A 60,948-nucleotide genomic window follows, 5' to 3' on the forward strand; every position below is an offset into this window, starting at 1 on the left:
GTCGGCCCCGTTGATGATGCTCCCCCTCGACAGGAAGTTGCCCCCACACCTGTGCTCCGACCTGTCCATCATCATGGGGTGGGCGTCGGCGTAGGCTCGGGCCAGCAGCTTAAACATCTGCAAAGCATGAGACGGTTTCCCTGTAGGGCCGGAGCCGGAGGGGAGGGAGGCCTGTGCAGAGGGGCTGCAGGGTGAGGTCACAGGCAGGGCAGGGGGCCAGCACAGGTGCCCTGTGCACCTGCTGGGCTGGGGGCTGTGACCTAACTGCCCCTGTGGGCTTGGAGGAGGGCTCGGAGAGCTGGGCAAGGGTGTCCACATGGGGCAGCCGAGCCGCACCTCCAGGAAGCTTTGTTCCCACAGTGGGCCTCAGCTAAGGACAACCCCAACAGCTCTCCCTTCCCCACAGGAAACCCCAGCCCCACCCACCACCACAGGTCTCCACTGCAGGGGTCCATGGCCCACCCATCTCCGGGACCCTGGGGCGCAGCCCCTCCCCTGGCTCCGCGGGGTAGGGCAGCTCTCCGCAGGCTCCCCACGGGTCCAGGTGCTGCAGCATGGTGGAAGGAACGCGAGCCCCTCAGTGCGAGATGCAGGGTGTGAGCGAAGGGAGGGGTGAGTGAGCGGGAGGAGGGAGAGGGGAGGACGAAGATGAGGAGCGATTGGTGAGCTGGAGGGGCCAACGGGAGCCCCATCATCACGCCAGGCGCCTTCCGCTGCCACACCCGCGCGTCCCCTGTGCTTAGGATAACAGGTTAGCTAAGGGACACGTGGGGACAGGCGAGGGTCCCACGGTCATCCCTCGCTGGCCGCAAGCAGGGAAAGGCTGCCTCCCTGCCTCCTCCCGCCGACGTCCACACGCAGGGGTCCACGCAGGGGTCCCCCCCGGACACGGGCTGAACCCGCAGGCGCCACGCACGCGACACCGCTGCCCTCTGCCGGCGGCGCGGGCCACTGCGCCCTCCTCGGCCCGAGGGTCCCCGGCCTGCTGCCCAGGAGGGTCCCCGGTCTGCTGCCCAGCAGGGTCCCCGGCCTGCTGCCCAGCAGGGTCCCCGGCCTGCTGCCCAGGAGGGAGACCGTGGGAGGTGGGTTAGAGCCGTCGGGCACTCCCGGAGAAGCTGGACCTGCCCTGGGCGAGGAGCAGCCCGGAGCCCGGACAGACCAGCAGGGCAGTGCCCCTCCCTGTGCCCCCACACACCCACCTTCTCGTCTGGCGTGGGAGAGAACATCTTTTCCTCCTCTGGGTGCTTGGACAGATCAAAAGGGTAGGACACCACCAGGTCGCCCCCGTGCAGGCTGGCCGACAGCATGAATGGGGCCGTCTTCATCCACTTCATTATTGCCTTGGTCTCGGGGGCCACCTGCCGGGGACCAGGCCTCCCTCAGGTGCGCATGCCCACCAGGAATGCCCCTCCTTGCCTTGGGCCCTTGGGCAAGGGCCATGTGCCTACCTACCCTCGACCGGGGGCCGGGGGTTCCTTGGGGCTTGGGCACGGCTGCAGGTGCCCATGGGGTGAATGGATGACGGATGAATGTATTGGTGGGTGACGGATGGAAGGCCGGCTCCTGAGCACACAGCCCCTGGCCGGCTCAGGCCTGGGAGGGCCTGGGGCACCTGCTAAGGCAGGTGGGAAGAACCAGCCCGAGGATCCCACAAGGCCCCATCTTACAGACCGAAGCCCAAGGCTTGGGCAGCTGAGGGTCCTGGAACGCCGGGAGCCCCGTGGAGGGGCTGCACCCCACGCCTACCTTACCCCACCAGTAGTGTTGTGGGATGGGGAGGGGACCGCTGCGCACGCCGCGGGCTGCTGCCAGCCGGTAGAACTCAGACGTGAGGTCTGGGAAGTTGCGGTTCAAGTCAAGGTTCTGTGCGTTCTGCCGCCCACTGGTCCAGCCATTGTAGCCAGCACCCTGGTGGCAGAGGCCTCACCATGACTCTTCCTGATCAAGGTTAGGCCGGCCACAGTCGTCGGTTGCTGCTCCGGGCCGTGCCCCCAAGGCCTTCCTTTCCCCCAGCAGGCCCTGGCTGGTGCAGTGCCCACCCCGAGCCCCCACCTCAGCAGCCGCCACCTCGTAGCCGTCAGGGTTCATGGAGGGCAGCAGATGGATGCGGGTGGAATTGAGCAGACGCTGCACACGGGGGTTGCCCAGCAGGTACTCGCCACACAGGTACTGAGCCAGGTAGAGCAGCAGCTCGCGGCCGGCCACTTCATTGCCATGAATGTTGCCAATGAGCTTGACCTCGGGCTCCACTGCAGGAGGGGCAGGGACGCAGCCAGGCTGACCGCCCGTGCCGGCCTGGCTGCTCACTCTGAGCACAGCAAGGGCCAGTCCAGCTCATCGCTAACACCCAGCTGTGGACTCCAGCACGGCCGACCAAAGGCACTTGTGAGTGGCACAGAGGGCTCGGCTGCCCACACCATCTTTGATCCATAGCAATTTAATGGGCCATGCCTCACATTTGTGTAACATGTCAGTGGGAAGGCGGTGGCCCTCAGTGCGTGTATTGGAGGGTGAGTGAAGGAAGAAAGGAGGGAAGGAGGGAGAGAGACAGGGAAGGAGGGAGGGAAGGAGGGAGGGAAGGAGAAAGGATCAGTGGATGGGCACAGAGATTAGTGGGCAGATGGATGGGTGGATGAATGAATGAGTGGATGGATGGGTGAGTGGATGAATGAATGAGTGGATGGATGGGTGGATGGATGGATGGATGGGTGGGTGGATGAATGAGTGGATGGGTGGATGGATGGATGGGTGGGTTGGTGGATGAATGAATGAGTGGATGGATAGGTGGATGGATGGATGGGTGGGTTGGTGGGTGGATGGACAATGAATGAATATATCGGTAGGTGGGTGGATGGGTGGTGGGTTGACTGGTGGTTAGATGGATGGATTCTGTAGAAAGTGCCCCAGCCTGGCTGCTTGCTGCCTGTGGGACCACATGTTGCCCTTGTAGGAATTCTCTCCCCTGACCAACAATGTGTGGTCCAGCGACCTCTGGCTGTGAGAGTGACATCATGTCCCCGACGTCACCCATCAGAAGGCTGCCCATCTCCCACAAGATGCCAATGCAGGGGGGCTCTGGCCTTCAGCCCCAAGCCTCAGGACCTCGGGTTGCGTCCTGGACACACCAGATGCCCCCTGACCTCTGCTGGGAGCTACTTTCTCTGTGGGGCTCGTGATGTCCACACCGCCTACACCTGCTTTTGAGCTGGCGTGATGTGCTGGCCACGAGGTGCACTCTTGGTGTGGGACTTCAGAGCTTGGTGTTTTGTTCATAGCAAAAGCTGTTAGGTCTGAGGGTGGATGAGACGGCATCGGGGCAAGTGCCCCACACAGCGTCCCCTGAGGCCGCTGTGTTCCAGCCCCGGCTCCCCCAGCCCCAGCTCTTTCCCCAGAGGCAAAGGGCCTTCCCACCAAGCCCTCTTACTGAGCTCATGCTGGCCCGGGCGCGCCGACAGCTCGATGACCAGCAGGTCCCTGCCCTCAAAGCTGCGCCCAATGCTGTAGGTCCTGGCCACGTGGGCGCAGCGGGCTGCTGTCCGCCGCAGTACCCGCACCATCTGTGAGTAGGAATGGTGTGCGAAGCGGATGAAGTTGGGTGGCAGGCCCGGGGGTGGCACCTCCTCCAGCTCCAAGCCTTCTGAGGAAGAGGGGGAGCTGGCTTCAGCAGGGGCTTGGGGCCTCCCGCTGCCCTGTGGACCGGGCAGCTCCTCTCTCGGGGTGGCCTGGGGCTCTGAGAGAGCTGGGGTCAGCCCTCACTCCCCACGTGCTGACAGAGGCCACTGTGCATGCCCGGGTCCCACAGCGACAGGGTCCCCAGTGACCCAGCGACTGGCCAGTGCACTCCGGCCCCAAGGCCCCAGGATCCCCAGGCACAAGGCAGGGAGCTGAGCTCCACACTACTGCAATGTCACACCCAGCAGCAGGTGCCGCCTTAGCTTAAATTCATGCCAGTGAGGCGCCATGGGAACTCGGGGCCTCCATCCCGCTGGCCATGTCCCTCGAGCTGCATGTGCTGACCGTGGCTGCCACCCGGGAAGTCCCCGTGGGCGATAGCCTTCCCCTCATGGCCGGAATGAGCAGCATCCTCGGGGCGGCGAGGACTCAGGCCCCCCTTCCAGCATGGCCCTTCGGCACAGCGCCAAGACCAGGGGCTCACAGGGCCCTGTGCCTGCCTAGTCCATCAGAGGAGGCCAAGTTCATCACGGGACAACCCCGAGACCAGGGACTCACAAGTAGCCCTCCACGGGGCGTCCGCCATGCCCAACCCCTCAAATGGTCCTCAGGCCCAGCCACATCGTGGGTCCACCCTGGCCCTGTCCTGAGCCCAGGCAGCCCACTGAGAGATCCTGCCCCATCAGGGCCACATGGGCAGGGTTTTCTGCTTGGCACCACCGGCCAGGGCCGTGTGGGTGTGGCTTCCACTCAGCTCCACCCCCTGCCTGGCCAATGGCAGCTCTGCTTGGACTCCTTACCCTGCAGCTGCTGGAGGGGGTCATAGCAGCCCTCCTCTTCCCCTGCGAAGTAGCGGCTGCAGTCCAGGAAGTAGGGCCAGGCCATGTCGATGGCGTCGAAGGCCGGCTGGCAGGCCTGCCGCAGGGCCTGGCACGTGTGCCGGCAGGGCCTGGGTGTGCGGCTGCCGCTGTTGTCACAGCGCGGGGCCAGCACGGCGCAGCCCAGCAGCCGCAGGTCGGGATTGCACTGGCCCTCCAGCAGATGGTGCAGGACACCCAGGAGGACGTACTCGGGGCTGGCCTCCACGGCCTCCCGCGACCTGTGGCCCAGCACGTTGGGGAAGGCTGTGCGGTTGTAGGCCATGTCAGCGCAGGTGCGCAGCTGCAGGTCCACGCAGGCAGCTAGGGGCAGCAGGGGACAGTGGTCACTCCGAGGGCCGGGGCACCCACAGTCCAGCAGAGAGGGGAGGCAGGGCCAGTGGGCACGAACTGTCTGAGAATCCTATGACTCACTGCCCGCTCTGGAAGCCCTGAGCTCCTGTCCCAGTGCCCTGAGGGTGGGCCAGGGCTCTGCAGCTCTCAGAGCCGGAGGGTCTGGTACTTACCGCCTTGTGCAGCCGGGGGCCCTCGGCAGTCACCTGGGGAGGAGACAGTGCCATTCAGGAGGTGCTCGCTGGGGACACTGGCCGGGCAGCTGCCCCTTCCAGGCCGAAGCACAGCAGCCGCTCACGCTGCCTGCGGGTCGCCCGTGGGGACGCCTGTGCCCCCTCGTGCACACGGCCCAGCCACAGAACACCGCCCATGAGAGGAGACACCAGCTGCCAATGATGCTGCGTCCTGGCACAGACGTGCTGGCTCGGCCCTGGGAAGCCTGTGTCCACTCCGCATGCTGCCCGCCCAGCAGAGGCCCTGCTCTCCTGGGACCACAGGACCCTCGCTGACACCCCTGGGAGACCCCAGCCACCAGGGTCCCCTGCATCCCCAGACACACACACTCTCCTGGGCAGTGTGAGATGGAGAAGGGGACAGTCCCAGTGTGCCACACTGGCCGTGGTGGAGTCTGGGTGGGGGAGGGGAGCACAGCGGGTCTGGGGAAGGTGCTGCACCTTTGCAGAGGCACACAGCAGCTGCGCAGTAGACTGTGCCCTGAAGGGCGCCCACCCCAGTCCCCTCAGCCCTGGGCATTGGCCTCCCGAAGAGCCGGAAGACCTAACGTCATGCAGGCACAGGGGCAGGACAGGTACAGGGGGAGGGGCAGCATGAGCCCCACGCGCCCACCCTGCACTTGGCGCTTGCAGAGCCCACACCCACGGGCGTCCTGACAAGTCGCGTCTCTGAATGTTAGGTGTGTGCCCAGTAAATCAGCTCCTGGTGGTTCCTGGGACAGACGCCCGGACGGTGCCCTTCCACCTGGCACTCGGCACGTGCTGCCACCGCTCGGCCACAAGGTGGCAGCACGTCCTCACGCCCCCTTGGTCTGTCCACAGCGGCGTCCTCCTGCCGGCGGGAGCCCAGAGGTCAGGGTATTGCCTAACGTCCCACGGCAGAGAGGAGGCATCGGGGCTCGAACCCAGAGCCCCGGCCCTTGCAAAGACCAGGAGTCGTCTGCTGGGGGCAGGCTCGCTCTGTGCCCCTGGGCATAGAGGCCTGGACTCAGCTGCTGGCCCTGCCCACCTCGGCCTGTGGTCAGCTTCTACCCCATCAGCGAGGAGGGAACAGTGCACAAAGCAGGGAGCATCTGATCTAGAGCACGCTGACTGGGGCCCCTGCAGGACCCAGCGCCAGTGAGTGACAGCGCCCACCTGCTGGGCGAGGGAGTGGCCTGCAGAGAAGGGGGCATGGCCGCCGGTTCTAGGCAGGGGCAGGGGCAGGGAGAGGGCGAGCGGCTTCTGTCCATGACGTGTGCAAGTTCCAGCAGCTCCCACACATGTGTGGGTGCACACACAGGCGAGGCGGGAGATGGAGGGGAAGAGTTAGGCACGTCGGTAGGCAGAGTCCACAGACGGGGAGAGGCTGGGTCTGACTCCTGCCGGCTGTGGGGGACCCGCCCCCAGCCTCTGGTTGTCTTTCCTAGGGGCTGGGGGCCAAGCCCCAATGCCTGGAGCTCGGAGGTGCGGCCCAGCTGCCGGGACCCCCTGGGGTGAGCTCACGTGGACACAGACTGGTACCAGTCCTTCCCAGCCCGGACTGGCAGGGGGCGGAGTCCGAGGTTTGTGGCTGCCAAGGCCTCCCCATTCCTAGAAGGACCAGAACCTGGCTGCCCTCTCCACTTGGAAAGGCCTGGCACCTGTTCCCTGGGACCTGGCCACAGGGCTGCCCCTCCTGCAGACCAATTGGCCCCTGACCTGACCAGCCCTCCTGTGCCTCCACCTCCCCACCCCAGCTCCGTGCGTGTCAGAGACCTCCCGGTCCCCCAAGCCCTTGCCGGGGGAAGAGACCCTGGCCGCGCTGCGGGTCACGAACCACTCTCGCACCGCAAGTTCCAGCCCGGTGGGCACGGGGCAGGGGTCTCACCGGCAGGGTCCCGGGTCGGCTGGCACTCAGGCTGGGCAGCGACGGCGGCGGCCAGGACAGCGAGGAGCAGCAGCGGCGGCATGGTGGGCTGGCGGCCGCCGAGGGCGCAGTGATGTGGCACTCGCCGGGCTGGGCGCTCGCTCTTGCGCCCGCCCCTCGCGCGCAGGGGGGCCCGGGCCCAGCGCGGAGTCGGGTTACAGCGGGCAACCCGGGCGGGAGGATGCGCGGGGCGGGAGCAGATAAGCCGGTGGCCTGCCCTCCCCGCGCCCGCAGCCCACCTCCCGGCTGGCTGCCAATCCGGACGGCTGTGGGTGTGGAGGCGGGGTGGGGGGGTCCCGGCCCCATAATGACCCCGGCTGGCTGAGCGCGGGCCAGGCCAAATGACCGGGCTCCGGGCCTCCCTGGGAGGAGGGAGGGAAGGGGCAGCCGGCCCACCGGTCCACCGGCCAGCTGGGTGTGCACTCTGGGGACATCGTGGCACTGCTCTCATGCCGGTGCCTGGGTCACGGAGGGGCCAGACTTGGGGACTGAGGAACTAGTGGTGAAAGGGGGGCTGACACTCCCTACATCCATGCACCTCACCCAGCTGAGCCGGGAGCCCAGTGCCAGTCAGGTGGGCCAGCTGGGCAGTGAGCCGGCAGCTCATCGTCTGGCCGTGGTGGGGTATGCTGTCGGGCAACTCCCTGGCCAGCACCAGGGAGGGCACCGGGCTCAAAGGGAGTCTGGGAGTGTGGAGAGCATCAGCTCCTGCTGCCAGTCCTGGCCAGCTGCCCTGTCTGAACAGGTAGGGCACTGGGTGACGTGGCAGGAAGGTGGACCGGAAGCTGAGAGCAATGGCCGACTGCGTCTCCAGGCTCCTTCAGCCGCCCGGCAGGTTCCAAGTGGCCTTGAGCCCGCCTCATCCTTGGCTGTGGCCAGCCGTGGAGGGAACACCAGAACATGCAACGCCAGCTCCAACTGCACCAACACCCCGCACAAGTGACCATGGATGGCGAGCCCTGTCCCTGTCACGTCTGAAAATTAAAACAAGGCCACAGTCCAGAGGGTGAGCCCCATGAACCGGCAAGGCGGAGCAGGGAGGAAGGGTTTCAGTGCTACACAGGCAGGGCCAGACCCCCCCTGGCAGGTACCTGTGCTCTTCCAGAAAGTTCCTTGGAGGCTGGCACTGTGGCGCTGCATGTAAAACTGCCTCCCGCAGTGCCTGCATCCCAAACGGGCTCCAGTTAAAGTCCTGGCTGCTCCACTTCTGATGCAGCTCCCTGCTAATTCCTCTGGGAAAGCACTGAAGGAAGGCTCAAGTGTGTGGCCCTGCACCCACATGAGATCCGGATGGGGCCCAGGCCAGCCTAGGCCAGCCCTGCCATTGCGGCCGTCTGACGGGTGAGCCAGTGATGGGATTCCGCGCCTCGCTCCTCTCTCCCGTGGGGAGGCACATCGGTGAGTCCTCCTCGTGCTGGCACCTTCCATCAGCACAAGGATGTGGGGCCACAGCACCGGCCACACCGAGGGGCCCACGCTGGGCTCAGGGTCCCCTCCCTGGGCAGCTGCTGTCCTTCTCAGCCGTGGGCACAGCCTTCACAGGGCAGGGGAAGGGGCCCTGAGCCAGGCCCGAGGTGGGGGCAGTGTCCCCTCCTGACCGCATGCCTGCAGTCTGTTCCCATGCCACCCAAGGACACCATCATGTACCTGAGTGGCCCCTAACTGGACAAGAACTCGCTGTGCCAGCTCCCTCGGGGTCCGGGAGGCACCGGGCAGTGCTGCTGCGGGGTCCGCCAGGGAGGGCTCCACCTCGCCGGGCCCTGGGGGAGGTCCAGTGTGCATGGCAGCTGCAACCACACAGCAGCCAGCCTGCAGGGGCGGCCAGCAGCACAGGGCCAAGGGCAGAGAACTGAGCCCTGCCTGTCTCTCCTGCCCTCAGCCAGGTGACGCAGCTGCCCCAGTCAGACATGACCAAGCAGCACAGGGTCACAGTTGCTGGCCCCGCAGAGGTGCTCCGAGACGCTGCTCCGAGACAGCTGCTCCGAGACGCTGCTCCGAGACGGCTGCCTGCCCCCCGGAGGCCGAGGCTGGCCCCCAAGCCGCCCAGCGGCTCCTTCCCCCTCCCTCACCTGCACCTCTCCCCCAGCTGACCTGCTGGGTGTGGGATGCCACCTGGCATTCCTGCGGCAGGGTGGGCTTCCAGGCCACCCAGGCCTCCCTCCAGCGAGCCCACAGCCAGCAGCCCGTGTGGGGCTTGGCAAGAGGGGCAGTGGTCATGCACACACCAAAATGCATGCATGAGTGGAAGGTTCCAGAAGCAGACTTCCTGAGGCCATGGCAGGATCAGGGGAGAGAAAGCTGAAGCTGTGCAGAAGCTGTGCTCCCAGCAGGTCATTCAAACCCCTGGGCTGGACCTGCCCGCCCCGTGGCCCGTGGAGCCCAGCTCCCACCCCACTCGCGTGTGATCTGCCCCGGTTGCTCTGCTCAAACTTGGAGAGGAGGAGGGCCCAATGGGAGAAACGGGGGGGAGCAGGAAGGTGGCAGCTTTCTGGGAACCCTGACCAGTAAAGGTCACCCCGGCCACAGAGGGTCAGAGGTCACAGCTTTAAATGGAACCCTCAAGGTGTCCCTGAAGCCAGGTGGCCGTGGGCTGGGGCTCTGTAGGTGGTGGGGCGTCCATCCTGGGCAGGACATCGGATGGTGAGCACAGCTTAGTCGGGCCACTCAGCGGGTGCAGGGGAGGTGGGCCAAGGCCCCTGTGGCCTGAGTCCGGAGGTGGGTGCAGAGCCACAGGGTCCCCCAAGCGGCCAACACCGAGGGCAGGGTGCGGGTTAACCAGCAGTACCGGTGGGCACCCCATGTTGACGCTGCGACCGGGAAGGAAGGCTGCCCAGCGCAGGGAGTGGCAGCATGGAGCCTGCAGCGAGCTTCGTGGTGAAGGGACCAAGCCCCGGCGCTGGCGCATGGGTGGCAGCACAGTGAAGCGGGGTGCAAAGGTGTCGCCCCGGCAGACGAGGGCGGCCACGCCGATGGGCATCAGCAGTGACTGCCAACGGCAGATGGCTCAGCGACAGGTTCACCAGGAAGACGACCAGGCGCGGGGGGCAGCCCCGCCAGCAGCGTCTTGCCGCGGGGGCCACACCAGCGGCTTCCCGGCGATCAGGTGCGGCGGGCCAGGCAGGACACGCGCGAAAGCGGGCACGGGAGCCGCAGAGGAGCGATCGGGTGGCATGGGGGCGGCAGCGGGGCGCGCCGCTGTCCAGGGTGCTGAGCGCCTTTGCCGCCCCCACGGACAGAACGGACCGGGCGGAGGTCTCCCAGCAGCTGCCCGGCTGGCCTCTCCCCTCCTCGCGGCTGGGGTACTGGACGCACGCCCCACGTTCCGACTCGCTTGTCCCCGCAGTGGTCACTGTCAGCCGGAGCCTCCCCCGGAGGGACGCACAGGCGGTTAAGGTGCCAGCGGGCAGGTGAGTTCCTCCCTGCAGGCATCGCCTCCCCCCCCCAGCCGTGCCTTTCCTTCCCTGCCCTGCAGCGACCTGGAGTGAGTGTGGCCCAGGAGCTTGGGGAATGGCACATGGGGGGCTAGAAGAAGAGCATGCTCCCCCACCGTCCCGTGGAGGAGCGCTGGGTCCACCTCTGAGAGTCCAACAGGACAGCAGGAAAAGGAAGGTGGGAATGAGGGCGAGGACGTGGACTGGGAGGGAGAAGGGTAGGTTTGCAGACGGGAGAGGGTAGCAGGTGGCATTGGACAGGCTACCCTACCCAGGGGACCCAGCCAAGGCTGCCCCTGTGGAGTCACAGGGTGCTGTGGCGGTCATGGCCCGGGAGCAGACAGACGCTCCTCACAGGAACCACAGAGCATGTGGCCATGTGTGTGCTGTGTGTGCATGCGTGTTCTGTTGTATTGTATGTGTGCCTGTGCCACACGTGTGTGGACGTGTGTATATCCAGCGTGGACATGTGCACAGCACATACATGCTGCCTACCACGTTGGCAGTCGGCTGTGGCCTGTCCGAAGAGGGTGACCAGGAAAGGACCAGGTGCGGGGCGGGGGCAGAGCCCAGGGTGGCACAAGGACAGCGCAGCAGGAGCAGGCCCTGCCAGGCCGGGTGGCCATCGGGAGCCAGGCAGTGTCTCCACATCCTCGGGGCCTGGGGTCTCTGTCTGCTGCCCCGTGGCCAGGGCATGGTAACTGTGAGCAGTGGGCACAGTGAGTGAGCTTAGCTGATGCGGAGCAACCAGGCTGGCTGGGAGCCAGGAACTCCTTCCCTCCCAGACTCTGGTGTCTCCCTGGAGTTGGCCTGGAAGTCCCTCCCCATCGCCCTGTGGCCCCCCAACTCCTTTCGGGTATCCCCACAACTGGAGTGGCAGAGGCGTCTGGAGGCCGACACGGTTTGGGTTAAAGCCGCACAAGAGGGGTGGGCGTGTGGCCCTGCCTGCTCTCAGATGCCCACACCCGGGTGAGTGCCTGGGTCGGGTCTCAGCTCCACTTCCCACCCAGCTTCCCGCGGCTGTGGATCCTGGGCGGGGCTGGGCGGCATGGGGAGCAGGGAGTCGGAATGTCGGCCAGCATCCTGCCCAAAGTCAGACAGGAGGCATGGGAGCAAGTCCTCCATCTCTAGGCTCCAGGGCAGGGTGACCGGGGGCGCAGTCCTTTCTGCCCGTCCACAGGCGGCTCTGGGGCCGGCTGCTATGTGCAGGGCTGTAGGAACAAAGGTGAGCACATTACAAACCTGCCTATGGGGGCCCGCAGCGCTGGATAGAGGGGTCGGGTGGCCAGTCCCAGCGGGGCAGTGAGGCTGCACCGGGCACCATGTCCAGGTCCCACTTCCAGGCTCAAGGCGTGGGCTCCTGGCTGTGGGGACACCCAGGGGGCTCCCAGGGCAGGAGAGTCTGGGCAAGGCTCAGTCTGGATGGTCCCTGGCAAGAACGCGGTGGGGAGCGCCTGACGGCACCCCCTCCCATCCTGGCGGGATCCAAGGGGACCCCAGCAGTGACCCTTGGTGCTTCAAACCTTGAACTTGAACCCTCTTGTGTTCCCACTCCTTGCCTTCCTCCCCGAGGTCCTGCTAGTCCCTCTCGTCCAGCCCCCACCAGGAACCAGCTGTCCTGCTTCAGACTGGCCCGCACTTGCGGAGTGAACCGGCGGATGGCACACCTCTCTGTCAACACACTTAGCGCATTAACACTAGATTTACTGGCCACGTGACCCAGGACCATTCCCTGGATGTGACTGTCGCAGCCCCAGGCAGGGTCCACTCAGGGAGGCCACCTGCCCACCCCCGCTGGCCCCACAGTGCCTCCACGGTGCCCTTCCCCGGGTCTGCAGGAGCTCAGAAACCTGTAGCACTTGGAATGTTTGGGATTCCACAAATGCTCCCAGAGGAAACTCCAGAAATGGCTCCTATGCGGAGGCACATTCTTGGGCGCCTTTCCAAAGCTGCGGTGCCGTTCAGCTCCAGCTCTGCTCCACGGGTGCCCTTGGGGCACGTGGGTGGCAGGGACCCCTGAGCCATCACTGCGGCCTCGCAGGGGCTGGAACAGGGCTGCTCACACCCGGCCAGCTCCCTGCCCACAGCTGGGCCTTTTCACTTCTGTGCCCCAGGAAGGCAGAGAGGGTTCCGTGGAGAGGGGTCTGAAGCTCGTGTTGCTTCCAGAAACACCTTCTCCAGGAAGGCCCTGGCCAGCACCCAGAGGCCCCTCTGGCTCTGCCAGGCCACGGCTCATCTTGACACCTTGGGCAGGCTTCTCTCCAAGGGCCTCTCAGTGCCTCGCTGGATCCCAGCCACCCTCTCTGGCCCCCAAATGGCAGCCCTGGGCCTGGCATGAAGGGTGGAGCTGCAGGGCACAGGCTCCTGGGACACGAGGTCTCCCTTGAGGCTGCCCTGGACTGTCCGACTGCACCTGGCTGCTGCCCGCCAGGGACACAGCGTGGCCCCTGACTCCCCATTCCACAGGGCTGGGGTCCCTCCAGGCTCCAGAAGCCCGCCTCCCCTCAGCCACACCCACTCTTCCCTCCTAGCCCGAGGCTGTCTCCCCGGACCCAGCTTTGAGGCCAGGATGCTCACCAGGGGGTCAGCCTGTGAGCCACACCCCCATTTGCACCCTGAGCCTAATCTATCCACAGGGTCCGATGGGACTGGAGGGTTTGTTGGGGCCATCCCACAGGGTCCACTATGGTTGGCAGGTTTGTCACGCGTGAGTCTTCAATCTCTCCCACCTCGGCTTTCTGGCTCCCTGTCTGCACGGGCTCCCCCTGGGCGCTGTGCATCCCTGAGGTCAGGCTGGGAGCAGAAGGCCCCTTGGCCAGCAAAGCCCAATGTCGGCATCGCAGCTGAGAGTGGCCGCTCTGAGCCCAGCAGGTGCCCTCTGCCCTGCCCCCTGCACCTGCGACCCTGTGCAGTCCTCGCCAGAGCCGAGGGTGCCGGCACTGGGTGTGCCCCTGGGCATCTAGAACAAGCAGCTGATCCAGCCTCCTCAGTCCCTGACAGCAGCCGGGCAGGTACCTCGCTGCACCTGCCTGCATCTCCCCGTCCCAGGGGAGGCTGGTGGCAGTGCCGATGAAGTCCCTGCTTGGCCTTGGCGAGAGGCCGGCTGCCCCGCGGCTTCCCAGGGCGGCTCTGGCCCCAACCACGCTCCACCTCCCCCCGGGGAGACAAGCCGGGCTGCAGGGAGTCGGCCACACCGCGGGCCCGGAGGCCCAGGGCTGGGAGGCTGGCCAGGCCCCGGCAGTGGTGGGGCCTGAGCTCCAGGGGTTCTGGGAAGAACTTCTGGTTTAGTGAACCAGGCTTTGCTGGAGGGCAGAAGGGGGGTCGCCTCCTGCCTTCACCCCTCAAAACAGCACTGATTCCGGAAACTACAAAGAGTTCATGAAAAACGAGGCAAAGCTAAGGTTCTTTTGGTGCTCAGCAGTTTTTTCTTCAATTTTAAAAAAGTTGTTGTTTTTATTGGAAAGGAAGATCAGCTCTACAGAGAGAAGAGGATACACGAAGATGTTCCATCCGCTGGTTCACTCCCCAAGCTGAGCCGATCCAAAGCCAGGAGCCAGGAGCTTCCTTTGGGTCTCCCATGCAGGTGCAGGGCCGTCCTCGACTGCTTTCCCAGGCACAAAGAGGTTGCTGGACACGAGCAACTGGGACACGAACTGGTGCCCTTCTGGGATCCCAGTACTTGCAAGGATTTAGCCACTGAGTCATCAACAGTTTTGTTTTTAAAGTCTTATTTATTTTACTCGAAAGGCAGAGTAACAGAAAGGAAGAGACAGAAACATCTTTCATCTGCTGGTTCACTCCCCAGACAGCTGCAGTGACCAGAGCTGAGCTGGTACGAAGCCAGGAGCCAGGAGCTTCCTCCAGGTCTCCCACACGGGCGCAGGGTCCCAAGCCTTTGGGCTGTCCTCCACTGCTTTCCCAGGCCACAAGCAGGGAGCTGGATGGGAAGCAGAGCAGCTGGGACGTGAACCAGCATCCACAGCGGTGCCCTGAGGCTCGCAACCCCCCCACTGGCTAGAGGGGAGCCCCGAACTGCTATCGGGACCCAGCCGGGCCTTGTGGCGCTCCTGGCACCCATTGAGGCACTCGCCTGCTGGGCTGCCGAGTTAGACTGAACGCTCGATTTTGTTGTAGTCACCTGGAAAGTGAAAAGTGCCCTGAATCTGCCTTCCCTCCCTCACCTCGCCAGGGCCTGCCTATGACCCCGCATGCAAGATGGGGTTAGCATGGATGGGGTGGCCTGCAGGCAGCGGGGGCCCCTCCCCCGGTGGGCGGACATGTCAGGTCTGCCCTCCCCACTTCTGCATGTATGGCGGGGGAGGGGAGTGCACCATCCTCAAGGTCTCAGACAAGCTGCTGCAGCTCCAACCAGCACATCGACATTCCATGCTGGGAGCCACCAGCTGTGTGCTCCCCTTCAAGGGCCTTTGCTGGAGTCCACACGGGTGGACTCCCACTCACTCTGTGCTGGCCCTGACCTGTGGCTGCACCTGAACCCTGGGTCCTGCCCAGCCCATTCCATGAATGGATGCCCCTTATCTCCTCCCCTTCCCCACTGGCAGGTGGAGAAATTAACCCCCATGGTCAGTCCCGGCCACAGCCACCCACCCTCAGCTGTCCCAGCGGCGGGCACTGCAGGAGACATCACAGCCCCCCTGGAATCCCGGGACCCTGCTGCCCCTGCCCACTGACGGAGCAGCCTGGGGGTCCGGCTGGGAGGAGGGCTGAGTGGAGAAGGGCTGGCCCCAAGCGCCCCGGCTGGGCTGGGAGGGCGGGCCTCCCTGCTGTCTGACCCCCGGCCAGGCAGAACCGCCCGCTTGCCAGGCAACTCGCCAGAAAGGATTCCTGAACCGGCTTGGTTCTTGGAAGTCGCTGTTCCCCACTGGCCCCAGGACCGTGAGCCGCCCAGGCACCCGGCCCTGCATCCTGGCGTGGCCAGGCCTGAGCCTCCTGCGAGTGTGGGGGCAGGCGCTGCTGACGTGGCGGTCTCCGGGCTGCGGGGGGCTCCCTGCCCAGCTCCTTCCCGGCACTGGGGGAGGGGCAGCTCGTCCCAGGGCCCTGGGTGGAAGCATGAAGCACGGCGTCACTCTGCCCCGCCCCGCACAGAGATGAATTTCAAAATCCACTTCCAGATGAATCATGGCTTCAGGAAACCTCGAAGATGGCCCGGTCTCCTCTGTAAAGACTTGTCCAATTCATGGACCCGGGACAGGCTTCCCTGGGCTCAAATACTACAGTACCCAACCGGTGCCCAGCCTGGCTGGGAGGGGCCGAGTCCCCGCGACCCTCTGCAGTGCCCAGCCGGTGCCCAGCCCAGCTGGGAGGGGCCGAGTCCCCACGACCCTCTGCAGTACCCAGCCGGTGCCAGCCCGGCTGGGAGGGGCCGAGTCCCCGCGACCCTCTGTAGTGCCCAGCCAAGCTGGGAGGGGCCAAGTCCCCGCGACCCTCTGTAGTGCCCAGCCAGTGCCCAGCCCGGCTGGGAGGGGCCGAGCCACCCTCTGCACTCTCCTCCCTCTCGCCAGCCGGCCGGAGCCCCTGGCCTCATCTGCATCCCATGCGCACTTCATGCTTCCAATCAGCTGGGGTGGGGATTCCCAAGAAACAGTGGTACAGGGAGCACTGTTACCAGTGGGACATCCCAGCCAGGTCCCTGGGAACCTCAACCAAGAGGCTGCACTGCCTAGCACAGTGAGTCCTCGGCGATGAGGGGCGATGGTGGTGATGGTGGTGGTAGGAGGTGGTGGTGGTGGTGGTGGTGGTGGTGGGAGGGGGTGGTGGTGGTGGGAGGTGGTAGTGATGGTGGTGGTGGGAGGAGGTGGTGGTGGTGGTGGTGGTGGGTGGTGGTGGGTGATGGTGGTGGTGGTGGTGGGTGGTGGTGGGTGATGGTGGTGGTGGTGGTGGTGGTGGTGGGTGGTGGTGGTGGTGGGTGGTGGTGGTGGGTGATGGTGGTGGTAGTGATGGTGGTGGTGGGAGGAGGTGGTGGTGGTGGGAGGGGGTGGTGATGGTGGTGGGAGGTGGTAGTGATGGTGGTGGTGGGAGGAGGTGGTGGTGGTGGTGGTGGTGGTGGTGGTGGTGGTGGTGGGTGGTGGTGGTGGTGGGTGGTGGTGGTGGGTGATGGTGGTGGTAGTGATGGTGGTGGTGGGAGGAGGTGGTGGTGGTGGTGGGTGGTGGGTGGTGGTGGGTGGTGGTGGTGGGTGATGGTGGTGGTAGTGATGGTGGTGGTGGGAGGAGGTGGTGGTGGTGGTGGGTGGTGGTGGTGGGTGATGGTGGTGGTAGTGATGGTGGTGGTGGGAGGAGGTGGTGGTGGTGGTGGGTGGTGGTGGGTGGTGGTGGTGGTGGTGGTGGGTGGTGGTGGGTGATGGTGGTGGTGGGAGGGGGTGGTGGTGGGAGGTGGTGATGGTGGTGGTGGGAGGGGGTGATGGGGGTGGTGGTGGGAGGTGCTCCCTCGTAGGACCTCTCGTCCAGGGCCCCAGCCATGGGCCACTGGGCATCTGCCCTCTGAATTCATCCTGCCACCCACCTCCCAGGTCCCCAGCAGAGGGTGGCAGCGTCACGGTGCCGACACCGCCACAGACACGTGGAGCCCAGGAGGAGCCCTGCGCTGAGGTGGCCCTCAGCCACTGGAAGGGCATGCCTGTGGCAGAGTGTGCAGGGGGTCGGCCCATCAGGATGAGAGGCTGTGGGGCACAGGAATGGGGAAGCGCTCCCCCAAAGCCTGCAGGAGCTGCCCTGGGAACCCAGGGTCCAACCCCGTGACTGACCAGGAGCTCAGCAGTTTTATAGGGACCACTGGGGACACAGCAGGACCCTCCCCACTTCCCGGGCGCCCCCACCCTCCACTTCCCTCAGCGGCTCCAGCTCCCAGAGAGGGACCCACGGTGGCTGCCTCCCAGCGAGGGTAGCCACGCCCCTTGTGCCCATTGGTCTCCCTGGCCTCGGTTTGTTCTGGCAGGAGCCCCTGCTTCCCTCCCCATCACAGCACAGGCCCGACGACAGCTGGCACACAGGGAGGTGCCCGGCCTCAGAGTGGCCCACCTGGGCACTAAAGTCCCACTGCAGAGCCCCCGCTGGCTCTGCTCCCCACCCTGCCCCGTCCCAAGAGGGGATACAGGATCAGAATCCCTGGGGACAAGGACACGCTCTCCCTGCAGCCAGCTCCCTGGGACCTCCCCATGGGCAAGCGCCTGCTGGCAGCTGGAGGCGGCTCCACTCCGGGCTGGGCAGGCCCGGTGGGTCCAGCCTGGGTGGTGAAGTCGGAGCCATTCCACACTTCTGGGTCCTCCCATCCTTGACCCCTCTGGCCCCAGCTGACCCTGCAGCTTGGGAGTGAGCTGCGGTCTTCCAGCCAAAGATGCGGGGCGGGTCCCAGGCGCACGTGCCTGGCCAGCAGCCTCCTCCCCACGGCCCCAGGGGCCCCAGCGCGTGCAGACACAGCACTTGGCAGGAAGGCCCTGGGCGGGCAGAGGGGACGCACCCCAGAGCCTGGAACGGAGGTTAAGTCAGGTGAACTCGGCCCCTGCCGCACCGCCGGCTCAGGCCTGGCAGTCAGCGCCGGCGCGTGGGCTGCTGGCTGAGGTTTGCTTTTGTTTTGCTGTGTGTGTGTGGCTGAGACCAGGGAAGGCGCCAAGCGACTTCCTGTCAACAACCTTTCTGGGTGGCTGAGGATGCCCCCTGCTCCAGCCCCTGCCACAGAACCCCCTCCCACCAGCCGAGAGTCCCGGGCAGGGCCAGGGCGGCCATTGGAGGCCCCTGGACATAGTGGGTGCTGGGGAGAGGGGGCTGGCCCCAGCTCTGGGGCTGCAGACTGCCGTGTGACCTCGGGCAAGAGCCCCTGCCTCCTGAGGTCCCCATCCATGCGAGGGGGCAGTGCAGACGCCTCGGGCAGTCGAGGGAGGGTGACCTCCTGTGCCCTCCACATGCTGCCCGCTGGTGCCAGCCTGCTGGTGGTTACCTGTGACTTCTCCAGGGACACAGCAGCCGTGAGGGTACCACCCCTGAGGAGGGGGACAGGGCATCGAGCTGCAGCCTGTGGGCTGACACGGACCCCGGCCCTCCCTAGAGGCCACCTGTCTGAGAGGCCACATGTGGAACCAGGCTGCTGTGGCCCCAGCTCTGCCCAGGAATCATGATGTGCCTCACTGCAGGCCAGGGAGCCCCCATCTGGAGGTCTCCCTCCCCTCTCCTCCCTGCCTCTGTTGCCTGCAGGACCCCCAGCTCTCGCTGCACCCCTAGTGTCACTTTGGTCTCTCTGTCCACAGGTAAGGACCCCTTCCTCAGCTGAGGGCCCTCGATGTCTACGAAGACCCTGGCTGCAAACCAGCTTCTGTCAAGTCCCAGACTGGGGAACGAAACTGCACTGCACACGAAGGCCTGAGGGGCCCCACGGCTGTGCCTGCCCACGGGCCACCCTGCCCAGGCAGGATCCCATGGGCCTGAGGGGCCCCACGGCCGTGCCTGCCACTGGCCACCCTGCCCAGTCAGGGACCCCACGGGCCTGAGGAGCCCCATGGGTGCCCCTGCCCAGGTGGGAGCCCAACAGAGACTGGGACACAAGCTGAGCTTGCATATGGCACCTGCCATCTCTCTGTGTCCTTGGTCTGGAGCGCCGCAGCGTGGACGCCAGGTGCCGAGGGTTAGCCCTGAGCCTCCTGGCCTGCACCTCCCAGGTGGCTGGTGACACAGCCCACTCAACAGGACCTGCCCGCCCTGCACACCAGCCTCTGGCGTCTCCCAAATCCTCATGGGGACCTCGGCCCAGGCCTTCCTGCCCAGGACTGGGAAGACCTGGGGATCCCAGTGCACACCACACTCACACGGCAGCCCAGCCTGCGAGATGGATGGGACCTGTCCATGGGAAGCATGACTTGATGTGGTCCCTACAAAGCCAAGGTCGGCCTGTGCAGTGTCCATGGCTCCCATGGGGGGGTCCCACTGAGAGCCATGTTGATGTTCTGGGGTGTGGGGACAGTTCTTTTTCTTCCTTCCCGATTCTGAAGCTCACCTAGGCGCAGGGAGGGGACAGAAGACAGGCTGTGCCCACCGTCCCTGAGTACCACGTTCCAGAGCCGCCTACAGGCCCCAGGGCACCTGCCTGGGCCAGGGCCGTGGGAAGCCCTGACAGGCCTTGCGGGTTCTCCCGATTCCTGGGAGGCTGTCCTGATAGGTGACGGGACCCAGATCTAGAGCCCGAAGCCGCCACCTTGGGCCCACGTGGCGTGGCCTTGTCTTCCGTCCTCTGCTGACGTCCAGGGACAGACACAAGGCAGAGCCATCTGGGCCTTTTCTTGTACCATGGACGGGATGGAGGAAGCCACGGGCAGCAGCCATGGCCACGCAGCTCCCAGCAGCAGAGCTGGCGTGACTCGGCCGCCCCTCTGAGGAATGCGACTTTCAGCATGCCCGACTTCCAGTGGGGAAGATGTGGCCAGGCAGCTGTGCTGACCACCCGGGCCCTGGGAACACTCTGGGCTCAGAATGGCAACAAAGGGAGCCCTCTGTCCTCCCCGGCAGATGTCTGCTTGGTCACGCAGGACCAGAACAGTGCAGAAAACCTGCGCAGGAGCCAGTGGCGTGGACCGCGCCTGCAGCCACGGCTGAAGCCGCTCCCCACCCCCATGACTGTCACGTGCACTCAGGCCAGCAGGCAGGCAGACCCAGGAGGGGTCACTGGGAGGTTTGTTCCCTGAAATGTAAACAAGTACTTAAGCAAGCTCCCAGCAGAAAAGGCCGAGGGGGCGGGACCTGTGGGCGCCCCCCTCTGCTGGCCAGTGTTTGGAGTTCTCAAGATGGACCCAAGTCCATCTCGGGTTACTGACCGGACCCGAACGCATGCCTTGGGGAAGGCCTGTGCCGATCCCCGCCTGGGCTGCCAGCCAGGCCACCCAAGGTCGTGAACATGGCGGTGGCCCACCCCACGGTGGGGGTGGAGATTCGTGCCAGCAGTCCCCCGCTCCAGTGCAGCTCAGGGTAGGGGCTTCCAGGATGAGGAAGTGGCTGGAGCCAGTGGCCGGAGCGGGTTAGGTCTGACTGTAAGACTCAGGTGAGTGTAAGCCCATGTTCACGGACAAACTTCTCCCCCAAGCTAAAGCCCTAACGCCAGTGAACCGCGCCATGCTTAAACTTGCGGATGGAGACAGGGCAACACTGCTGAATGCAATAAATGCGAGGACCCTTGGCCTACGTTTCATAGAAAAAAAGGTTTTATGGAATACATGTATTTGGGATTATTGCTAAACTGGTCTGTTCCACGTGAACATTTCCTTGAAATGACATACTTTGAAATCCACATGAGGTGGCTACACAAGGACCATGGGAAATTCCTTGGAAAGCACTGGCAGTAGACAGACTGGCACCTGCCAGCTCCCCCGTCACCTCCCGTGGCGGTGGGGAAGCGGGGCCAATGCCAGCAGCCAGAAACCCAAACCCACAGCCCGGCCCGAGGGCCACTGGGACATGAACTGGTGCCCATAAGGGATCCCAGCGCATGGTTTAACCAAATGCAGAGAGCCCTAAGGAGGGGGCGCAGCACAGGAGACAGGTGCTAGGGGCTATGGGGCTTGCCTGCGAGGGGGCGAGGACCCCCGTGGGGCTGCATGCACCTGCCCTGAAGCCCCAGGCTGGTTCCTGCCAGGCAGGGAGAAAGGGCTGGGCCGAGGACCCCTGGGCTGGTCTCATCAAGCTGGTCAGGACACCCCTGCAGGGGTGATGTGAGCCACCCTCTGACCCTGCTCACCACCCCCTGACCCTGCTCACCACCCCACGGTTTTCCTGGGCATCCTGGGAGGCACTGGCAGTGTGCTGGCCCCAGCTCCCTGAGGGCACCTGCTTCCGTGTCCCTGTCCTGCTTGCAGGCTGTCCCCTCCCAGCCCCCCTTGCTCTGGGTCTCTCTTTGGGGTACACCACCGCTGGGGACTCAGCCCACCTCCCCAAGGAGCTGGAGTTTCTGTGTCGCTGCTACCGTTTCTCATGACTAAGGGAACAGCCTAAAAGAATTCAGATGTTTCTCAAACACCCAGTTTTTTCCCAAAGATTTGTTTATCTGAAAAGCAGAGGAAGACCTTTTACCAACAGCCTCACTCACCACAGTCGCACGTCTGGGGTAGGCAGAAGCCAGAAGTCCCATCCTGGTCCCCCTCCTGGGTGGCCACCTTCCACTATCTTCCAGGCACATTGGCCAGAACAGCCAGGACTCGAACCAGCGCCCACAGGGGATGCCGGCACTGCAGACAACCTGCTTCCTGTGCAGCACACACCTGGGAAGGTGGGACTGGGCACAGGCGCCAAAGCCTGTTGGCACGGGAGGTCTGTGAGCCCCTGTGGCGGACACGAGGGTGGCTCCGAGCGACAGCGAGCTGGGGCTGTGGTCTTGGGCTTTCTAATACAGCACGGCCCTTTCCTCGCTGTGCATGCAAAAACAATCAAGCTCAGGCCTGGCAGCGTGGCCTAGTGGCTAAGGTCCTCGCCTTAAACGTGCCGGGGTCCCATATGGGCGCTGGTTCTAATCCCGGCAGCTCCACTTCCCATCCTGCCCCCTGCTTGTGACCTGGGAAAGCAGTCGAGGATAGCCCAAAGCTTTGGGACCCTGCACCCGCATGGGAGACCCGGAAGAAGTTCCTGGATCATGGCTTCAGAATGGCATAGCATCGGCCGTTGCGCTCACTTGGGGAGTGAATCATCGGACGGAAGATCTTCCTCTGTCTCTCCTCCTCTCTGTATATCTGACTTTCCAATAAATAAATAAATCTTTTTAAAAAAACAATCAAGTTAACTGACCATGCTCTGTAAACAAGCCAGCTTTTATTGTTTTTGCTATGACTGTGGCGAACTCACACTCCTTGTGGCTGCTCCACTGGGGTCTCGGCCTGCCACAGCTCAGCCCGGGGCCGTGGCAGACTCCACAGAGCTGGCCTGGGGGCCACTCCCCATGGACGCTGACCTTGGCGCCCGACAGACCCTCAGGGGCACACAGACAGCCCGGCCCAGTGCCAGGGCACAGAGCAGCTAGCTGCGGGTGTCCGAGGGCAGAGCCCTGAGCTGGTAAGAAGCCTACCCGATCGCTCTGGCCATGGCAACTCACAGCCACCTGGCCCACACCCCTCAAGTGTCCGTGTGCAGGCGGCCATGCCACGGCTCTCCCCGTGGCCCTGCCGGGACCATCGCTCCAGTAGTCCCCATCACCTCCAGGGTCTGCCACCAGCACCTGTACCAGCAGTTTCTGCCCGGCCCGCCATTCCCACTGCCATGGATACTGCTGACATACCCTGTCAGCCCAACCTCGGGGCTTAGGGCAGCTGTCCGCCTGCCTGTGACAGGACATGGCTGGGCACCCCCAGCCAGCGCCACGCTGGCATGCCACCTGCTCCATCCCAACCCTTCAGAGATGAACATTGAAGCCCTCAGGGGGTGTCTTGGTGGACACCATAGGGCCCTGGTGAAGTATATGGTAGCGCTAGCTGGGGAGGGGTGCTGAGCCCAGCTCTCAGCCCAAGCCCCCCTGTCCACCCGGTGCCACGGCTCTGGAACCCACGAGTACCCAGAGCAGATGTGGGAGCTATGGCCACTGCCCTGGGACTCGCGGAGGAGGCTGCGCTGGACAGACACACTCGGCCCTCGGCTGGGGCAGAGGGCTCCTTGCAGGAGGTATGGCTCTTTGGAGCCCCTCTGTCCGTGACCCTGCTGTAGGGAGAGTGGCCAGGGGCAGCAACACCATGAGGGCCATGTCTGCAGGGGTGCCCTGGGCCCTGAGGAGTCTCTCCTGAGGCCTTGCAGGGGAGAAGCCGGGGCAGGGAGGGAAAGCGGGGGAGATGAGGACAGCACAGCCTTCTCATCTCCCCTGTCCCCATTGCCCAAGCCTGCCCGCCAGGGACCGGGGCTGTGGCCGAAGGAATGTCGGGTGGCTGCCTCGTGGCAGAGTGGGCCTCTAGTTACGGGGGTGAGGAGAGAGCAGGTGCAACAATGAGGGCTGGGTGGGACTCTGGCCTCAGCTGAGACAGGCCCAGGGTGCCTCAGCCGCCCAGGGCCAGGAGGGCCTGGCGGGTGGGGAGCCCTGCTCTCGGCTCGGCCTCCGACCAGGCTGCAGATTACACAGTATGTGGCTCATGGAATTTGCTGTTTCCTCATGGGGGTCAGGGGCGGCCGCAGGTCCTCTGGCCCGTGGGCAAATGGGCAGCGGTGGGCAGGCAGGACGCAGCCGTCAGGGTGGTGAGAGAAGAACCAGCAGGTGCGGGTCTTGCGGGCCTCCGAGGCCTGTCTCCGCCCGGCGCCTGGCCGCAAGGCCTGGGGTGGCCCCTCTTCCCGCCAGTCACGAATGCGCACCCTCCCATGGAGAACTGTGGGTGGGAAATGCCACTGTCACCGGGACGGGCACTCCAGGGAGGCCTGGCAGGTCCTGGGGCCCTCCCGGCAGCTCAGCAGGGAGCTGGACCGGACATGGAGCAACTGGCCCTCAAGCCAGCGCTCCCACACGGGCTGTGGGGCCGCAGCTCAGTGACACGGGCTGCCCGGTGTGCGCCCCAATCGGATGGGGCTGCAGCCTCACAGCCAGGCCCTCGCAGGCTCCCTCGGGCTGCGCGGGTGGGCAGAGGCAGCTTTGGGAGCGGTCTGCAGGGCCAGGGCAGGCCTTTCTGGAGCGGCAGAGGTGGCCCCGCACTGCCAGTGCAGAGCTGGCTCCATGCCCCGCGTCTTGCGGTGGCTCTATCCCAGAGTGTGGCTGTGCCCCAGCCAGCTCCCCAGTGGGCCACCCAGGCCATGCCCTTGGCCGTCAACCGCGGTCCTGGGAGCACCGGGCGGGGCACACATACTCTGCACCAGGCCTCCTGATCACATCCTCCCCCTTCCAGGCTGTCCTCCTGACGTTAGACCAGGCTGAAAGTTCCAGAAAGCCCTCAGAGGGAGGCCTGTGCCAAGACCTCCAAAGGGAGGCGTCTACAGCCAAAGGCAGACCCAGGCACACCAGGGCAGGAGGGAGTGGGCCTGGGCAGCTGCTTGGAAAGTCGTGGCTCTGGCCCCCCCGAGGGGCTCCGCACCCCATTCCAGACTTACCCTGGAACACCTGGTGGCTGTTTCGCAGCAGCGTCTGCAGCCCCCCACACTCCCGCTTGAGCCGCCGCAGCGTCTCGCCGTCCAGCACACAGGCCACCTCAGCCAAGGAGCGGCTCTCTGCAGACACGGGGGTTCCCCCAAGCAGGGACTGTGTGAGCTCCCTGCTGGCCCGGTGCCCCGCTGCCAGCTGCTGGGCCAGACCTCAGCTCCGGGTACCAGGGCCCACAGTGGCACCGCTGCCCGAGCCACTGCCCTGGGTCCCTAATGGGGTCATGGAGCCTCCAGCATTATAATTCCCACTTTGAGGATCCAGGAGCATTTCAGAACATCCTGACCTATCACCAATGGGATGGGCTCATCCCGGAACAGCAGATGAACCGGCGGCTGAGACCGGCTCCCACCGGCCGAGACCGGCTCCCACCGGCCCCGGCTCCTCCCAGGTGCACCAGTGGTGGGTGCAGAGCCACAAGTCAGGGCTCAACACGGCCCGGGGCCCTAGGGTTCTGGCTCCCTTGGCTGTGGCTGTACTCCTGCCCCAAGCTAAGCCCTGAGGAGTCGTTGCAAGCAGGACTGCATCAGCTGTCACAGCAGAGGACGGGCCGAGTGGAGCTGCCACATCTGGGCAGGCACAGGGCCCCGCCCAGACGGGATCCCACTCTCCCACAAGCAAGCCTGGGCGGGCTGCCACCCACACGGTCCCCGGGTGCCCTCTGGCGGCTGTCTGGCATCCCTGTTTGGACTGGGCTGCAGGAATGCAGACCTGCCAGTGTGTGCGCTCTGGGAACCGAACTCAGAATCTCCAGGGCGCGAGACCCTTGCCACCCGGGGGGTCATTCCCAGCCTCTGAGCCGGATCACCCGCTCTCAGCCTCGACTTCCCCCAGGACTGCCTGAATGCCCAACAGTTCCAGCATGGTCTGTGCCGAGGGCCACGGCAACACAGGAACAGCACGTACCTCCTGCGTCCCAGGCCTGCACATCCCCACTCGAGGCACGTCCTGGCTTGAGCGGCCTTCCCCGCAACAGCAGACTGGCCACCTGTAGTACCACCCGGTCCACGAAGTCACGGGGCAGGGAGGTGCAGTTCCTGGTGGGCTCAGCTTTCTCCCGGGGCCTAAATCCAGGCAGCCAGGGGTCTGAGGCCTCGGGGACAGGAGATGGAGGAGGCGGCGGCTCCAGGGCAGGCGGGCTCGGAGGGCAGCCCTGCCTGCTGCGGATGAACTGGGCCCTGCGCTCGTCCACAGCGGCCTCGGCGGTGGGCGGGTACGTCCTGGACTGCCCCAGGAGACAGACCTGCGAGGTGGGAAGCACAGGCGCCATGCGCGACAGTCGCGGTGCACCGAACCCCGCGCAGGAGACAGGAAGCTTTCAGACACACAGCATCAAACACCCGACTCTAATCAACGATGCTGTGAGCTTCAGGCGGAAAACCGCCCATCCAGAGCCACTACAAGGGACCCCACCACCGCTGCCCTGGCCTGACTGACACCCACGCCTGCACAGCACTGGGTGTCCAACGCGCCCCCACTGGCCAGCCCTGAGGAACACAGGCTCAGGGGCCGCCACGGTGCCCTGGGACCCACTGTGCAGCAGCCCACGCCCGCGTACCCGCTTGGTTGAAGGGATCCGCAGGCAGTCTTCCTTCACGTGGAAGCCACAGGTCCGCCCCACTTCCTGCACGAAATCCAAGTACTCGCGGTACTGTGTCTTCTGGCTGTGCTGGCGGCGGTACTTGCCGGCAAAGTCAAAGAAGCAGCAGGGCAGCACGAAGAAGCGGCAGTCATAGGAGGACCTGCGGTGGGAGGGACACAGCGGGCAGGGGTGGGCCACTGGGACAGCCTCGCGGGCACCGTGCCCAGCTGGCCAGGGACCTGCGGTGGGAGGGACACAGCGGGCAGGGGTGGGCCACTGGGACAGCCTCGCGGGTACCATGCCCAGCTGGCCAGGAACTTGCAGTGGCAGGGACAGTGGACTGGGGTGGGCACCGTGCCCAGCTGGCAGCACTGGCTCCTTCACAGATGCAGCCTGCCAGCCCCCAGCTGGGTCCAAGCAGGACACCTGTTTCGGGTCTGTCACCAGAGACTCTCAGAGAATTCAGTCCGTGAGCCTTTGCCCCCGGGCCAAGCTGGAACAGAGCCCTGGGCACGTGCCCAGGCACACCCTGCCTCAAGGGCTTGGCTTGGCTGCCAGCAGCTTGACCGGGATGGCTTGCAGAGGGGAGCCCTGTTCTCCCACGGCAGCACCTCCACACAGGGTGCATGCACGCCGCAGAGGCCACGGACGCCGAGACTGGTGTCACCGCACCGTGACATCACTCACCAGGAGTCAGAGTTTACAAGGTTCAGTAGAAGCAGAACAGGTGGAATTTATGTCAACCCCAAGCTGGCAGTTCACCGACCTCGAGCTACTAAGGGGCCAGTGTGGTGGCACAGTGTGCAAAGCCACCACCTGTCATGCCAGCACCACATATGGGCACTGGTTCAAGTCCTGGGTGTCTAACTGTGATCCAGCTCTCTAACGCACCCGGAAAAGCAGCTTAAGATGGCCCACACGCCAGGCCCCCGCAGCCACGTGGGAGACCAGATGAAGCTCCCAGTGGCTGACTTCAGCCGGGCCTGGCCCTGGCCAGGGCGGCCTTCTGGGGAACAAACCAGTGGACGAAGACTGTCTTCTCTGTCACTTACGTCTGTAAAAACCGACTTGAGCCGGCCCTGCCCCAAGAGCCTGGCAGCCGCAGCCGGCGGGCGGCGCCCACTTACCTGGCCGCAATGACGGGGATCCAGGGCGTGAGTTCGTCCGAGTGGTTACCAATGAGCCAATCCACGCCAGGGAACAGGGTCTTGTCACTTGGGGAGATGGCCTCTTCCTACCAGAGTGACACAGGATGCGCCTGAATGCACAGCCGCTGTGGCCCTGGTCGCCTGATGCAGCCCGCCCAGGTCACCGGCGCCGAGCTGGCCAAGCCACCCGCCCTCGTGAATGGCACGGGCACCTCCAGGGTCACGGTCGGAGAGACACTGCTCTCTGACAAGTGGACGCTCGGCCGACACGAGGGGGAGCCACGGCCACGGGAAAGCCACCAGGCCTTCAGGGGATCCGAGGCGGGCTCAGAGGCCTGTCGTCCGCACGTGGGCACCGTGGTCCCGGGGGTGACCTGCCGTGTGCACAGCTCACAGAGCGAGGCAGGCTGGGCAGCGGGCTTCCCACATTATGGACTCGGACAACACAGCAGCCTCTCTCGTCAGTAGCGGGCCATCAATGGACAAAGCAGACAAGCCATTCAAGGGAGCGAGGGCTGAGGGAGGCAGAGGAGGAGAAAGCCACAGGCAGAGGAGGAGAGACAGGCAGAGGCAGAGGAGGCGAGAGAGGCGGAGGAGGAGAGAGAGGCATAGGAGGAGAGAGAGCCAGAGGCGCGAGAGAAGGAGAGAGGCAGAGGAGGAGAGACAGGCAGAGGCAGAGGAGGAGGAGAGACAGGCAGAGGCAGAGGAGGCGAGAGAGGCGGAGGAGGAGAGAGAGGCAGAGGAGGAGAGAGAGGCAGAGGAGGAGAGACAGGCAGAGGCAGAGGAGGCGAGAGAGGCGGAGGAGGAGAGAGAGGCAGAGGAGGAGAGAGAGGCAGAGGAGGAGAGACAGGCAGAGGCAGAGGAGGCGAGAGAGGCGGAGGAGGAGAGAGAGGCAGAGGCGTGAGAGGAGGAGAGAGAGCCAGAGGCGCGAGAGGAGGAGAGAGGCAGAGGAGGAGAGAGAGCCTGAGGCGCGAGAGGAGGAGAGGGAGACGCGCACGTAGGGAACACAGGGGCTGCACTGCGCCATAGGCAGCTGCTGCGTTTGGCTGCCGCACCGGAGCGCCTGCACCAGTCCCGGCTGCCCCGCTCCCGATCCAGCTCCCTGCTAACACAGCTGCGAAGCTGGTCCGAGCGCCCGGGCCCCTCGCGCGTCCAGAAGACCCACACGGAGCCCCAGGCTGCTGCGGCCATTCTGGGGAGCCAATCAGCAGGAGGAAGCTCTCTCTAACTCTGCCTTTCAAATCACCCAGCGGTGCAGCCATGCCGCCTGTGAGCCCCCTAGGGCCTGTGAACTCGTCCCACGTCCCACGTGTGAGCCCAGACAAGCTTCAGGCCCCGGAACACTCAGCGCCAGCCACGGCAACCCTCTGGGGAGTGAGCCAGGGGCCCTCTCTCCCTTCTCTGTAACTCTGCTTTTCCAATAAAAATGAGCACACCTTACAACAAAACCAAACCACGAGTGGATCTGAGAATTCCTGCACAAAGCCAGCCTGTCCGTGTGCCCCTCGACCCTGCACAGCCTCTCCGGCCCTGTCCAGCCACCTGGCATTCTAGGCCATGGGCGAGGTCCCTGGCCCTGGAGAGACCCTCCCCCGGCCCCGCACAGCCCCTCCAAGGGCTGGGCAGGAGGAAGTCCCACGAGGCTCCCAAGGCCCACGTGACGAGCAGAGCGCGGCGTCCCCTCCAGGGGAATAGCAGCGTCTCTCCTTGGGGCACCCCGGCCACCCTGTCCCCTCCACAGTAGAGTGTTCAGGAACGTGGGCCTCACGGGCCCACGCCAAAGGGCAGCCCTTACCTCCAAGCGTGTCTGCGGCCCGTACAGGTCCCAGATCTTTCTCCTCCGCACGTCTATCCCGCGGCCTGGATGCTGCAGCAGAGGGGAGCCCATTAGTGCCGCCCGCCATGGAGACCAAACAAGCTCCATGGCTCCAGCACGACCAGTAGCCCGGAGCATGTGTTGGCGCAGCCCAGCCGCCTGGCCCAGGCCCCCACCCCTGCAGGGCGGCCAGAGGAGCTGGGAAACCGGAGGGGAGGGGACACAATGGCCTGAGGGCTGGCCTGTCCCCACAGTGGAGTTCTGAGCCCTGTTCAGCTGCCAGTCCCAGGTAGGCCCCGGGGAACCTCGCTTCCTGCAGGTTGGGCAGGCGGCTCCCAGGACATGCCCGTGGGCTCCAGGTCAGCTCTGGGGTCGCCTGTCACACGTCAACAGCCCCCACACAAGTTCTTGCAGGGACTGCGACCAAAAGCTCCTCTTGCTCTCAGCTGGCGCCGTTACCGCGGGCGCTGCTACCTTGGGTGCTGGCAGCACGCTGGCCAAGTGGCGGCCCATGTGCAGCCATGGTTCTCCCAGCCAGATCCTGGGCTTCCCCAGGGGCAGCGCCACCCCACTCTGTGCCCCCACAGCCCCAGCAAGCGCCGACAGCAGGCCCCACGCTGCGAGAGCCCCTCCACAGCCCGGGGCCTCTGTGCACAGGCGGCCTCACCCCTTCGCTGCACAGGATGTGAGTCAGGAGGCCGTTCCCGCAGCCCAGGTCCACGAAGGACTGCTTGGCCGTCACGCCCCTGGCAGCTCGCTCCTCTTCCCAGAGGACCTAGGAGGGACAAAGGGAGAGCCACGGCAGCTGGCGGTGCGCCTGCTTCCACAGCAACTCACGACTCCCCCTGCATCACAGATTCCACAGCCAGGGGTCCGGGCCTCGGGGCAGCAGAGCCGGCCCAAATCAGCCGCTGCTCCCCACCCTCCCGGTGCAGCTGGGCCGTGTGCCCCCAGCCTGCCACGTCCGCGTGGCTTCAGTGGACTTGTTATGCTTTCTCTGCAAATACTCAGTTGGTAACATGACAAGATGTTGTAAGTCGGCAGGTAATTACCAGCTAGCAAGCTAGTGAGGGAAAGAGCTGGAGTCACGGGGGGCCTGCACCGAGGAGCGCCTCCCCGGAGACACAGACACGCAGGTGCGGCCTGACGCCCGCAGCCCATCCTGCCACTGCAACCTGCTCCCCCAGAGCCGGAAGCCCACCGGCTGTGGCCTGCCTCTGCACCCCGCAACGCGCCCTTACCAGCAGGTATGCTGCAATCGCCACATCCTCATAAACGAACTTGGCAGGGTCGGTGACTTCAGGCCACACCTAAAACGCGGTCACGAGCCAGTGTCAGTCACCCGAGGCCCCGAGAACTGCCACGCACAAGTGGCAGACATGACTAGTCGAGCCATGAAACACGCAGGTTCACCACCAAAGGCACAGGTCCATCACTGGTCTCGCACACGCGGGGTGACACAAGGAGACACAGAGGGGGCTGGCCCTGGAGCAGAGCTGGTAAGGCCACTGCCAGCACCCCATGTGGACACTGCTCTGGGTCCCGACTGCCCCACTTCCCATCCAGCTCCCTGCTTGTGACCTGGGAAAGCAGTGAAGCACGGGCCAGAGCCTTGGGACCTTGACAGTCACATCATGGCCGTGTGAAGGACCGGTCACAAACACGAACCCACAGTGAGACTGAGCGAGCCGCAGGCGGGCCTCACCTTCACCAGGGCTCCGTGCTTCTCTCTGAGCGCCTGGTGGGTCCTGCTGTACTTGGCCACGCAGACGAGCGACAGGGTGTCCTTAAAGGCACGCTTCCTGCTCGCCACACACCACCTGGCCAGCCTGGCCAGCAGCGTCCCTCCAAGCCAGCTGGGTCTGGGACAGACCACTCCATCCGAGTGCCAGCTTTCTGGACAGAAAATTAAAACAGATATGAACCTTAAAAGCAAGAGAAACATGAGTGAGCGGATGGTTTTCCCTCAGCTTCTCCATTACCCGCTCACCTACCCCGCAGCAGCTCAGTGCAGAATGTCACCATGGCAACAGACCCCCGGACAGGCCTGGGTGCAGTCCATGCGCCCACCTCAAACGCTGCTACGGCCTGCTGTCCCCAAACGCGACGGGCTTGAAGCCCCAGGTGGTGTGGTGGGACGGTCGAAGCATGACCCAGCTACAGCATTAGCAGCTCAGCCGGGAAGGAGCCCCCGAATCCTGGTGGCCAGGAAGGCACAGAGACAGGGCGCTCACCGGTACGCTGCACTGGGACTTTGCACTCTGGCCACTACGGGAGCGGCCCTACAACGGGTGAGAGCTGAGGCTTCCACTGTCGCTGGGGCACATGCCACCCCGTGAGGCCCCCATCGCGGGACGCCCCAGCCCGGGTCAGAGCCTGGGGAGGGGGCGTGATGCCCACCTGCAGCCTCTGCCCGCTTCCCAGAGCTTCAGCTGGCCAGCGGCTGCGGGGCACCCAACCCGGGGAAGGCGCGGCGTGGGTCAGAGTGGGCGCTCTTACCAGGCCTGTCCACTCCGACTGAGCTCCAGTCGGTACACGCCGCTTCTCTGCACGTGCAGGTTCCCCTCACCGTCCTCTTCCAGGGGGAAGAAAGTCAGCGCCCCGCAGGCCACGTCTGTGGGAGAGCAGGAACCGGCTCAGTGTGGCGTGTGGGCGCATCAGCTCTGCCCACACGGAGGCCTCGCCGAGAGGGTCTTGGAGCCGTTAGTGTGGGCCAAGCCTGCGGTGCCCAGGGGAGAGCGGCCACCGGGGACCCATAGCTCGATGAGCAGGGCCGGTTCTGGCAGAGCCCACGAGGGCTAACGGGCCATGTCACCCGGGACTGGAGCGAGGCGACAGCCTCGGAGGGGGAGCGTGCTGAGCTCCAGGGGCCATGGATCGCCCCGCTCCGCGCCCTAAGCGCCCAACCAAACCCCACGGCCTCCTCGTGCCGCACACGCGGGGAACCGCGCCCCCGCCCCACCTGGGCTTCTCGAATGCTCGGGAACTCAGCACCCAGCACGCCCTCACCTCGCACGGCCATCTCTCTCGCCGGGGCCGCGCGCACGCCATGGGGACCTGCTTTGGGGATCAGGGTTCGGAGGATCACCTCCAGCTCGCGCCGCGCCCCCGGCTGCGCCCCCGCCGCGGGCCGCCCGAGGAAGGCCAGCATGTCCGGCTGGCGGCTGGCGAGGCTCGCCGAGAACTCTTCCCAGAGCGCATCCAGATCCGCGGCAGCCGCCAAGTCAGCGTCCCGGCCGGCGGCGCCAGCGGGCTGCGCGGGGTCCTCGGCGCGCAGGGGCCGGGCCTGGGCGCCCTCCTCGGGCTCGCGTCTCGCCCCATCCCGCTCCTCTGGCCGCGGGCCTGGGCAGGCCTGGGCGCCCGGCAGCAGGGCGCGGCGCCGAGCCTCCAGACGCGCGCCGCACAGCCGCTTGTTGACCACCTGCGGCCTCTCCAGCCACACGGCCGCGGCCTCCCAGAAGCCCCCCGGGAGCCGGGCGCCCGGGTCGGCCACCTCCACCCGGCCCACTTCCGCGGGCTCCATGGCCACCCGGGCGTGTGCTGCGGCGCGCCGCGATGGCGTCACGGGGGGCGGAGAGCCGGGCCGGGGCGCGCGGGAGTCGGGGCCGGGGCGCGCGGGAGTCGGGGCCGGGGCGCGCGGGAGTCGGGGCCGGGGCGCGCGGGAGTCGGGGCCGGGGCGCGCGGGAGTCGGGGCCGGGGCGCGCGGGCGGGAGTCGAGGCCGGGCCGGGGCGCGCGGGAGTCGGGGCCGGGCCGGGCGGGGTGGCCCCGGTGTCGGCGTCCCTGCAGGCCTCGTGGCACGCTTGGGCGGGGTTCCCGGCTGCGCCCCGGTCCTGGCTGCTTGTTTTTGCGGGGAGTAAGCCAAGCAGATGGAAGGGCTCTAGAATAGCAATAGATGTTGACCAGTGTCGTAATGTATCCGTAAATCAGGAAATAAACAGAAGCGGGCGGTGCAAATCTTGCCTGGTCCTGCTGGCCTTTCTTCCCGCAGAGCAGTGTCCGCACAGCCCTGGCTCCCGGCGTCCTGGCTGGGTTTGTCTTTGGGACAGCAGGAGTGCCCCTCATGCCAACTCGAGCCCTGTGAACGAGACCCATCTTTTCCATGGCTGCCCAGTCGTGTTCTGGCATCTCCTCCAAGGAGAGCCGCCCTAACCCAGAGGACCCCATTTAAACGTGGATTCACCTGCACAGACCCGCATTCTGAACGCAGTTGGGGGTTTCTGGGCCAGAGCTCAGCCGTGCTCCGAGCTGTCCATGAGCCCAGACAGACCCAAGCACCGCACAGCTGCACAGAGCTGTGGGCCAGGAGCTGGCTGGGCCTGAGGACAGCGGCGGGCTCTGCAGAGGGACCAGGGATCCTCCAAGGCCCCTCTTACCTTGACTCAGTGACAACTGTATTACACAGAAGTAATTTTTATTTTAAAATAGAAATAAAAACCAAAACCCTTCCCAGGGACTCCTAACTTTGCAAACCCCAAGCCTCACGCCAAAGAGCGCTAGCTTGATCACAACAGAAAAAACACGTCTTTCACGGTGGCGAACGTCACCGCCAGCCTGCCAGCCTGCGCTGTGTGTCACGTCCAGGGGCGTGGCCTAGCCTGGCATCTCCTGGCAGCTGGGAGGTGTCACTCCCTGTGAGCTCCCATCTGCAGCAGACACGTGGTCTCCTTGTTCCAGTGTTGGTGCGGCTGCCCCAGAGCTCCATGGCCTGAAGACCTGGTGGCATGGGCACAGCCTGGAGGCGCCTCTGGATACCAGTACGAGTCGGCTGGCTACTGTGTGTGGGCTGCGACGGCGATGGCCTGAGCGTGGTGGGTTCCAGGCTGTGGACCGGCCACAGCCACGGTCAGTGGCGTGGGGAGAGGTGAGCTGCAGGCCTGAAGGCTGCTAGCGGCCCCTGCTTGTCCCTCTGTGCACACAGCTGACCCCGAGGGGGGCCATGCAGCCGCCCCGCTCCGTGCACCTGTTGGCTGTCACCATGTGATTTTGCCTTTATGGGGGGTATTATTATGACTGATTTTTTTTTTTAAAGATTTATTTTTATTATTTTTTGTTGGAAAGGCGGATATACACAGAGGAGAGACAGAGAGGAAGATCTTCCGTCTGATGATTCACTCCCCAAGTGAGCCGCAACGGTCGATGCTATGCCGATCCGAAGCCAGGAGCCTCTTCCGGGTCTCCCACGCGGGTGCAGGTTCCCAAAGCTTTGGGCCATCCTCGACTGCTTTCCCAGGCCACAGGCAGGGAGCTGGAAGGGAAGCGAGCTGCCGGGATTAGAACCGGCGCCCATATGGGATCCCGGGCGTGCCAGGCGAGGACCTTTAACCACTTGCGCCACCGCGCCGGGCCCTATGACTGATTTTTTTAAAGATCCTATTTATTTAGTGAAAAGGCAGAGTGACAGAGAGAGAGCTCTTCCATCCCCCGGTTCACTCCCCAAAGGGCTGCATCAGCTCGAGTTAGGCCGATGTGATGCCAGGGGCGCCTCCTGGGTCTCCCATGTGGGCGCAGGGCCTGAGCCCTCGGGCCAGCCTCTGCTGCTTTCCCAGCCACATCGGCAGGGAGCTGGACAGGAAGTGGAGCAGCCGGGACTCCAGTGGGTGCCCACGGGGGATGCCTGTGCTGCATGTGGCAGCTCGAGCAGCTATGGCGCAGCACCACCCTGAAGCCCCTAGTTTCCAGACTCCAGGGCGCTCGGCACTCTATGACATGAAAAACTGCTGAGCAAACTCGGGTTCAGATCCAGCCAGCTCAGGCCACCGACTGCCCGATTCCGGGTGTAAACTGAATGACCTTGCACTGTGGCCTACACCTGCAGGACTTTGGAGCTTGGGAGGATCATAAACCTCCAAGCCTCAAAGTGGGTGGGGTGGGGGTGTTGGACTAGGCTCCCGCCCCGGACCCAGCCGGACAAAGTAAACATCACATGGGAGGCGCACACGCCGGTGCCACCTCTCCCCTACAGCAGAGCTCGTCCCCAAACAGGCCGGCTCCCACCGACCTGGGAAGCAGCAAGCGGACCTGGAGTTACCTGCTCTCCGCCACGTCTCTCCTGCCTGCTCATCGCCATGGAGGTGGCAGTGGCCTCGGCTAGCCTCCCTTCTGCCCACAGACCCAAGCCCTGCGGCTCCGCTTGCTGGGCACGCACCCCGCTGTGCCGGTTTTGGACCAGTGAACGTGCCAGGGAGCAGCGTCATGGCTTAGCGGCCTAACCCTCTGCCTGCGGTGCCAATATCCCTTATGGATTCTAGTTCAAGTCCCAGCTACTCCATTTCTGAAACAGCTCTCTGCTAATGGCCTGGAAAAGCAGCAGCCTTGGGACCCTGCATCCACATCAGAGACCTGGCGAAAGCTCTGGCCATCGTGCCCATTGGTGCAGTGACCAGTGACAGAACTCTAAATGTGCCTGTCAAGTGACAATAAATAAAGCTTAACTAAGCATTTTACAGTGTTGTGGGTCTGTCGTTTGGCAGGAAGTGGCGGAAGGCTCCGGATGGCTACAGGACGCTACCTGGTCTGAGATGGCAGCAGCTCCCTGCTGAAAGCCCGCCCCTCGCCCCTCGCCATGCTGTGATGAGGAGCAGGGCTCGTTGCCTGCCAGGTGGCCCAGACTCCACTGGCCTGTTCGACACACGCTGGTTCCTTCCACATACAGCCCGCCAGCCCCACATACAGCCTGCCCGCCCCACACCAGCACCGGCTCCTGTTTGGCCCTTGGCCAGCTTTTTGGAGCTGCTCCTGGATCCGAATATCAGCTCAATCCCCACGCTCCCGGGCCGGTGGCCAGCATGTGCCCGGGTTCAAGTCTGGCGTCCTCTGCTTCTGTCCAGCCTCCCACCAGGCTCCCTGGGAGCCGCAGGACTGTGGGTCACCGCTGCCCACAAGAGAGACCCGGATGGAAGCCCCGGCTCCTGGAGTGGGCCCGGCCAGCCCGGGCTGTGCAGACATTTGGGGAGTGAACTAGAACCATGAAAGATCTGCCTGTGCCTCTCTTTCAAATACATAAATCCCCCACCACACACGCGCGCACACACACACACACACACACACACACACACACGAACAGGGTCACCTCCGCTGGCCTCGCCCTCCATGGCCCCACTCGGCCCTCGCAGGGGCCGGGGCCCTCCAGCCAGGGTCCTGTGGCAGCCGCAGCGCTGGCAGGAACTTCCAGAGCAAAGCGCAGGCCAGGTCCCCAGCGCGCGGAGACCCGAGCCGCCGGGGCTGCAGCCGCGACGCCACCGGCCGTTGCCAGGCGACGAGGGGCCGGCGCATGACGTCAGAGGCGCGCGTCACGGGCCTGACGCCGCGGACGGAAGCCGGGAGGCCGCAGCCCGTCTGCGAACTCGGCCGAGCACCTGCTGTGCGCCCGGGCGCGAATCCGAAGGTCCGGGCCGAGCCCGCTGCAGGGGCGCGGGGCGGGGCGCGCCGGGAGCTGCTGGGCCCGGGTGGGCGAGAGCGGAGGCGGGCAGCACGGACTCTGCCCTGGGCCCCTTCCTGGCGTGGACCCCTCCGGCCTGGCCGGGATCAAGGGTGGCCGACGTGCGACCTTGCGCGGCCCACGGCTCGTTTCTGTGGCAGGTGCGCGCTGGGCCGGAGCCCTGACATGCCGTGAAGCAGTGCAGAGAGCCGGAAGGGTCCCGTGTCCGGTGCGGTGGAGGCTGGGGAGGACACGGGAGGCCCGGTGGCACTGGGGTGTGCCGGACAGGCTGGCCGGGGAGGGGCAGGTTCGGGGTCCGGCTGGGGCTTGGGAGAGCGCGAGCTGCAGGCTGCACGGCCAGTAGGGAGGGAGGGAACGGGGCGGCCAAGGCAGCGGGTGACAAGTGGCCTTTGCAGTTATTTTGTGGGGTTTTCCCCCCATTTTTTCCTTTATTTTTGACAATCTTCACATAGTTAATTAGGGCAAAAAGGTTCAAGGGCCACAGGAAAGTGGGTAAGACTATTATTTCCACATTGGTTTTTTCCTGTATTTGGGGTAAAGGGGAAGATAAAGGGAGAAGCCCCACCCAGTCTCCCACCCACCCCAGGTCCCTGATGTGGGGCATGCTCCGAGATTCTTGCTCAAGTGGTTTTGATAGTTCAACGGTTCTGAATTGCTGCCAATCTCGCCACTCCAAGCACGATGAGGTCGCTGCAGAATCCACTGATTGACATAGTCCACCTTAGAGTCTCCGTTTGCCGGTTTTTCACTGCCAACATCTGGCTGGGGTAGTTGATTGGTTAGTTCTGTCCTCTGTTGTGGTGCCAGGTGTCCTCTGCAGGTTCCGATGGACCGCCATATCCTCCATGTGCACCTGGTTATGCTGTCCACTGCGCCGTCTGAGCCTCTGAGGGGCTTGGCTCTGGCACTTGCACTCCATGGCAGACTGTGGGTTCTGAGTCCGGCAGTTGGATTGTCTGAGGTGATCCCAGCCCAGATTCCTGTGTGTGCTGGCAAGCACAGGGCCCGGCTCAGTCCATCGGGTGGCTCAGCTGGTGGTCTTTGCAGTTACTTTAGAAGTAAAGAGACAGGGGGAGAGGCAGTGCCCGTGAGAGAGCCCACCTCGCTCCCGCAGCACCTGCTGAGGCCGGCTGGAGGTGGGGTACATCCTGGTTTTCCGGGAAGTGTCGGGAACCCCATTGCCTGGGCCCTGGCATCCACCTCCCAGCCCCGGGTGGAAGCCAGGCTCTAACCGAGCCTCGTGGAGCTGGCACTCCCAGCCTGAGCACCCAGTCTCTCCTAAAGGTCGCTCGACTGAGCAGCCACTCACCTGTCACCCAGTTCGGCCATCTGTGATGTGCATGAAGGTCAGCCTTGGTGTGTTCTCGGGCTGTGTGACCTACCCCACCACACAACCTCACAGTGCAGCCCAGGCCCCTGTAAGCACCTGGGACCCCCCGCTGGGAGGCACTCATGCTGCCTGGCTCCCGGCAGCTCCCTGCCCACTGTCTCAATACGAGGGCTCCATAGCAGTCCATAGCAGCTGGAGCTGCGCCAACCTGAAGCCAGGAGCTTCTTCTGGGTCTCCCACGTGGGCACAGGGACCCAAGGCTTTGAGCCGTCCTCCATTGCTTTCTCAGACCACAAGCAGGGAGCTGCATGGGACATGGAGCAGCCAGGACTCCAAGTAGCGCCCATGTGGGACCCTCCCCGCCACAGCGCCGGCTCCGCTCTGTGCCGCCTTCCCTGTTGGGCCCGCCCCGCAGGTCCATCATGCCCGCCTTCTGCCCAGGCTGAGTTTGCACTCTTATTTCCCAATGCCTTAAACAAAAACAACCCAAACATTGTTTCATTGAAAAGGCAGGGCTGTAGGGAGAGAGAGACAGAGATCTTCCACCTGCTGGTCCACTCCCCAAATGTCTGCAATGACCAGGGCTGGGCCAGCCTGGAGCCAGGAGCCAGGAGCCAGGAGCCTGGAGCCAGGAGCCAGGAGCTCCTCCGGGTTTCTCACATGGGTTCTGGGGTCCCAAGACATTAACAGGGAACTGGATGAGAAGTGGAGCAGCCGGGACTTGAACCTGGTGCTCATAGGAAATGCCGGCATCAGAGGTGGTGTCTTAACTCATGATGCCACAGCACTGGCCCCTTCCCATTGTTTTATGGGGATATCGGAAGAGCCTGACCACGGGGCAGACCTTGCTGGAAGGGACAGCCTCTCTGAGCTCCGGTCGTCCCTTCTTGTCGCAGGGACCATGTACTTGTGTCTCAGCGAGCTTTTGGGGAGTGGTACGGAAGCACCTTGAGACCCCCCTCACTCACCAAGTTTAAGGTGCCCTGGAGCAAGGCCATGGCTGCGGAGGGCAGGTCTCCAGCATTGTCTGGCCATGTGTCTGCCCACTGAGCTCGTATGGCAACCGCTGTGCCTGCCACTCATGCCTGGGTCCAGGAGAGGCCGGTGTGCCCACCTCACAGTCTCCCAGCCCTGCCTCTCCTTGCCGTCCCCCCACCCCGCCCTGTCCCTGGGGGACGGTGGGAGGCAATGGAATTCCCTCCCGGGGCTGCTGTGTGTTCCCTGCAGGTTGTTGATGGCGTCCACGGCGGAAGCCCGTGTGGAGGCCCTGCTGCCTGATCTGCCCCCGGGGCCCCTCCAAGCGTACCGGGCCCGGGCGTCCTTCGACTGGCGGCAGCTGGCGCGGTTCTTGGACGGCGAGGACGTTCTGCTCTTCAAGGTGAGCCTGGGGTGGCCCTAGTGGCTCAGCCCCTCTGTCCTCCAGGCCCACCCTCTGGGGGTCCCTGGGATTCCTTGTGAATGGAAGAGGCTCCCCCAGCTCAGCAGGTGCAGTGGCTGTTGGCCACCAGGCCCCTGACCACAGCCACCTGCTGGCACAAGTGGAAGGGGCTCAGGCCTCACACGCTGACGGGGCATGGTCTGTCTGTCTCCCAGCCCTTCCTCCAAAATGCCCCGGACCCGGGACATTCACCGGGGTCAACACGGGGCTTGCTGCCTGCCTGGCAGCCCCTGCGAGCCTCGAGGCTTGAGGCCAGGCCTCACGTCCCTGCCGCGGCCCATCCGTCAGCTGGCAGCTCCTGCTCCCCTGTCCCCTCCTCACACCACCCCTTATGTCCCAGCAGGCTCTGTCCTCGCCTGTGCAGAGCCCTTCCGTTCCATCCCGTTCACCTCCTGGTTCTCACTGTGAAATGTGCACACCTCAGCCAAGGGCTCGTCCTCGCCAGCCCCCCCTCCAGCGAACAGGCCTGTGGCCTGCAAGGGTTCCCGCCAGCTCTCAGACGGGGGCAGGGCCCACAGGCCGTGCGTGATGTGGCTGGGTCCTAACAGCCCCCTGCCCTGGGACAGTAACCAAACGCCCGTGACAGCCAGGGTTGTAACGAGGACAGGCTGGTGGTTTGCAGAGCCGGGGCTCCAGGCTACCGGGCGGTGGCTGGTGGCGAGGACGATGTCAGGCACACGGCCTGCGGGTGGCTAGGACATTCTGCTGTCGCTGGCCACCTCCTCCGCAGCCCCGGCTCTGCCCCGGGTGGTTCTGTCCCGGCCCTCCCCGCCAGCATCAGCATCTCGGCCCCTCATGCTTTCAGAAAACCATCTTCTCGACCCTGGAGAAGGACCCGCTCTTCGCGCGCTCCCCCGGGGCCGGCCCGGGCCTGGAGAAGTACCGGGAGCTGACCTTCCTGCGCTGCAAGCGGGTCTTGGAGTACGACTTCCTGGGCGTGCAGGACGCGCTCAAGAGTCCCCTGAAGGTGCTGGTGCTGGTGCACTCGCTGGGCATGTACGACTGGTCCCTGGCCTCCAAGTTCCTGCTGCACGTGCTGGTGAGGGCACGGTGGGGCCCCGGGCTGAGTGGGGCTCCTCCCGTCTCAGTTCTGGAGGGTGGCATGCCTATCAGCCATACATGGGTGGCTGGTGAGGGCACGGTGGGGCCCCGGGCTGAGTGGGGCTCCTCCCGTCTCAGTTCTGGAGGGTGGCATGCCCATCACCCATGCATGGGTGGCTGGTGAGGGCACGGTGGGGCCCTGGGCTGAGTGGGGCTCCTCCCGTCTCAGTTCTGGGGGGTGGCGCCACGTCAGCCATGCGTGGGTGGCTGGGAGGGGTACTGGGCTCTCTCATCCTCCCCCTCTCTCTGGGGTTCCTATCTGAAGTTCAAGGTGGCTTTCCCGTGGTCTGGAATGAGGCCCTCCACAACTGTTCCCCCGGTCCCCTCGTCCCCTCGGTTGGCCACTCCTCTGAGCTGGGGTGGAAGAACCCCCGGACAGGGTGTCGGGAGTGCATGGGGGGTCCAGCCCCTCACCTGTGACCCCATGACCCCGTGACCCCTTACCTTCAGTCACTCCATGACCCTGGGGTCCCCCTCACCTGCACCCCTCCTGTGACCCCGCACCTTCACTGACTCCGTGACGGGGTCTCCCCAGGTTTTCGGCTCAGCCATCTACAGCTCGGGCTCTGAGCGGCATCTCGAGTTCCTGCAGAAGATCAGAAGCCTGGAGGTGAGCGTGGCCCTGCGTCTCCTTGGGGTCCGGCTAGCTGCTGGGGGGGGGATGGGTTCGGGCTGTCCTTCCCCTGGGGTCCCCGGCGGGCCGGCTGCCATGTGATCACCCTGTGTCTGTGCTAGTCAGTGCTTCCTGCTGCCCCCACCCCCTGTGGGGACAGGCGAGACCACGCTACCCTCACATGGCGGCCATCCACCATGGCACGTGACGCTGCTGTGAGGAGAAAGAACTGGGCAGCGCATACTGGCTGCGTGGAGGGCCTCCCTCCCCCTCCTCCCTCCCTCTTCTCCTTCCCCCCCTCCCCCTCCTCCCTCCCCCTTCTTCATCCCCTCCCCCTCCTCCCTCCCCCTCCTCCCTCCCCCTCCTCCCTCCCCTCCCCTCCCTCCTCCTCCCTATCCCCTCCTCCCTCTCCTCCCCCTTCCCTTCCCCTCTTTCCCTCCCCCCTTTCCCCAGACAGCAGAGGGCCTCCCTCCCCCTTCTCCATCCCCCTCCCCCTCCTCCTCCTCCTTATCCCCTCCCTCCTCCTTCCTCCTCCCCATCCCCTCCCCCTCCCCTCCCCGGCTCCCTCCCTCCCTTTCCCTCCTTTTCCCCTTTCTCCTCCCTCCCCCTACTCCATCCCCTCCCCTCCCCCTTTCTCTGCCCCTCCCTCCCCCTCCTCCTTCCTATCCCCTCTCTCCTCCTCCCTATCCCCTCCCCTCCCTCCCTGTCCCCTCCTCCCTTTCCTCCCCCAACTCTCTCTTCCCTCCCCCTCCCCGTCCCCTCCCCTTTCCCCTCCCCCCTTTCCCCAGCCCCATGGAGGGCCTCTCTCCCACCTCACACTGCTTGTGCAGATTTTCGGGTGTTTTGCGATGACGGAGCTCAGTCATGGGAGCAACAGCAAGGCCTTGCGGACAACTGCTCACTACGACCCTGCTTCACAGGTGTGTGCTCTCCCCGCCCAGTGAGCCAGACCAGGGCCCGCACCTCTGCAGGCGCGTTGGAGAGGCAGGCCCAGAGCTGCGTGGCCCTGCCGTGGGCTCCCACCCCCACGCCAGGGCTTGGGGGTCTCTGTGTGAATTCAGGTCACATTTATACCTTTGCTCGCTGTATGGCCCCCCAGGGTTGGGGCCCCTAGCAACTCTGATCATGCCTTTAAAAAAACTTATTTATATGATAGGCAGATTTACAGAGAGAAGAAGAGACAAAGAGAAAGATCTTCCATCCGCTGGTTCACTCCCCAAATGGCTCCACTGCCCAGAGCTGACCTGTTCCGGAGTCAGAAGCCAAGAGCTTCTTCTGGGTCTCCCACGCGGGTGCAGGGTCCCGAGGCTTTGGGCTGTCCTCAACTGTTTTCCCACAGGCAGGCCACAGGCAGGGAGCTGGACAGGAAGCGGAGCAGCTGGGACTCACACAGATGCCCATACGGGAGCCTGGCAGCACGGGGAGAAGCTTAGTGTGCTGCACCATAGTGCCGGCCCCACAGTCAGCTTTGACCTCACCCCTGCAAGCTTTGCCCGCATACAGACCCAGTGGGGAAGGAGGACGCTGCCCACTGCGTGGCTGACATGCCCCTCTCCCCGCCCCGCAGGAATTCATCATCCACTCGCCCGATTTTGAAGCCGCCAAGTTTTGGGTCGGCAACATGGGCAAGTCGGCGACGCATGCGGTGGTGTTGGCACAGCTGTACGCCGGCGGCCAGTGCCACGGGCTGCACCCCTTCCTGGTGCAGGTAGGGCGGCCCTTGGCCACGTGCCTGTGCACTGCGGCTTGCCTTGCCCTGCGCTCAGAGCGGCGGCTTCCCCGACGGCACCCGTCGCCTGCGTGCGCAGCCGTGTGCTCAACTTTTTGAAACCTCGTAGGAGTCCAGAATGGCGGTGGGAAATGCCCAGTGCCCTGCGGGCCGCCTGCCCCGGTGGCTCCTGTGGCTGCCGTGGCCTGTGCCACACACACCTCCGCTCATGCAGCCCCGTCTTATCTCTCATATAGACCCCCGTCTCTGGGCTAGGGCCTCCTGGGAACTCCAGGGCAGCCCTGGGACCTTAGCATGGCCCCCTCTCCCTGTGCCACCTGTGCCCCAAAGCTGTCCTGAGATAGCCCTGATTTGGCCTCCGGGGTCCCCTGATGTGTCCATCTCAGTCTCCCAGTGGCCCTAACAGCGGCTGGGCTCACTGTGCACAGATCCGAGACCCGAAGACCCTGCTGCCCATGCCAGGGGTGATGGTCGGAGACATCGGAAGCAAGCTGGGGCAGAATGGCCTGGACAATGGGTGAGTGCAGGTGGAGTGCCCGGGACTCCGTGCTGGGGACCGCTCAGCCCGGATGGTCTTTCCACTTCCCAAGCTGTGTGGCCACCCTCCAGGGCCTGCCGGGCCCCCCCAGAGCTGTGTCCACCTCGGATCCCCCGGCTCAGTGGCTCCCAGGCAGTTGGCAGCTCCCCACACTCAGGCCAATACCGCCCCCTGCTGGGTCTCAGCTTGTGCTGGGGCGGCGGTGGCCAGGGCGGCGGTGGCAGGGACGTGAGGTGCACAGCTGCCACCTGCAGCCCCAGGCTTGCTGCTCCCAGAAAAGGGCATGCCCTCTGGGTGACCTGCCCAGGCAGCCTGCTGACCTCTGCTCCATGGCAAGGGGCAGGGAAGGCCTGGGCAGCCAGATGGGAGCGCTGGCATGGCTGGCATGGCTGGCACAGGTCAGGCCTGGGAAGGCGCAGCACATGCAGCAGGGCCAGGTGGAGGCTGCGTGGGTGGGGGAGGTGGCCCGTGACTTGGGGGTGGGCTGTGTCTCAGGTGCAGAGTTCATGGCCTGAGCCTGCACTCCTGGGGCGGGTGGGAGCCTGGAGTCCAGCCTCAGGGCCAGACAGGCTAGGGCCAGGAGAGTCAGGTGGCAAATAGGACGGGCGCCTCCCCAGGGCTGGATGTACCAGTCAGGCCATGTTGCCCTGGGCATCAGAGAAGGCTGCGGCAGTGTCCCCCCAACCAGTGCAAACACTGAATAAGGAGCAGGGTGCTTGGGCTGGCATAGCCCAGGCCTCTGCCTGGGCCGTCAGAACAGGCAGGAAGCTGGAGTTGACTCAGGGAGCTGAGTTAAAAGACCTTGTTGAAAGCAAAGCTGCGCCCACGCATCCATGCGTCCACTGGGCGTCGGGACACCCGCCGGGCTGCACAGGCACTTGCTCGTTCGCCCCAGCAGAGGGCGCCCTGGTTCCAGAGCTCAGCCAGGATCCTTGCCCAGTGTCTTCACGGGCATCCCGGGCTAGGAGATGGCCTGATGCCCCAGTTGCTTCACACGTTAACATTACGACTCCGTGGTTTTGGGGGTTAAAAATGTCTGTGTCATTGATTTTGAGAAGAAGGGTATCAATTTGTGGGCAGAACTTTGTTTTCTGGGGGGAATTCCCAAGGATGTGGCCCGGCTCCTAGATGGGGCGTGCCGTGGTTCCTGCTATGTGGCTCAAGAGCCAACAGCGCAGGGTGGGTGTCTGCCCCGAGGGAGGCACAGCCTTGGGGACCCACCAGACACCTGGAGGAAGTCCCCGTGACTCGAGGTCTGGGGGTAGCACTGAGAAAGGAAGGAAGTTGCTAGAAGCTGGGGCAGGAGGCCTGGGGTGGCGGTGCACGTGTTGCTGGGAGCAGGGCCTGAGCCCTGGAGCTGGAGCTGGGGACTTCTGTGCTTCTGGGTCACAAACATGCAACACACACACACACATGCACACCACACTCCGTGTCCTGTATGGCGTGTCAGACACACCACATCTCATGTGGCTGATGTCACATTCACACACACACACCATGTTGTACCCAGCCCCACGTCACACACAGACCCGTGTCACAACCCTGTGTCACATACAGCTGGTGTCTGCCGTGTGACACACACTCCTTGCCACATGTAGAGCACAGCACATACAGCCCTCACACTGCACGCTGCTGGTACCTGGCCCACGATGCTGCACGCAGTCAGCTCTCCCTCCCCTCTCTGTCTCTCGCATACTCCTCTGCCTGTGCTGAGTTCTGACTTGGTGTGGCCCCGCCTGACCCCGCCTGGCATGGCCCTCATGGTGCCCTGCAAAGAGGATTAGCAAAGAGCAGGTGGAATTTCACTCTGAGCTGAGCGCGCACACACGCCGCCGTCCGCAGCGTAAATACCCTGGGATTTGTTCTCTGCCTGGGGCTGTGAGAGTACAGATTTTCCACTCCTTAAAAAGGGCATTTTCCATTTACAGACGCACGCCTGACAAAGCATTCCTCAGCTTTCAAGGAATGTGCTGGCAGCCCGGGGCTGGGTGCCAGGCCGGGCCTTCGGGATCCAAGGGGGCTCCTGGGTGGGTGGCGGAGCGGCCCACACAGTGGGGAGCTGGCCAGGGGCTGTGGGGCAGGGCTGCTGGCTTGTGTTCCAGGGTGACCGCGGAGGTAGGCTCCCACCTGGACGCGGGCAGCGCTCTGGAACGTGGGCGTACCCACGGAGCTCCAGGGTGCTCCGTACATGGCCTGGGCGGGGCTGCCTGGGACTAGGGGCTTGGCAGTGGCACCCCTGCCCCAGGGGTCAAGTGTGCAGTGGGCACCAGGCGCTGTGGCCTTGTGGGAGGGACTCAGTCCCAGGCTGCTGCTCAGGAGGCAGCCACAGTGTCGCAGGTGCCCCAGCACGGGCCCTCCCTTCCTGGACCCCTAGGGCAGGATCCACCTTGTGTGGATGGAGAGAACCGGCCCCCTGGAGGGTGCGACATGCTGCCTAGGACCATCTTGTGGGGGCAGGGGAGCTCTTGGGGCAGAGGTCAGGCTGGGAGGACCTCCTCATCCCAAGGACTTCTGAAGGTCAGAGGGGTCCAGAAGGGGCGTGGCCATTCCGGTGGGCAGTGTGGGGTGGTCTGTGTCCCCGTGTGGTGGAGGAAGCTGGTGATCAGAGCTCTGGAGAGCCAGGCAGAGGGGGTTTCATTGCCTGACACACAGGGCTGCACAGGCAGGCGACAGCGGGCACGGGCAGGCGACAGTGGGCACGGGCAGGTGACAGTGGGCAGGGGCAGGCACAGGCAGGCGCAGACTTGGAGGAGACAGGACCCAGACAATGGAGGCAGAGCTGGGTTAGCCTGGCATCTGATGGGCAGCAACTCGGGTGGGAAGGGGCAGGCATGGGGTGTGGACGGCCACTCTGCTTGGCTGGCAGGTGCAGTGCCCAAAGCCGTCACACCTGAGGGCTCTGAAATAAATGCCTCGATGTAGGGACAGTTGGTATTGGCAAGGCTGGCACTGCACTCATACCATTCTCATGTTGCTGTGACTTTGCAGCAGCTCATGCCCAAGCCTGCAACCATGACGCTGTCCCACGTGCTGCACACGGGGACACGGGCCCCCACAAGCCCTGCCCCCGGGCAGCCACAACACTGTCTCACGTGCTGCACACGGGGACACGGGCCCCAAGCCTGTGCCAGCCTGACAGCATGCTGGCACATGGCTGGTCTGGGGCTGAGGGAAGGCATGGGAGTCAGAGCTGCCCCAGTGTGTCTCTGTAAAGTTGGTTGATTTATTTGAAAGAGATGCAAGGAGAAAGATCTTCCATCTGCTCGTTCACTCCCAGATGGAAACGCAGCTAGGGCTGGACCAGGCCAAAGCTGACCCTAATCCTGACCCTCACCCTCGTGGGGCTGACGGGCCAGACACTCGGGCTCTCTTCTGTCCCTAGGCCAGTAGGCAGGAATGGGCTCAGAAGTAGAAGAGCTGGAACATCAACAGGCATCAGTAAGGGATGCCAGTGTGGCAGGCGGCAACTTTACCTGCTACGTCACCAAGCCAGCTCAGAGATTCCTGTGTTTGAGAGTGTGCCTCAGGGGTTTGGCGTCTCATCCAAGGGCCTGGGTTTGATACTGGATCTCAGCTTCCTGGTCATGTGCGCCCTGGCAAGGCAGCAGACGGTGGGCCAAGGGCATGGGTTCCTGCCAGCTCTGTGGGAGGGGCTGGAGCTCGCAGCACCCGGCTTCCTCTGCCTAGCCCCTCCTGTTGTGGGTCCCTGGGGAGATGGCCAGTGGTTGCGTGGAGTCCTGCACGCTGCCCAGGTGCTACCTGCCTGGCCCTGCCCTGGACCGTGTCCTCAGCCTGTCCCACAGAACCCCCTGGTGGCCAGGCTGGCTGTGGGAGGCTGCTGGCTTCACATCTTCCTGCCATGGTCTGGGGCTTGGTGCCCCGGGAGTCGCCCCGGGGCTGGTGCGAGCTGGAACAGAGCCCACAGTTCCCTCCCGCAGGTTTGCCATGTTCCACAAGGTCAGGATCCCCCGGGAGAACCTCCTCAACCGCGTTGGAGACGTCACCCCCGAGGGCGCCTATGTTACCCGCTTCAAGGTAGGGCAGCCGGTCCTGCGGGGCCTCCTGCTCAGCACCCCAAGGGAGACCTCGCCACCTGCTGGGCTGGGCTGCACCTCTGCTGCCCCGAGCCAGCAGGGGAACCTGGGGGCAGCTGCCTAGCCTGTGCTGGGGCCTGGGCTGACATGGTCCTGGCCGGGAGGGACGACCGACTCCTCCCAGCACTGTTAGGGCCAGGGGGTCTGTCCTGCGGAGTGCGGGGAGGGACAGTGCTGGAGAGAGAGCAGGGGCCCCTGTTGGGGGTGCTTGGACCCAAGGCCCACGGGAGACATGGACTCTCGTGCTCCGACCACAGGGGGGGATTGCGTTCACACCGCCCAAACCTGGGGAAGCAAGTGCGTTGTGTGGGCCCCGCAGGCACCCCCAGCAGCTGCTTCTGGTCCTCTGGGTGTCCCTGCTGGCTGCTGACCCATGCCTGGAGGGCTGCGGCTCAGGGTGCCTCGACGGGCCCTTGCCGTCCCGCCGTCCCACTCTGGCCCGCCCTTCCTGCCAGGACACCAGGCAGCGCCTGGGCGCCACGCTGGGCAGCCTGTCCGCAGGCCGCGTCTGCATCATGAACGTGGCGGTGATGCACCTTAAGCTGGCGGTGACCATCGCCCTGCGCTTCTCCGCCACACGCCGTCAGTTCGGGCCAACGGACGAGGAGGAAGTGCCTGTGCTGGAGTACCAGGTGCAGGTACGGGTCTGCACGTCCTTCTTCCGCTGGCCACCTCCCGGCCAGGGGCTCCTGAGGCAGCCGGCGGGGCAGCAGATAGAGGCTGCTCGAGGCTGAACAGGGGCCTGGTCTGTGCTGAAGTGAGGAACAGGGGAGGGAGTGAGGCAGGGAGGATGCTGGGAACAGGTGTGCCCCGAGTGTGTGCTTGTGAGGTCACATGTGTGCCCCGTGGTGTGTACAGGCCACAGGTGTGTCCTCATAGTGTGTGCAGGTGCACTGTCCACACCGGCTCTCCTGTCACTATACACACCCACTCGTTGCCTCCATGCACACACCCACTGCCTCCATGCACACACACCCGCTGCCTCCATGCACACACACTGCCTCCATGCACACACCCGCTGCCTCCATGCACACACACTGCCTCCATGCACACACTCACTGCCTCCATGCACACACTCACTGCCTCCATGCACACACCCACTGCCTCCATGCACACACACCCGCTGCCTCCATGCACACACACTGCCTCCATGCACACACACGCTGCCTCCATGCACACACTCACTGCCTCCATGCACACACTCACTGCCTCCATGCACACACACGCTGCCTCCATGCACACACTCACTGCCTCCATGCACACACTCACTGCCTCCATGCACACACACCCACTGCCTCCATGCACACACTCACTGCCTCCATGCACATACACGCTGCCTCCATGCACACACACCCACTGCCTCCATGCACACACACTGCCTCCATGCACACACACCCACTGCCTCCATGCACACACACCCACTGCCTCCATGCACACACACCCACTGCCTCCATGCACACACACTGCCTCCATGCACACCCACTCATTGCCTCCATGCACACGCTCACTGCCTCCATGCACACACACCCGTTGCCTCCATGCACACCCACTGCCTCCATGCACACACACCCACTCGTTGCCTCCATGCACACACACTGCCTCCATGCACACCCACTCGTTGCCTCCATGCACACACTGCCTCCATGCACACCCACTGCCTCCATGCACACACACTGCCTCCATGCACACCCACTCATTGCCTCCATGCACACGCTCACTGCCTCCATGCACACACTCACTGCCTCCATGCACACACACCCACTGCCTCCATGCACACCCACTCGTTGCCTCCATGCACACACTCACTGCCTCCATGCACACACACCCACTGCCTCCATGCACACACACCCACTGCCTCCATGCACACACACTGCCTCCATGCACACCCACTCGTTGCCTCCATGCACACACCCACTGCCTCCATGCACACACACTGCCTCCATGCACACCCACTCGTTGCCTCCATGCACACACACCCACTGCCTCCATGCACACACTCACTGCCTCCATGCACACACACCCACTGCCTCCATGCACACACACCCACTGCCTCCATGCACACCCACTCATTGCCTCCATGCACATACACGCTGCCTCCATGCACACACACCCACTGCCTCCATGCACACCCACTCGTTGCCTCCATGCACACACTCACTGCCTCCATGCACACACACCCACTGCCTCCATGCACACACACCCACTGCCTCCATGCACACCCACTCGTTGCCTCCATGCACACACACTGCCTCCATGCACACCCACTCGTTGCCTCCATGCACACACTCACTGCCTCCATGCACACACACGCTGCCACCATCCATCCCTCACTCACCTGTTGCCCATCTGTTCGTGCCCACCCCAGCCCGTTGAGGCTCCAGCTTAGCATGGATAAAGCTGCGCCCCATGTGCTTTGAGGGGTGTCTGGCTCTATGGGAACCCCAGCCCTGCACCTCCTTCTCTCCCCAGGCTCCCAATGCACTATGCCAGCCTGCCCATGTGTCAGGCCTAAAGTCCATCTCCATGGGCTGCCTTTCTCATTGCCATTGTTGGGCCAGCCCTTGGTCGCTGCCATGGTCTGGGTGGGCTGTTGTGAGCGATAGGTGTTCCGGGGCTACGTCTGAGGTTGGCCGCAAGCCTGCACGCAGCAGCTGCCATGGGACGGCTAATCTGGCGGAATCCTAGGGTCCTGGGGTGGGGTCTCCTGGTGGGCTCAGACCCCAGAGAAGTGTGTGCGCTGCCCGGAACCAGGGGGTGCTGACACTGCACGCCCCCCCCCCCCCCCCCGTTGCAGCAATGGCGCCTGCTTCCTTACCTGGCGGCCATCTTCGCCCTGGAATACTTCTCCAAGTCGCTCTTCCTGGACCTAGTGGAGCTCCAGCAGGACCTGCTCGGGGGAGAGCGGAGTGCCCGGCAGGTGAGGCTGGGTGGCACTGGGGAGTCGGCGTGGGTAGCACAGGCACAGGCGTGCAGCTGCATTTCCCTGCATCACTGGGACCTGAGCGGCTGTCCTGCTTCCCAGCCCATGCTGGCCGGGCCCACTCTTCCCCTGACCTTTGTGGACTTCATGCTTCTAGTCCTTGCTCAGATAACTGTGGAGTCTGGGTGGGGCCAACCAAGCAGGCAGGGGGCAGCACCAGCATGGACGTGCAACTACTGCAGGGTGAGGCTGGAGCTGACCTGCACGGTTCATCCATGAGTGGATCTCCCGTGGATCCCTGGTGCCGCTTCCCAGGCAGAGAAGATGCCAGTCAGAACCTTCGACACAGGCCCAGAGTCGCGGGATGCCTGCGTCCCTGTTAGGATGGGTTTCCTGCTCCCAGGGCCTCTGGAGCAGATCACGAGTGGATAGTGTGGTGCACGTGTGTGCTGAGGCCAGCCCCGTCCCCGTGGGGCTCTGGGGCCAGCCCCGTCCCCGTGGGGTTCTGAGGCCAGCCCCGTCCCCGTGGGGCTCTGGGGCCAGCCCCGTCCCCGTGGGGTTCTGAGGCCAGCCCCGTCCCCGTGGGGCTCTGGGGCCAGCCCCGTCCCCGTGGGGCTCTGGGGCCAGCCCCGTCCCCGTGGGGTTCTGGGGCCAGCCCCGTCCCCGTGGGGCTCTGGGGCCAGCCCCGTCCCCGTGGGGCTCTGAGGCCAGCCCCGTCCCCGTGGGGCTCTGGGGCAGGTCTGACATCTCTCACCAGCTCCGGTTCCATTCCTTCCCCCAAAGGAGGAGCTTGGCCGTGAGATCCACGCCCTGGCATCAGGTGGCAAACCCCTGGTCTCGTGGACTGCCCAGCGTGGGATCCAGGAGTGTCGGGAGGCGTGCGGAGGACACGGCTACTTGGCCAGTAGGTTTCAGACAGGCGTGCGGCAGCGGTGGTCTGAGCTTTGCCGCCCGATTGAGGCTGGGCCAGGGCCAGCAGATGGTGAGACAGCCACGTGCAGGCTGCTGGAGGATAGAGTTATTGGAACACGACCACACACACTCGCTTCCAGGCCGCTTAGCTGTTCTTGCGCCGTCAAGGTGGCAGTCAAGATGGCATTGGTAATGGACGTGGCAGTGTGCTACGGAGCCCACAGCTCCAGCACCTCCCGCATCTTGGTCAGAAGTTGGGGGTGGCAGCTTGTGGAGAAAGGGTGAGCAGGTATGCTGGACGCCTCTCAGCCGTAGCCGGGACTCAAACCTGGGCAGTTCCAATGGGAAACTCCTGAGTTGGTTTTGATGAACTCAGGAATGGCCACACAGGGGCTGGCCTCTGGGTGAGCCGGTGGGCGGTGGCTCTGCCCGTGTGGTGGGACAGGTGCTGGTGAGCAGTGAGTGGGCGTGGCAGCTGCTGGCCACTGCGCACTGCCCATGCCGCCCTGCTGCTGGACTCCGTTCCCGTCTTCATTGCCCTCCCACTTCAGCCCTCTTAAATATGTGATTGGGAACAAGCTGTCACTCGTCACAGTGTTGTGGGCTGCAGCTGAGTGTGTCCCCGCCCAGGGACCAAGGCTCAGAGGGTGGGGCACTGGGGGCTTGTGGGTGCCTTTCCAGTAAGGGGGCCGGGCAGCCACAAATCCTCTAGCCCCCACCGCCTGGCCTGTGGGCACTGGCTGTCCGTCAGCCACTCAGCAGTCCCTGGCCTCCCGGCCGCTCTGAGATGCTTAGCTCAGCGTACGCCAGTGCTGGCTGGAACCCTGCAGGACGTGTCTGAGCCCCCACGGCCCACGTCTGTGGCTTTACCTGCAGCTGGGCCACCGCCCCACCCAAGGTGCACAGCTCGCGATGAGCTGGGGTCTCGTTGCAGTGAACCGGCTGGGCAAGCTCCGGGATGACAACGACCCTAACTGCACCTACGAGGGCGACAACAGTGTCCTCCTGCAACAGACCAGCAACTACCTGCTTGGACTACCTGTGCACGGCCGTGGGGAGGATGGGGCAGGTATACCCAGCACAGCCATGAGGAGGATGGGGCAGGGGCACCCCAGCTTTCAGCCTGGTCACTTACCGTGGTGGAGCATGCCCAGTCTCTCTCAGACTCTCCTTTGCGTGTCTCAGACAGAGCCGGCCTGAGGAGCCCCCTGAAGTCGGTGGACTTCCTGCAGGCTTACCCCAGCAGCCTGGGCCAGCGGTTCACGGGCTCCTGTGCAGCCGACTGGCTGGATCCCGCAGGTGAGCTGTGCTGCACTGGGCACGGACGTGGGAGGCTCCAGGCCCAGCCAGGGAGGCGCTATGTGGGCCTTCACCTGTTCTCGGGACACTCGTTGCAAGGGGACTTGGAGGGTCCCTCCCCAGAACCTCATTCCTCCGTCCCTTGCCTGGTGGCCCAGAGAGCAGCCTGAGTCCCTGCCAGCTGGTTCTCATCCTGCCGCGTAGTGCTGGCATCGCTGGCTTGCCATGTGCCCTTGCTTGAACCTTGGCCATGACGTCATGTGTCTGCCCGCTCACTCCCCACTGCCTCCTGGCCTCTGTCCCTGCCCAGGCTCAGCTGCAGGCTGGGGGCAGGGCCTGGCATGCCTGCCTCGGCTCCCCGGCTGCAGTGCTGTGTGTAGGGTGGTGCAGCCTTGTCAAGTCTGCAGAGGAGCGAGGCACAGATGGTGGCACCCCGGAGGTCCACGGACACGTGGAAGCAGAGCTCGAGTACTGGCACGCAGGCTGCCTGTCCCTGATGTGCTGACACAGAGGGCAGAGGGCCCGTGGGGACTGTGTGTCTCACACACACAGAGGGCAGAGGGTCTGTGGGGACCGTGTGTCTCACACACACACACAGGGCAGAGGGCCCCTGGGGACCGTGTGTCCCTCACGTACGACACACAGGGCAGAGGACCTGTTAGGTCTACACCAATGGGCCTGTGGGGACTGTCTCACACACTCACAGGGTGGAGGCCTGTGGGGACCTGTGTGTGTGTGTGTGTGAGGGACACACTGACCCCATGATGCAAGTGTGAGCTTGCATCATCACACAGCCTGGAACACCAAGCCATTTACACATATGGAATTTTTATTTCTTGAATTTTCCATTCCTCCTTGTTGGACCTAAGTTGCCTATGGGTAGCTGAGACCATGTGTAAGGCCTAGGGCCTTCGTCCGAGGGCATCCTAAGACCCCGTTGGCACTGGGTCCCCCTTCTGTCTCCCATGAGCTCTGAGCCGTGAGCAGCTGCCTGGCACGAGGGGCTCCTGGCCTCAGAGGCCCAGGGCTGGTCTAGGTCCCCAGCCCCCACCCGCGGCCCGGGAGTCCTCCCTGAGAGGAGGGGCTTCCTGCATGCTGTGTGTCCGCGGCCTCCCTCTGGCCTGGTCAGTTTCACAGTGGACAGCACGTCGAGGGGGAGCTCCGGCCCCAGCACAGAGTGCGTCATGCACCAGTGGGCCACATGGACAGTGCACGTGCGTGCTCCGTGCTGGCCTCTGCCATGGCACCATGTCTCGCACAGACCAAGCATGGGACCAGGGACCTGGAGCTCATCCTGCATGAGGCAGGGCAGTCTTGCGGCTGAGCCAGGAACCCCCAGTGCCTGCCTGGGTGCCACCCAGCCCCTGCCTGCAAACCTGGACCCGCCTCTTCCCTCGCACACGTGTGCATGGTGCTGGCTGGCCCGGGGCAGGTGTGTGATGCGTTTCAGATGCCATGTGGCCACTCCCTCTTCCCCCTCTCTCGTATTGAAGCCCCTCTGGCCGCATATAAATGGTTGGTTTGCTACCTGCTCCGGGAGACTCGTCAGAAACTCCACTGGGAAAGAGCGTCCGGATGCAGTGATTTCGAAGCCAGAAGCAACTGCCAGGTGCGGCACGAGCCGGTCTGACGCTTGTCCCTGGGGTCGCTGGCTCCTTGTTCGTCTGCTTGCTGCTAGCCTGCCATGCCTCACCTGGCTGCTCTGTGCCACGGGACGTGTGCAAGAGGCCAGGGTGCTGGGCCGCCTCATGGTGTCTAGCCTGTAGGCCAGAGCTGGAACTGCAGGATCTGTGGCGTGGCTTCCTGGGCACTTGGGGTGCACAGCGGGGCCCTGGACGCTACCCCGACACAGTCCCTGTGTGATGCAGCAGCCCCGGGAGTCTTCCTTCTGTTATACCTCGGGTGTTTGCCTAGGACTTCCTAACTTTGGTGGGGATAGCCCCATCTCTGCCACCATGGCCGAGGGTGGGCTTGGTTCTCATGCATGGACGCGGGTCCCAGCGCCTGACCCCGGGTCTGAAGCATCTCTGAGCATGAATCTGGACGTCAGAGCCACATGCTGATGGGTGTGGGCCACAGGAGGCCCCCAGCACGCCTGCCCCAGCCCTGCACGCTTGCCTGACCCTGCACACCTGCCCCGGACCTGCACGCCTGCTCCGGCCCTGCACACCTGCCCTGGCCCTGCACACCTGCCCCGGCCCTGCACGCCTGCCCTAGCCCTGCACGCCTGCCCCGGCCCTGCACGCCTGCCCCAGCTCCACACCCCTGCCTGCGTGGTCCTGTTCCATCAGGCACAGTGCGTGCACGCGGTAGTGAGCCACAAACCCCACGTGTTGTTTTTCTGATTAAGACAGCAATCTGGGAAGAGGTGGTGGGAGGAAGGAAAGCTCGTAAAGGAAGCTGTGACTGTCAGCCTGTATTGTGGACGCTGGGCCGGAGAGACGCAGCTGGGCCCGAGGGAGGCACCGTGGCCCTGCCTCCCAGGCTGCCCGCCCTGGCCGCCCGCCCCGGCCCTGCTTGGCTTGGTCTGTGTTTGTGGATGTGACAAGTGAGAAAGGGGCTGGAGCAGCCACATCCTCTGCGTGTGCAGGGCCAGTGGGAAGACCCTCGAGCAGTGGGCTTCTCCCAAGCAGCACCCCAAACCCTAATGTGTACTCCAGTAGATGTGCAAGAGGCACCGTGGGCTCCCTGATGTGGCCTCCCACAGCTGTGTCCCCCAGGCTCCACATGGAGTCCCCCGGGTCTCAGAGCTCATGGTGCCACGTTCCCTTGGGGATGCCTGAGTGCCCCATCCTGGCGGTATGTCCTGGCGGGGCTCTGAGCAGAGTCCCTGTGCCCATTTCTCAGGTCTATCACTGCCGGTCCCTGGCCCTGGCCTTCATGGAGCTCACGGTGGTACAGCGGTTCCTCAGCTACACGCACCATGTCAGTGTGCCAGGCCCGCTGCGAGCTGTGCTGGGCCGGCTCAGTGCACTCTACTCCCTGTGGTCTCTGAGCCAACACACTGCCCTGCTCTACCGAGGTGAGACCTCCCAGAGGTGGGGGGAAGGGGCGCTGTGACTGCACAGGCCCCTGTCACAGCTGAGGGTGTGGGGGGGCCTCGCTGTGACTTCAGGCCCCTGTCACAGCTGGGGGTGTGGGGGGGCCTCGCTGTGACTGCACAGGCACCTGTCACAGCTGAGGGTGTGGGGGGTGCCCCGCTGTGACTCCACAAACACCTGTCACAGCTGAGGGTGTGTGGGGGGGTGCCCTGCTGTGACTGCACAGGCACCTGTCACAGCTGAGGGTGTGGGGGGGCCTCGCTGTGACTGCACAGGCACCTGTCACAGCTGAGGGTGTGGGGGTGCCCCGCTGTGACTGCACAGGCCCCTGTCACAGCTGAGGGTGTGGGGGGTGCCCTGCTGTGACTCTGCAGGCACCTGTCACAGCTGAGGGTGTGGGGGGCCTCGCTGTGACTCCACAGGCACCTGTCACAGCTGAGGGTGTGGGGGTGCCCCGCTGTGACTGCAGGCACCTGTCACAGCTGAGGGGGGTGCCCTGCTGTGATTCCACAGGCACCTGTCACAGCTGGGGGTGTGGGGGGGCCTCGCTGTGACTTCAGGCCCCTGTCACAGCTGAGGGTGTGTGGGGGGGTGCCCCGCTGTGACTGCACAGGCACCTGTCACAGCTGAGGGTGTGGGGGGTGCCCTGCTGTGACTCTGCAGGCACCTGTCACAGCTGGGGGTGTGGGGGGCCTCGCTGTGACTCCACAGGCACCTGTCACAGCTGAGGGTGTGGGGGTGCCCCGCTGTGACTGCAGGCACCTGTCACAGCTGAGGGTGTGGGAGGTGCCCCGCTGTGACTCCACAGGCACCTGTCACAGCTGAGGGGGGTGCCCTGCTGTGATTCCACAGGCACCTGTCACAGCTGAGGGTGTGGGGGTGCCCCGCTGTGACTTCAGGCACCTGTCACAGCTGGGGGTGTGGGAGGTGCCCCGCTGTGACTGCACAGGCACCTGTCACAGCTGAGGGTGTGGGGGGGCCTCGCTGTGACTGCACAGGCACCTGTCACAGCTGAGGGTGTGTGGGGGGGTGCCCTGCTGTGACTGCACAGGCACCTGTCACAGCTGAGGTGGGGTGCCCTCGCTGTGACTGCACAGGTACCTGTCACAGCTGAGGGTGTGGGGGTGCCCCGCTGTGACTTCAGGCACCTGTCACAGCTGAGGGTGTGTGGGGGGGTGCCCTGCTGTGACTGCACAGGCACCTGTCACAGCTGAGGGTGTGTGGGGGGGTGCCCTGCTGTGACTGCACAGGCACCTGTCACAGCTGAGGGTGTGTGGGGGGGTGCCCTGCTGTGACTGCAGGCACCTGTCACAGCTGAGGGTGTGTGGGGGGGTGCCCTGCTGTGACTGCAGGCACCTGTCACAGCTGACGGGACTGGAGATAGAGGAGACACTTAGACTGCATCACTGAGCTGCTTAGGGTGGGGTCTTGCACCTGCCACTTCCCCTTGGCCCAGAGTCCCTTTGAAGTCAGCTCCTGGGTCAGGGGCAAGTAAGTGGGGGCAGGGGAGGGTCTGGTAACTGGCCCAACCTACCGCTGTGTTCTAACCTTCCCGATGCCCTCGCCCTGGGCCACAGAGCTTTGCTGCCCTAGAGAGAGTGGGTCCCTCCCTGCTGTGTGTGGTTCTGGGCTTAGGACTAGCCAGGCAACACCTACCACTCCCCCAATACCTCCCAGGAGGCCAGGGACACGCCCAGGTCCTGCCAGTCACAGCCTTAGGCACACCAGGCTCTGTCCCCTGGGCCTTCGGACCCACAGGAAAACCAGGCACAGCCTCCCTCCATCCCCTGTGCTGCTCAGCCCCTCTGGCCCCCAGCCCCACGCTCCCACCTGTGGCGGGCCGGCTCCCTACGCCGCCCCATGGCCATGAACTGTCCATGAACTGAGTCTGCACCCTGAGCTGGTCACCCCGTCTCAGGGCCAGGCCTCTGCAGGGCTGTTCCTGGCGTGCTCGTGTGACCGGGGCTGTGTTTGCAGGTGGATACTTGTCGGGGGAGCAGGCGGGCAAGAGCTTGGAGGCTGCCATCCTGGACCTGTGTGCCCAGGTGAGCAAACTCCAGGTGCGGTCCCGTGCTCCGGGCAGGGCGGGCAGTGGTGCTCAGGCCTCTGCGTGGGCCACACCAACCCGCCAGCATTCTGCCCTCGGGCTGCAGCCCTGCGTCCTGGCTGCTGAGCCGAGGGTGATGCTGAACTAAGGCCTGGGGTTCATTCGCCTGCAGAGGCTGCTGCAACGGTTGACTGAGCCCCAGAAAGTCTTTGGCACTGGGATGAGAGTTAGTCCCACGGGCCGCCCGCCGCTTCTCCCATGGCTCAGGTGGCAGTCCTGCCTCTGGGGCTGGTTCTCTCCCTGCCTCAGCCCCGCCCACCACCATAGCCCCAGGCTGCAAGGTACTGCTGTGTCAGCGGGGACTCTGCAGGGTGGCACTGGTCGTGCCCGGGGTCCCCAGCATTCTTTGCTGCCACAGAGCAGCCATGTCCCCACTGCCTCATTCCCTTGGCGACCGAGGTCAGCCAGGCAGAGGGGCTGGCACGTGGTCCTGTGGACCAGGAACAGCAGCACCTCTATGTGCAATAGGGCAGGTGTGGTTTCGATATGAGGGGCCGTCCCCTCTGTCGCTCCGCAGGTCGTTGCATCCTGCCCTCTTCCTGGGCCCCATGAAAGGTGACTGCCCATGGTGTGTCATCAAGTATTTGCCGGGAGTGGGTTTGTGCTTCAAGACAATCCTGGGGTCTCGGAGTAATCACAGGCCTTGGAGGGAGCACAAGGTTGCCCTGCTCCCACCCCTGCCCCCAATCTCTGGGTCTGGCTCCTCGGACTGGAGAAGCAGCCGTCCTGCCAGGTCAGGGCCAGGGGCTACCTGGGAAGGCAATAGCCGATGGGCACCATAGCCCACCCCGTGGCATGGAGCAACCAGCCATGCATCAAAGTACTCAGATGCACTCCCGGGGACCCCGCAGTGCAGGCTAGGAAGGGGAGGATTGGATAGGAAGGGCCCTGTGTCTGCTCAGGTTCCTGTCACAGAGAGCAGGCACAGCCCCCATGGGCCCCTGAGGGTCACCATGGAACTGGCTGTGCACCAAGCACGGGGTGGGGATAGGGGCAGGTGGTGTCACCATGGAGCTGGCCATGCACACAGCCTCCAGGGGGTCACCGTGGAGCTGGCCGGGCACCTAGCTCAGGGGTCTCTGTGGAGCTGGCCGGGCACCAAGAGCCTGGGCTCCATTCCCTAACAGCTGAAAGATGACGCTGTGGCCCTGGTGGATGTCATCGCTCCCCCCGACTTCATCCTGGACTCGCCAATCGGCAAGGCTGATGGCCAGGTAGGCAGAAACCCCCTCAGGGCTGGTGGGGTCAGGGGAAGTCGGGGTGACAGCAGTGGGACCCCGCTGTGGGATGGGCCAGCAGGGCTGAGGACCATGTGACCAGGCATGGTGAGCCCAGCTAGCAGGGTGGGGGAGGGGTGTCCAAGGACCCATTTGAGGCCAAGCAGCCACAGGACTCCCATGGGAAGCATGGAGCTGTTCCCCAAGTCAGTCACGTCTTGGGCTGTACTATAATTGAGTTTTCCCAATCCCAGCTTCTCAGAAATAAAGTGTGTCCATAAATTGGCCGTAAATCATCAAGGCTCTGCAAGACGACCGTGGGGGATTTCCTGTGCCTTTGACACAGCTGAGGCAGGGTGCAGGGGGTGCGTGCGTGAGACCCAAGGCACCCCCTGTGTGGCTCAGCACTCACGTGGCCCCGCGTGTCCCCCACAGCTCTACAAGAACCTCTGGACCAGTGTCCTGCAGGAGCGCAGCGTGCTGGAGCGGCCTGCCTGGTGGGCGGAGCAGGCCGTCCACAAGCCCGTGCCAGGGCGCCTGAAGGCACAGCTGTAGCTGACCAGCACGGGCCTGCACCGGACCCGATGGAGGCTACCAAGGGTGCAGAGCAAGGCTGTCAGGCCGCTGCAGCCACACCCCTCCGGCCCACAGCGCCACCGGGCTGAGAAGGGGCTCGGGCCGACCCCAGGGGCGTGTTGGTGACCCGCAGTGCAGCTGGCGTCATAACACGGGATGCTCATTATTCCACATTTTCTGCAGATACAATCTTTTGAGTAAACAGGAAATAATTTCTACAAAGCTCTGCTTTGCTAAGCGCCAAATGGGGCGGCTCTGAGTCAGCTCGCCTGGCTGTGTGAGAACCGTGTGGGCTGATGCTGTCGGCCACAGCCAGCTGTCAGGACAGCAACCTGGTCCTCAGGAGCCCCAAGGCTTGGTCACTTTCTTAGGGGGAGCAGGGAGCTACCCTTCAACAGGTGTTTCCCCATGGGGTGTCAGAATGAGTGGGTGTGTGAATGTCGGGATGGCTTGTGCTCCCTCTCTTTGTCCCCAGGGGCAGTGGGTGGGGGCAGTTTCATGCCTGCCCTTCCCACAGTTCTTTTCTCCCCAGACTTGCCTGCCCCCAGTCCTGCCCTCCCCAGCCCTGCCCTCCCTCATCCCTGCCCTCCCTCATCCCTGCCCTCCCCAGTCCTGCCTCTTCCCCAGCCCTGCCCTCCCCCAGCCCTGCCCCTTCCCCAGCCCTGTCCATCCCCCAGCCCTGCCCTCCCCCAGCCCTGCCCCTCCCCCAGCCCTGCCCTCCCCCAGCCCTGCCCCTCCCCAGCCCTGCCCTCCCCCAGCCCTGCCCCTCCCCCAGCCCTGCCCTCCCCCAGCCCTGCCCCTCCCCCAGTCCTGCCTCTTCCCCAGCCCTGCCCTCCCCCAGCCCTGCCCCTTCCCCAGCCCTGTCCATCCCCAGCCCTGCCCCTCCCCCAGCCCTGCCCATTCCCCAGCCCTGCCCATCCCCCAGCCCTGTCCCTTCCCCAGTCCTGCCCTCCCCCAGTCCTGCCCTCCCCCAGCCCTGCCCCTCCCCCAGCCCTGTCCATCCCCGCCCCTCCCCAGCCCTGCCCCTCCCCAGCCCTGCCCATCCCCCAGCCCTGTCCATCCCCCCGGCCCTGCCACTCCCCCAGTCCTGCCCACCCCTTGTCCTGCCTGTCCCCCAGCCCTGCCCACAGAATGGAATTGAGTCAGGTGCACAGGCAACAATACGGTAAAATGACTTTGGAGTTGATGAAAATAGGACAATTGCAAATACTGTTCCCAGGTAGAGCCAGGTCCCCCAAGTGTCCGCAGGGTCAGCTGAGGACAGCTGAGAGGCCATGGGGCTGCAGAGGGCACCGGGCGGAGCTGCCTCCCCGCCTGAGGGATCTTAGCAAGTGAGAACTCAGCAGGGACCCCAGCAGGCAGCTGGAAGAATGGGGACAATAGAGAAGGAAGAGACCCAGTGCAGGGGGTTCAGAGCCCAGGAGGAGGAGGGAGGGCTGGCATCATTGCTGCCAGCCCTACAGGGCGGGGTTGGGGGACAGACACGGGCCTTGGGGCCCAGGTAGCTGCAGTGACCATGCAGGG

General features: G+C 64.5%; 3 protein-coding genes across 8 annotated transcripts in view; 1 reads left to right on the forward strand and 2 right to left on the reverse strand.

The window, feature by feature from the left end:
• The window catches only part of CPZ (carboxypeptidase Z), a 10,757-nt gene extending 3,719 nt beyond the window's left edge, over positions 1–7,038 (reverse strand). The window contains exons 1-7 of the mRNA XM_040966154.1: positions 6,966–7,038; positions 4,473–4,853; positions 3,425–3,637; positions 2,053–2,249; positions 1,747–1,908; positions 1,200–1,358; positions 1–117 (exon numbers count right to left, since the gene is read on the reverse strand). The exon at positions 1–117 is cut by the window's left edge and continues 19 nt beyond it. Of these exons, the coding sequence (XP_040822088.1) occupies positions 1–117; positions 1,200–1,358; positions 1,747–1,908; positions 2,053–2,249; positions 3,425–3,637; positions 4,473–4,815 (1,191 nt within the window). The 5' untranslated portion in view covers positions 4,816–4,853; positions 6,966–7,038. The remainder of the gene's footprint in view (positions 118–1,199; positions 1,359–1,746; positions 1,909–2,052; positions 2,250–3,424; positions 3,638–4,472; positions 4,854–6,965) is intronic.
• Positions 7,039–22,242: 15,204 nt separating this feature from the next.
• On the reverse strand, positions 22,243–32,593 carry TRMT44 (tRNA methyltransferase 44 homolog). Its single transcript, XM_040966158.1, has 11 exons — positions 32,080–32,593; positions 31,570–31,684; positions 30,776–30,995; positions 30,312–30,380; positions 29,738–29,845; positions 29,050–29,121; positions 27,234–27,340; positions 26,083–26,266; positions 25,427–25,767; positions 24,476–24,588; positions 22,243–23,763 (listed from the first exon to the last, which is right to left on the reverse strand). Exons 1-11 carry the CDS (start codon positions 32,591–32,593, stop codon positions 23,531–23,533), a joined length of 2,076 nt encoding a protein of 691 aa, XP_040822092.1. The 3' UTR covers positions 22,243–23,530.
• A 3,790-nt stretch (positions 32,594–36,383) lies between these two features.
• On the forward strand, positions 36,384–59,626 carry ACOX3 (acyl-CoA oxidase 3, pristanoyl). 6 transcript variants are annotated; one of them, XM_040966197.1, is made up of 18 exons: positions 36,384–36,455; positions 39,067–39,217; positions 40,083–40,316; positions 40,914–40,988; positions 41,822–41,911; positions 42,559–42,699; positions 43,149–43,237; positions 47,197–47,293; positions 47,808–47,990; positions 50,147–50,269; positions 51,056–51,176; positions 52,119–52,235; positions 52,349–52,483; positions 53,977–54,092; positions 55,331–55,505; positions 57,502–57,569; positions 58,759–58,845; positions 59,284–59,626. In XM_040966197.1, the coding sequence occupies exons 2-18, from the start codon at positions 39,074–39,076 to the stop codon at positions 59,401–59,403; spliced, it is 2,115 nt and encodes a 704-aa protein (XP_040822131.1). In that variant the 5' UTR covers positions 36,384–36,455; positions 39,067–39,073; the 3' UTR covers positions 59,404–59,626. The 6 variants fall into 6 exon arrangements, with proteins under 6 accessions (XP_040822131.1, XP_040822130.1, XP_040822132.1 ...); XM_040966193.1 differs by lacking the exon at positions 36,384–36,455 and having other exon boundaries at positions 38,911–39,217; XM_040966194.1 differs by lacking the exon at positions 36,384–36,455 and having other exon boundaries at positions 38,911–39,217; positions 52,119–52,225; positions 52,339–52,483.
• Positions 59,627–60,948: the final 1,322 nt, after the last annotated feature.

Source organism: Ochotona curzoniae, unplaced genomic scaffold, assembly GCF_017591425.1.
Source record: "Ochotona curzoniae isolate NIBS_2020 unplaced genomic scaffold, NIBS_Ocur_1.0 scaffold_4505, whole genome shotgun sequence".
In the NCBI taxonomy this organism is placed as follows: Eukaryota; Metazoa; Chordata; class Mammalia; order Lagomorpha; family Ochotonidae; genus Ochotona; species Ochotona curzoniae.

Coding starts and splice junctions, on each gene's coding strand:
- TRMT44 (XM_040966158.1), bottom strand. CDS start 32,593: ATGGAGCCCGCGGAAGTGGGCCGGGTGGAGGTGGCCGACCCGGGCGCC. Junction 30,996..31,569: donor AGTCGGAGTGGACAGGCCTG/GTAAGAGCGCCC, acceptor CTTGCTTTTAAG/GTTCATATCTGTTTTAATTT. Junction 25,768..26,082: donor GGATCCCTTCAACCAAGCGG/GTACGCGGGCGT, acceptor CCCACCTCGCAG/GTCTGTCTCCTGGGGCAGTC.
- ACOX3 (XM_040966193.1), top strand. CDS start 38,921: ATGCCTGGGTCCAGGAGAGGCCGGTGTGCCCACCTCACAGTCTCCCAG. Junction 43,238..47,196: donor CAGAATGGCCTGGACAATGG/GTGAGTGCAGGT, acceptor TCCCTCCCGCAG/GTTTGCCATGTTCCACAAGG. Junction 58,846..59,283: donor TCGGCAAGGCTGATGGCCAG/GTAGGCAGAAAC, acceptor TGTCCCCCACAG/CTCTACAAGAACCTCTGGAC.